The sequence below is a fragment of the Balaenoptera acutorostrata genome, chromosome 3 (genome assembly GCF_949987535.1).
Source record: "Balaenoptera acutorostrata chromosome 3, mBalAcu1.1, whole genome shotgun sequence".
Lineage (NCBI taxonomy): Eukaryota > Metazoa > Chordata > Mammalia > Artiodactyla > Balaenopteridae > Balaenoptera > Balaenoptera acutorostrata.
In genome coordinates, this window is record NC_080066.1 from 50793534 (window position 1) to 50865622 (window position 72089).

General features: G+C 40.2%; 1 protein-coding gene across 3 annotated transcripts; it reads left to right on the forward strand.

Moving 5' to 3' along the window:
* The first annotated feature begins 29925 nt into the window (after positions 1–29925).
* Positions 29926–43283, forward strand: ARRDC4 (arrestin domain containing 4). Of its 3 annotated transcripts, none has more exons than XM_057544167.1 (8): positions 29926–30379; positions 34600–34666; positions 34918–35065; positions 37339–37441; positions 38447–38880; positions 39229–39391; positions 39971–40125; positions 40480–43283. In XM_057544167.1, the coding sequence occupies exons 1-8, from the start codon at positions 30091–30093 to the stop codon at positions 40534–40536; spliced, it is 1416 nt and encodes a 471-aa protein (XP_057400150.1). In that variant the 5' UTR covers positions 29926–30090; the 3' UTR covers positions 40537–43283. The 3 variants fall into 3 exon arrangements, with proteins under 3 accessions (XP_057400150.1, XP_057400151.1, XP_057400152.1); XM_057544168.1 differs by having other exon boundaries at positions 38447–38703; XM_057544169.1 differs by lacking the exons at positions 39971–40125; positions 40480–43283 and having other exon boundaries at positions 38447–38911; positions 39229–39337.
* The last annotated feature ends 28806 nt before the right edge of the window (positions 43284–72089 follow it).

Below are 72089 nucleotides of genomic sequence, written 5' to 3' on the forward strand. Positions count from 1 at the left end.
TTCTCTTCCTGCACACTTGCATCTCCCTCCACAGCCTCACACTGGCCAAACCCACCTGAAAGCCAGGGAGCCTGGGAAACACAGCCTCATACATCAGTGCCCCATAATACAGTGAAGAGCAGAGTTGGGTAAGGAATGGGTATAGGGACAAAAAGGTCTAGGATGAACAAAGAATGTTGAAAGGAATGTTTTTAATGTAGATAAAAGGTATAACCCACCAAAATCATAAAATAAGCATGAATCTCTATGACTTGAACAAGATAGCTTTAAAAAATATATATAAAGTGAAAACCTCCATTGATGAAACAAGTTAGAGGAAATTTGGGGAACAGAAATCTTTAATACAAACTAGTGTAAACACTTCTTCCATCCCCATATGGAATCATGAGTAAAGTCTAATGCCCACCAGTGCTTTTGTGTGACTACACTCTCTAAGGGGAACTCAGAGAGATTTTTGAACTTCACATGGGGTTAACATGGTACAGTATAGAGTAATGCAGCAAAGCCACAGCACACAGAGAAGAAAGATACATGAAAGAGAGGGTCCAAAGAATTAAAAAGAATCCTGGAGAGGTTTGGGCTTCCCTAAACATTATACGATAAAATATTCAAGGTTCTGTAGATTGCATGTTGTCTGTGTCCGTATGTGTGTGTGTGTGTGCATGTATGTATAATTCTAAAAGCAGGGTGAAATGTATAGAAGGATTCAGAGCAACTTTTGATGGTTGTTACCTTGTAGACAAGAGCAGGAATGGATGAGAGATATCGGTCAGGGACCAGTCAGAAGACAGAATCATAAAAGTTATTTTAAAGAATTTAATATGAAAAAAATGTTAACTAGGTATAAGGTTGTTAACTAGGTAACTGAAAGGGCAGAAAGAGAACTCTGAGATATCACAGAGGAGCAATTGCAGGAAACCGCTCAGAAGAGGGGTACTGCGGGCCTGGGGCTCATATCTCAGGAGGAGGTGCTAGCCAGCTGGTGAATCTGAGGGGTGCCGTGAAGTCTGTTCTGCATATATGAGAAAATATGCAAACTTCAATCAACTGCTACAGGAGAAGGAACGAGATGCAAAACCCACAGGGACAGAAGTGAAGGAGCCTGTCAAGTCTCCCTCCATCAGCCCTGCAGGCTCTCTTCAGGGTCCTGATTGACAAAAACCTAACATGAAGGCAGCTGGCAGAAAAGGAATGTGTTTTGCAGAATCCCAGGCACACCCTGGCATCACAAAGCAGGAGTATAGGCAGGTAGATACACACAATTAAACTTAAAGAAGAGTTTTCTATTTGAATATAATCACACAAAATTCAGTACTAGTTATCTTTAAAGATATTTATTTTATTTCCAATATCATTATTGACCCCTGCTTTTCACAGATGTAAGCTGTCTTATCTACAATTTACTTTTATCTGAATTGGCCAAATTATCACAATTTTTCCAATGAAAGCTACCTTTCATATGGTTTCTGAAAATTGTTTATACCACCTCTAAACCTTTAAAAGCGCTCTTTGCTTTTTTGAGCAACAAAAATCCCAACCCACCTTGAAAACTCCCTATTCCAAAACATGGATTCAACTTCTTTCCCAGCAGCCCAGATAACATATAGAGAGAAGAGTATTAGAGCCCAAACCTGGGGCTAGGGATATAAATCACATCATTTGTTGTGAGTACAGGCGATGTTTGCGTACATGGTGACAAAAGATAGAAATAATACGTAATTTTTAAATCAAGAGTTTAAACTGGTATTTTAAATTTACTGTTAACATTTTTGCATTATGTGCCCAATTGAATATTTAATCTTCTACCTAAACTATTCTAAATCAATAAGCCATGCAATATGCCTTTAAATAAAATCTTAATTAAAACAAATGTGAATATTTACTTATTGTTCCAAAAACAAAATATGTCTAAAACTTACCAATGTAACACTGTGATATATAATTCTTACCACTAAAGTCTTTTGTGACAATTTTTAAATATATCTCCTAATACTTTTTGACAAAATTAGTTCATTTTGCATTATTTGTAACAATTTGGATTCCAATGAACTTGCGGAAGATACATGTCTATTGTATACTTTAGCCCAGTTACTTAAGTTTATTTTAATCAAAGCTGTTTGTCTTCTCATGATGGATAGTTCTTATTTCATAATGGCATTCACTCATATTTTGTTCATTTGACAAATATTTGATATATTTATTAATATATTGGTGATACAGTGATAGATATAGATAGATAGAAAAGAAAATACAAAAATCCCTGTCCTTGAGAAAGTTAAATTATGTTTTGGAGACAGATAGTGGGGAAAAAAAGTAAAATAAATAGCATGTTAGAAAACAATAAGTGTGATGGAGGAAAAATGAAGACAAGGAGATATGAACTATTAAGGGATAAGTTAATATTTTAGATGGAATGACAAGGGAAGATCTCTCTGAAAAGGTGAGTGGAGATCCCAATAAAGTGAGGATGGTAGCCATAAGGATACCTAGGGAAAGAGAACATTCCAGGCAAAAGGCAACAATTCCTGCAAGGACCCTGAGGTCAGCATGCCTGATGTGAGAGAAGATTGAGTTCTTCCTCTCAATTCAAAATCATGACTTCTTGGACTCACAATGATAGTTATTTTCCCTTAAGATGTTAGCTTGTGGAGAATGTTACACGTAAAATACACGCTGAACACACACACTCACGCACTCACATCAAACTTGTTTAATTTTGTGTCTTACTATTGTATGAGTACACTTTTTGGCATTTTGTCAGTTCTAACAACATAGAAGTTACATTTCTTTTTTTTAATATAATTTATTTATTTAATTTATTTATTTTTGGCTGTGTTCGGTCTTCGTTTCTGCGCGAGGGCTTTCTCTAGTTGCGGCAAGCGGGAGCCACTCTTCATCGCGGTGTGCGGGCCTCTCACTATCGCGGCCTCTCCCATTGCGGAGCACAGGCTCCAGAGGCGCAGCCTCAGCAGTTGCGGCCCACGGGCCCAGCCGCTCCACGGCATGTGGGATCCTCCCAGACCAGGGCTCGAACCCGTGTCCCCTTCACCGGCAGGCAGACCCCCAAGCACTGCACCACCAGGGAAGCCCGGCAGGCAGATTCTTAACCACTGCGCCACCAGGGAAGCCCATATTTCTTCTTTTTTAATGTAATGTTACAGTTAAAAACAAAATTAATGGTTAAAACACAGTTTGAATTATAATTGCATTTTAATATTACTGTTAGGAATTTATCTTTAAATGAATAAAAATTATAACTTTCATTTTCAAAAGACATGTTAATTATTTCAAACAGGGATTTTAAAAGAAGTTGATTGTGTTTACACATTCTGCCAATGTAAGGTTAATATTTTCAATTAAATATTTTAATTGGTTGCTCATAAGGTAACTTTTCAAAAGACAAAATTATTTTCAAGAACTTGAGACCTCCAAATACCATCTTAAAATTCGATTAGTTTATAACACATTTGAATAAATTATAGTTTTAAGGACAGCTCTTTTAGGAGGCTGAGTAAGATTGAGTTAAACAATTAAAATTCCATTACCTATATAGCTAGTATGAATGCAAAATTTATTTCATTTATTTTTATTATTATGAAATACTTTATATATCTGAAAAATAAATAATATAAAGGTATAAGGATAAAAATAATTGTAAAATACTCATAAACCTTTCACAAAGGTTAATAGAGTATTAGCAATACTTTTGAAGCCCCCCATGGGTTGTACCCTCTTTCCTCTCTATACCAACTCCCCCCTCTCTCTCTCATCACCTCTTAAGAGTAGCTAGTCTTCTAAAATTTATATGCATCATTTTCTCATTTACTGTCATAATGTATGAATCCCTCGATAATATATTATTTATACTTCATATGCCTTTGAGCTTCATATAAATGGTATTATGCTGTCTGGTTTTACTGCAACATGATTTCTTCATTTAACACTATCATGAGACTTATTCCTATTGAGATATATAGAGCTGTATTCAACTCATTTTCATTGCTGCACAGGATTCTATTATGTGAATATACCACAGTCCATTCATCTTCCTATCAATGGACATTTTCTTGTTAAAACTTTACTATTACAAATGATGTTGCTATGAACACTCTTGAACACATCTCAGTGCATTGCATATATCCCTAGGAATGGGTTGTAGATTATATGCATCTTCAATTTTTTTAAAATGACAAATTATTTTACAAAATGCTTGCATGAATTTACATTCTAACCAGCAAGGTGTATTATGCTTGCTTGATGTTTTTTAAAGCAACATTTTTGTCAGAATTGTCCTTATTTGTACTGATAAACTTTCTGTCTCTCTCACTGATTTTAGAAGGCCTTTCTAAAACCTATTTTTGATACTGACCCTTTGAAAGTTATATACTATGAAAATAGCTTCTTCCCTGTTTAAACTTTATAATGAATAGACTTTTTCAAAATTTTAATACATTTGAATTTCTCTGTTTAACTCCCCTATTTTCTTAGTTTTATTAATCCTTTCCTACACAGAGATTAGGGGTGTGTGTGTGTGTGTGTGTGTGTGTGTGATTTATAAATTTTGTCTGGTCTGAGAATCCCGGTTATTCTAGCTTCATAAAGTTAGTTTTTTAGTGTCTTATATTTTCTATTTTATGGGAGAAATTGTATAAGACTACAATTATTAGCTACTTGAAGGTTTGATAGTATTCACTGGGGAATTTTTTAATTTTGATGTAATTTTTTTATTGGTTATAGGGCTATTCATGTATTCTATTACTTCTTGAACATAGTTGCCTACCAACTTGCTATTTTTATGACTCTAGTATAACTTCAATTCCAAAACTAGACACAGATTGAATACCCATGTCCTCACATGTGCATACACACATATGCTATCAGCCACTCCCACTTACATAGATTTTAAAATTATGTGTTATTGGCAAGTAAAATTTAATGATTTTTTTTTTTTAAATACAGTTTGGCCACTGATGATTTGTTCAGGAATGCAACGTTTGTTCAACATTAGGAAATATGTAATGGAATTAATTATATTGATATATTAAACAAGAAAAATATCACATGATCATCTGAATAGACTCTTAAAGCATTTAGAAAGATGTAGTACTTGTATTTTCACAAAAACAAAAATATCTGATGCTATACATTGCATAGAAGAAAAATTCTTAACTTGTTTAGGAATGGATGATAAATTTTTAAAAATGTACAGCAAATACCATATTTAATTATGAAAGCTTAGAAGCATTCTCATTAAAGTTTGAGAAAAGACCAACTATCCTCTTTTACCTCTATTATTCATTACTGAACTAAAAGTATTACCTTCTAGAAGAAGATAAGAAAAAAACCAAAGTACTAAATTTAAAATGGAAAAAAAAAGTATCTCTTTTTATACTGATATGATTCTTTCCTAGAAAATCTACGAATATCATTCAGTGAATTTTAGAAATACATAAGAGTCATGTAAGGCACTAGGTTAGAAAATAAATAAATAAAAATCAATAGTTTTGAGGGTTTTTCAAGACAAAGGACATTAGGCAATGAAGAGCAGTGGTCCCTAATAGATGGAAAATTCACAAGGTAAGCCCTGTGAATTTTGACACTTACAGACTGAAGAGATTTTCTAATTCAACAAGCAGGGAGGAGGGACCCACAAGAAAATAGGCAAACTTCCTAATTCAGAGATACAGCCAACAGTCTGGGGGACCAAGGTGGCTAGAGTCTGTAGAATAGAGTGACAGAGAGAAGAGAGCAGGACAGAGATGGTGCTATGGGTCTGTAAAGTTTCTCCCTTAAGGATTCAGCAGAGTACCAATCAGTGCATGTGTGTGAAGAAACTACTTAAGGCTGAGGGCAGAATCACCTGGCAGTATTAGAGGTAACAGGGCTCTGTACTCACATAAGTCTGGAAATAATGTCTTCCCAAGTGGTCAAACTGAAAATGCTCACAATTCTCAAGGCACTGGGTAGAGTCCTCAGAGGGCTTTGTAGTTGGAAATGATTAGCCATAGACTGACCATTGCTTTAGTTCCTCTTAACAAACCCTAAAACTGTGAGATGTGAAACTGTCAAATTCTTTCCAATTAGCTTAACTTTATCCCAGAACAGAGCTCAAGAAGATCTATAGGAATACAAAAATATACAGCATCCAAAAAACATAAAATTCACATGGTCTGGTATCTAATTAAAATAACCAGGCATGCAAAGAAGCAGAAAAATACAACCCATAATAAAGAGAAAATTCAACAGAAACCAACCCAGAACTAACATGAATGTTACAGACAGACAAATACATTAAAACATTTATTATAGCTGTATTCCATATGTGCAAAAAGTTACAGAGACAGAAGATATAAAGAAGACCCAAATGGAAGATCAAGAGATTAAAAACTACAGTGTGTTGAGCTAAAAATAAATAAAATAAAAATATTAAAATAAAAAAAAACACTAGATGGGATTAATGGCAAGTTAGACATTGAAGAAGAAAAGATTAGTGAACCTAAAGAAATAACAAAAAAAACTAAAATGAAACATAGAAAAAAAGAAAGACTCAAAAATGAACAGAGCTTCAGAGGGCTATAGGACAACTTCAATCAGCCTAATATACATGCAATTGTAGTGCCTGAGGGATAGGGGATAAGCAAAAAAAGAAAAAACGTTTGAAAAGAATAATGGTTGAAAGTCTTCCAAATTTGATGTATACTCTAAATTCACTGATCTAAGAACTCAGTAAACCCCACATTATAATCAACTCCTTAAAAACAGTGATAAAGGAAAAATTTTAAAGCAAGCAGAAGGAAAAGACATATTCTGTACAGAGGAACAAAGATAAGAATGTCAGCATATTTCTCCAAGGAAACAATGCTAGAAAGAAGGCAGTGGAGTAACATCTTTAAAGTAGTGAAAGAAAAAACTGCCAACCTAGAGTTCTATAACCTGTGAAAATGGCTTTCAAAACTGAAGATGATATGGGAATATATGTATACATATAGCTGATTCACTTTGTGATACAGCGGAAACTAACACACTGTTGTAAAGCAATTATACTCCAATAAAGATGTTAAAAAAAAAACTGAAGATGACTGAAAGGGAAATGTGGGGAGGGATAAATCAGGAGCTTGGATGAACACACACACACACACACACACACACAGACTACTATATATAAGATAGATAACCAACAAGGAGCTACTGTATAGCACAGGGAACTCTACTCAATATTCTGTGATAACCTATATGAGAAAAGAATCTAAAAAAGAATGAGCATATGTATATGTATAACTGAATCATTTTGCAATACATCTGAAACTAACACAACATTGTAAATCAACTATACTCCAATAAAATTAAAATTAAAAAAAAACTGAAGGTGAAATAGAAACCTTTTCTGGCTTACAAAAGCTAAAGGAATTTATTACCAGTGACCCTAACTACAAAATATGCCAAGGGAAGTTCCTCCAAAGCAGGGAATGTGGATCTACACAAAGAAATGAAGAGCACTATAAACTGTGACTGCATGGGTAAATAGAAAAGTGATTTCCACTGTTAAAAGATAATTGATTATTTAAAACAAAACTAATAACAATGTAGTATAGTATATAATATATAAAAAAGTAAAATGTATCACAATAATAATACAAATGCTGCAGGGAGAGAAACCAAAGTATATTAGTGTAAGGTTCTTTAACTATTTATGAACTGGCATATTAGCACTTTGAAGTAGACAGTGGTTAGTAAAGATATAGTCTATAAAACCATTAAGCCAGCAAAGGGGATTAAAATTAAAATCATACAGGATTACATTATATTTGCCCTTATCTCTTTATTTTCTGCTTTAATTTTACTTTGAAAGTAAGGGAAGATGTATCAATCTAAATTTTTAAGATAAAACTTAAATAACTATGAGTGCAAAAATGATATAGGAATCTTATAGATGAGTAATAACCAAGGTAAAGAATCTGACCAAGGTAAAGAATTAAAATCTTGTAGACACTGAAGAGACATTAAAATCTTTGATTTAAAGATGGACAACATCATCTAAATATATAACTAATTTATTTACTTGCATACATGAGAAAAATTATTTTCTGTTCAGTAAGTGTGTTGAAATTCCTCCAACGTACTCAGAAGTATTGTTATATAATCACTTAGCTGTCTATGTAATGCTGTCCTTTTGAGTTGAATCATAAATGCCAGAACTTCCAAAGCACCAAACACTAATTGAATTCTATTTTTAATAACTGGGGATCTGAAAGGAAGTGCATAAGCAATACCATTTTTGACAGATAATGTAAATTCTCTTGTAGTTCATCACAAAACTACTATTTTCTGAGTTAAAAATCTCTACTTGGAGTCCCTGGAGAGAGAGGCTTAAAAGTTCTTTTCAGTCAGTGTAAAAATATTTTGGTTTTAGCCCATATGCCTACATGTGTTGTATGTAATGAAAAACTAGAGATAAGACATAAAGAGAAAAAGATAACTATTAAAAAATTCTGATTTTGGAACAATATAGATTTAGTGATTAACGGAGAACATTAACAACATGGTATATATTAATAAATTACTTTAAATTACACTAAAATTATCAACAACTTTCTTAAATAGCAGAGACAGCCAACAAGAAGATATGGTAGAAATAAGAGAAATGGTATTCACTATGGCAAAAAAAAGTCATAAAATACCTAGGAATAAATAAAAGTGTGGAAGACATACCTGAAATAAACAATAAAACATTAATGAAGGACATCAAAGAATACATGAACTAACGGAAGATACACCATGTTCCAGGATGCAAAGACTTGCCATTTTAAAGATGTCAATTCTCCACAAGTTAATCAGTGCAACCCCCCAACTAAAGTCCCAACAGGACTTTTTTAAATTAATAGACTTTATTTTTTAGAACAGTTTTGGTTTATAGAAAAATTGAGCAGAACGTGGAAAGTTCCCATATACTTCCTCTCCCCCTGCCCTCAGTGTCCCCTTTGTTACCATCTTGCAATAGTGTCAACTGTTGAACCAATATTGATGAGTCACTATTAACTAAAATCCATAGTTTACTTTAAGGTTCACTCTTCATATAGTACAGGTTTTTTTCAGTGTTCATGAATGTATAATATCATAATTTGTAATGTCCACCGTTACAGTATCATACAGAATAGTTTCACTGCCCTCAAAATCCCCTGTGCACAAGAAGAATTTTTAAAACTGGAACTTGATGACCTGATTGTAAAATCATTTGAAAAAAAAAAAAATGTGTGAAAAGCCAATAAGGAATTTTTGAGCAATAGAATGATAAGGGAGACTTTGTCCTATCAATGATCAAAACATAGTAAAAAGCCATAGAAATTTAAACAGTGGTGTATAAATATAAAACTATGTACTTAGATTAATGGGACACACCACAAGTCCCCAAACTAAGCATACATTTATGAGAATAAAGGTAAGTATTTAAATTAGTGATTAAAATTGTCTAATTAAAAAAAATTATAAAATTAGATTCCTACCTCATATCATATCCCAAGTTTACCTATATTTAAATGCTTAAATGAAATGAAATTATAAATAAAACTATAGAATATTTCAATAAAATATACGACAATATCTTGATAACTTGTAGGTAAGAAAGACCATTACCTAACTCAGAGGAGTTAATTGACAATCAGGAGGGAATTAAATAATAACTTTTATTGTAAACCTGTCTGCATCATTTGAGCCATCATTAGGAGCATACTCTTGTAACTAAATATTAATCAGAAAAATAAAAATAATGAAGTTTCTCCCATGACCATTTTCTCTGATCAGAGGAAAAAAATGTAGTTATTTCATGCAACTTTTAAAAATAATGGTGGTGTCATAACAGTTGTTCACTGGTGCATGTAGCAAATGAAAATTTTCAGTTCATATTAAAAATTGTTTGCATTTCTAACAGGAAGCTGTAGGGAAAAAATACAATCTTGTGAAAAACAGGGTTAAGGAGACTTTTTTGAAAGTCTTGCATTGCCAATCACTCACCAAAAATAACTTTCATAATTCTTAGTTTTCTCTCCAATTTACTCTCAACTCAAAAATAAAGTTATATTTTTTCATTGTTTCATTATAGACTGAAAAGCATTGATTAAACTGTGAACACCAGTCATTGATTAAACTGTGAACACTGGTTCTTCTCATCATGGCATAGGACTGAGCTGACCATATAATTCATCATCTAAACCAGGACTTATTTTATATCAAAAGGGAGCCCTATTAATAACATCACTAGGACTGCATGCCTCCACTAAGGTTGTCCTGGGAACCCTAAGATGAATGATCACCTACATGGAAAGCTTTTGATGGTCTGCCCCTTTTTGACCTGCTTATGCTGCTTTTCCACCAGTATTTCCTTGGACCTCAAGTTCTAGGAATTCTGAACTACCTCTGGTTTCTAAACTATGCCGTCCTGCTTTACACCATTAAGGCTTTGCATATTCAAACCCTTTGAATAATTCAGTAATTAAAACTGAGTACTTCAGAAATTTCTATGGAGCTTTGAAACCCTGCTCAGATGGCACCTCTTAGGAAAGGCCAAGGCTAATGTCCCTCCAGGGATGACCAGTTTCTTCTTTTAATCAAGAGTCAGTCATTTGACATACAGATGACTAACAGGCACATGAAAAGATGCTCAGCAGTGCTAATTGTTAGAGAAATGCAAGTCAAAACTACAGTGAGTTACCACCTCACACCAGTCAGAATGGCCATCATTAAGAAGTCTACATTGCATTTCTATACACTAATGACGAAAAATCTGAAAGTGAAATTAAGAAAACACTCCCGTTTACCATTGCAACAAAAAGAATAAAATATCTAGGAATAAACCTACCTAAGGAGACAAAAGACCTGTATGCAGAAAATTATAAGACACTGATGAAAGAAATTAAAGATGATACAAATAGATGGAGAGATATACCATGTTCTTGGATTGGAAGCATCAACATTGTGAAAATGACTCTACTACCCAAAGCAATCTACAGATTCAATGCAATCCCTATCAAACTACCACTGGCATTTTTCACAGAACTAGAACAAAAAATTTCACAATTTGTATGGAAACACAAAAGACCCCGAATAGCCAAAGCAATCTTGAGAACGAAAAATGGAGCTGGGGGAATCAGGTTCCCTGACTTCAGACTATATTACAAAGCTACAGTAATCAAGACAGTTTGGTACTGGCACAAAAACAGAAATATAGATCAATGGAACAGGATAGAAAGCCCAGAGATAAACCCATGCACATATGGTCACCTTATCTTTGATAAAGGAGGCAAGCATATACAGTGGAGAAAAGACAGCCTCTTCAATAAGTGGTGCTGGGAAAATTGGACAGATACATGTAAAAGTATGAAATTAGAACACTCCCTGACACCATGCACAAAAATAAACTCAAAATGGATTAAAGACCTAAGTGTAAGGCCAGACACTATCAAACTCTTAGAGGAAAACATAGGCAGAACACTCTATGACATATATCACAGCAAGATTCTTTTTGACCCAGCTCCCAGAGAAATGGAAATAAGAACACAAATAAACAAATGGGACCTAATGAAACTTAAAAGCTTTTGCACAGCAAAGGAAACCATAAACAAGACCAAAAGACAACCCTCAGAATGGGAGAAAATATTTGCAAATGAAGCAACTGACAAAGGATTAATCTCCAAGATTTACAAGCAGCTCATGCAGCTCAATAACAAAAAAACGAACAACCCAATCCAAAAATGGGCAGAAGACCTAAATAGACATTTCTCCAAAGAAGATATACAGATTGCCAACAGACACATGAAAGAATGCTCAACATCATTAATCATTAGAGAAATGCAAATGAAAACTACAATGAGATATCATCTCACACCAGTCAGAATGGCCATCATCAAAAAATCTAGAAACAATAAATGCTGGAGAGGGTGTGGAGGAAAGGGAACACTCTTGCACTGTTGGTGGGAATGTAAATTGATACAGCCACTATGGAGAACAGTATGGAGATTCCTTAAAAAACTACAAATAGAACTACCATACGACCCAGCAATCCCACTACTGGGCATATACCCTGAGAAAACCATAGTTCAAAAAGAGTCATGTACCAAAATGTTCATTGCAGCTCTATTTACAATAACCAGGACATGGAAGCAACCTAAATGTCCATCGACAGATGAATGGATAAAGAAGATGTGGCACATATATACAATGGAATATTACTCAGCCATAAAAAGAAATGAAATGGAGGTATTTGTAATGAGGTGGATGGAGTTAGAGTCTGTCATACAGAGTGAAGTAAGTCAGAAAGAGAAAAACAAATACAGTATGCTAACACATATATACGGAATCTAAGGAAAAAAAAAAAAAAAGGCCATGAAGAACCTAGTGGCAAGATGGGAATAAAGACACAGACCTACTAGAGAATGGACTTGAGGATATGGGGAGGGGGTGGGGTGAGATGTGACAGGGTGAGAGAGTGGCATGGACATATATACACTACCAAATGTAAAATAGATAGCTAGTGGGAAGCAGCCGCATAGCACAGGGAGATCAGCTCTGTGCTTTGTGACCACCTAGAGGGGTGGGATGGGGAGGGTGGGAGGGGGGGAGATGCAAGAGGGAAGAGATATGGGAACATATTGTATATGTATAACTGATTCACTTTGTTATAAAGCAGAAGCTAACACACCATTGTAAGGCAATTATACTTCAATAAAGATGTTTAAAAAAAAAAAGTCTACAAATAACAAATGCTGGAGAGGGTGTGGAGAAAAGGAAACCCTCTTACACTGTTGGTGGGAATGTAAATTGGTGCAGCTACTATGGAAAACATTATGGAGGTTCCTCAAAAAACTAAAAATAGAGTTGCCATATGATCCAGCAATCTCATTCCTGGGCATATATCTGGACAAAACTATAATTCAAAAAGAAACATGCATTCCAATGTTCATAGCAGCACTATTCACAGTAGCCAAGACATGGAAACAATCTAAACATCCATCAACAGATGAATGGTTAAAGAAGATGTGGTACATATATATACAATGGAATATTAGCCATTAAAAAAATGAAATAATGCCATTTGCAGCAACATGGATGTACCTAGAGATTATCATACTAAGTGAAGTAAGTCAGAAATACAAATACCATATGATATCACTTATATGTGGAATCTAAAATATGACACAAATGAACTTATCTACGAAAGAGAAACAAACTCACAGACATAGAGAACAGACCTGTGGTTGCCAAGAAGGAGGGGATAGCGGAGGGATGGTTTGGGAGTTTGGGATTAGCAGATGCAAACTGTTGCATATAGAATGGATAAACAACAAGGTCCTGCTGGGAACTATACTCAATATAGTTATATTCAACTATATTCAATATCCTGTGATAAACCATAATGGAAAAGAATATGAAAAAGAATGTATGTACATGTAAAACTGAATCACTTTGCAGTATAGCAGAAATTAGCACAACATTGTAAATCAACTATACTTCAATAAAATAAATTTTAAAAAAGAGTCAGTCACTTGGCATCCGCACTGTAATCTCCTTCACAGGGCTACTGAAGATAGACATGACAGTTGTGCTCTGGGAGCTTATAGTCTGACAGAAGTCCGGGCCTTGCAATGCTTCTACTCCTATGATTCTTTCACTGTATGACATCTACCTGTGCCAGTCCTTCACAGAACTGCCTGCTCTGTGAAAACAGGTATGTTAGCAGATCTCTGTTCGTGTCTGACTTTCCTTTGGAGAACTAGCCCTCCCTCACAGCATGCAGTCTTAACAAGTGTACCAATTAACTATTGCTGTATAACAAACTATGCTAAAACCTTGTGGCTTAAACACACATTTTTTAAACTTATGTGTCTGCAGGTTGGCTGGGACCTTCTGCTGATGTCGGCTGACCTGGCTGATCCCAGGGGCCTATGCCTCTGTTGTCAGTTGGAGGGGTGACTGGAAGCTGGCTTTTTGTAGTGGTTTCAAGATGTGTCTGGAAATTCTTTCACATTCTTCCTTTCAAAAGGTGGACCATAATTCTCCTCCCCTTGAATATTGGCCAAAGGTAATGACTCGCTTCTAATAGAATGTGGCAGAGTCAAAGTATGAAGTTTCTGAGGCGAGATCACAAAAGGCATTGCTGCTTCCAACTTGCTCTCCTGGATTGCTTGCTCAGGGGGGGTGGGGCTGGGGGGCATCTTGTTGTTAGGACACAAGCAGCCTGTGGAGAGGGGCCCCTGTGAGGAGTAACGGAGGTCTCCATCCGCAAGCAATGCCAACTTGCCAGCCATGTAAGGGAGTCACCTTGGGAGAGAATCTTCCAGCCTCAGATGACTACAGGCCCAGCCAACATCTTGTCCAAAAACCTCATGAGAGACCCCAAGCCAGAACGCCCCATCTAAGCTGCAACTGGATTCCTGACCCAGAAACTGTGTGAGGTTATAAATGGGGACTGTTGAGTGGAGCCACTGAGCTTGGGGAGTAGTCTGAGGCACAGTAATAGATAATGGATACACTGGCTAAGATGACTCAGCTGGGACAGCCCATCTCCACTCCACATGGCCTCTCATCCCCCAGCATGCTGGTCTGGATTTGTTCTCCTGGCTTGACAGTTTCCCAAGAAAGAAAGCAGAAGTTTATGAGCACCCTGAGGCCCAGCATCAGAAATGGCATGCCACCTACTGTTGGCTAAAGCAAGTCACCAGGCCAGCCAGGTTCAAGGGTGAAGAAACAATCACCTCCCCTTGATGGAAAAAGCTGTAGTCACATTACAAGGGGCATGGGTAAAGGGAAGGGAATAATTGGGACCATTGCGACAATCAAGCTACCATAACAGAATTATCAGTCAGTCAAGGTGTTTCCCCTCCTTGGTCCCAAGAGTGGGCTCTTGACTGTAGCAAGGAGAGTTTGCTCTCCACCCCAGGAATTCTGACTGGATGACTCAAGAGGAAAAATGAATGGTTTCACCCTGACCAATGAGCAGTTTGAAAAGACAGAGCACTAGTTCTTGACACCTAGATTTCTGGAGATTTCCTACTTCCTGTCCCGTCTGGTTCTTCAGCTATTCCTTGTGTAAACTAGCACATGCTTTCTTATAAACGCCCATTCTTTCCTGCTTAAGTTAGCCAGAGTCAGTTTCTGCTGCTTACCATCAAAGAACCCAGCCAGAGAATCCAGTGACCTTGGAAGCACTCAGCTCATGTCCACACAAGCTATGATGTTCCTTCCAAAGGTAGGGACCAGAAGATGCCATAAACAAAGCACTGAGAGATCCCTCAGATGATTACTGGCACTTAAAAAATAACTTTGAAAACTCTTTAAACATACTTAAGGACAAATGTAATAAAAATTCAAAATAATCGCAGTTAATGCTATAGAAACTACCCTAAAATGGTGTTTTCTGCAAAGGCTGCATTGTCTGGCAGCATTTCCATGTGGCAATGCTGCTGTATGCCAGGGATATCATACACTAGGAGAGGCCAAAGTTTCTGGCACTTGGACCAAATATTCATATTCAGGCTATGAAGGTGATGGCATTGCACCTCCTGCTTCCCGTGGACATACGGCAGCTTCAGGTCGCTGCTCCATTCGCTCACCTATTTCAGGCTATTTTTACAGTCACTCCGGGCCTGACATGATTCCCACTTTCAGCTGGTCATGTTTCCTTCCTAATTCTATACACCAATCGGGGATGACAGAAGGTATCATCTCCCTTCTAGGATATTTAAACTGTAAGCAGTCATCTGTATGCAAAAAGTGTGCCCATGAACTTTTGAGAACTTTCCTTATCAGAGCCCAGAGCGCAAAGTTGCAAAATCAGATGCCTCCCCGAAATACTTCCCCCAGTGATGTTCAGCAGCTTCTAAAAGAAACTCATTAGTTGTTTTTCATGTTGAATTTCCAGCAGCTGTCAATCAGGGACAGGCTTGGGCCCTTTGCAGTGGAGTCACTGTGTCCTAGTGGTTAGGAGCACAGACTTTAAACCTGAAAACTCTGAGTTCCAGTCTCAGCTTAACCCTTCTGGGTCCCAGTTTTCCCATTAGGAAAATTTTGCCAAAAATAGAAACTATCTCATAGGGTTCTTCTGAGAATTAAATGAAACAATATGTGTAATACACTTAGTCCATAGCTTGCAACCTAGGAAGCAATCAATAAATGCTAATTGTTACTGCTTCTATCATTGTTACTGCTAATAATAATTTAACATGCCAGCAGCTTCCAGGGCTGGAACAGCAAGGCCCAGCAACATGTGATTCACCAAGTCGCAGCTGCAGAACTAATGCTGGGCCAGGCAGGATTGGCATCAGCCTCTAAGAGCAGCAACTGGGGAGGTGGGGCAAGATGCTGTGGCTCAGAGTCCAAGTTCCATCACTAGACACTGTCAGCATCTCACCTTCATACTCCATCGGGGTTGGACCAGCAGACAGAAGCAGAGCCAGCCCTCAGAAGAAGGGAGGTGAGAACACATCTAAGCATCAGGGCTGGGCTCCACGCCCAGCAGAGAACAGAAGCGGATGCCTGGACCTGGGCAAGAAACAAGACAGCAGCAAGGGCCCAACTGACACTCTGGAACACCCGGGGCTCTGGTCACACTGCACCGCCCCGGGGCAGCAGAAACTCTCCAGACCCATCCAATCAGCAGAAGGGAGTAAGTTCGCATGATGCTACCGAGACCAGCTCTCTGGCAGACTGAAGGCAGTGCTGTAATGTCAGCTGCTCCTTGACTGTAGGGATAATACGATCTCCCTCTCTGAGCTAAAGGAAGGAATAAAATCAACTAGGAAAAGGAAAGCATGGAGCCCACAGTAATGGTACATCTGCAGCAGCCGCAGAGCACTCCAGGCAGGAGCAGGGCTGCTAATCTGAACAAGGAGCTGTTATCTCATCTGTCAAATTCAGGGTACCTCAGGGCTCTGCCACCTCCTCCTTGACCCTCTGGCAATTGTGTGTGGCCAGAGGATCCCAGCCGCTGAGTCATTCTCAACAGAACCCTTGCTACTCACAGTGGTTCTCAAAGGGAATAAGAATCTGCCTTTTAGCAAGATGTCCACAGAATACACATGAGCATTTCCGTTTAAGAAGTTCTGTGAGGACACTTTTATCGATTGGTGGGATTGAGCATGTGAGTTCAAACCTATCAATATTTGCCATCCTTGCTTTGAAAACAGACTGAGATTGGGGGGGTGCTGAAGGCATGAAGATGTCCCTCATTTCAGAAATGATACCAGAGTCTCTAAGTGGCAATGATACCAGAGACTTTTGGCTCATGAGAAGGTTGCCGTGTAGCCAGAACTAAGACGGTCCCAGCCAAGTGGATGTGGCAGGTTGGAAAGAAGCCAGTAAAGATATCTGGGAAGTGGAACAGACATTTGGAGCAGGAGCATGGTAAGAATCAGAAGACGCTCCGTGTGACCCTTGAATCTTATGATGTATCTTGTCATGATTTCCTTCATATTGGCTCATCTTGATTGTCTGTTCTACTTCATCATTTGTAGTTTTGAGAAGATCAAACCCACTCAGTTGTGCTGAGGTGTCCCAAGGAAAGATGACTTTCTCTGGGTCAGGACTGCAGATGGGAGCTGCTGCAGTCCCCTGGGAACCAGGAAATGGTGACCAGACCAGAGCAATCAGGGAATACGGGAGAAACAGAAGAAAAGTGAAAGTTTAGGGAAGCACTCAGGACCCTCCCACCTGTAGGATGTTTTTCTTAAAAACTGTGCATCTTTGTGTGGGTATGAATTTCAGGGAGGTGGTTTTTCCCTTTGTGGCTTCTTTTGAGAATCTTCTGAAATGGATGAATCTTTACCCCTCTCTCCCCATCCCCCAAATGTAGAGATAAACTCAAAACTTCCCACACAATTTCAGGGGCTTATAGAATCTGTATGATCTCAGGGACCTCAGGTTAAGAACTCATGCCTGGCACTTCCCATACATTTTTGTTTCTTCTTTGAATCCATAACTTTAAACCCTGACACCACCATTGTTTCTAAACAAATAAGGAATACCAGGTAGTTTTCCATTTCCAGTGAGAACTAACTCACCTTTCAGACAATGAATGTTCGGAGCAGTGGTCCTCACATCAGATGTGTTGCTTAAGCTGGAATTCCCAGGAGAGCTCACAATAAACACCAGTGCGCAGGCCAGAGGCTGTGATTCTGTTTGTTTGGGTGGAACACAAGCATCTATATTTTTAAAGCTCCCAGGCAATTCTAAAGTGCATCTCAAGTTCAGAACCACTGCTCTAGGGTGATTTTGCCTAAACTGGGTCTGGGATAAGCAGTAATCACTACTCTGCCTTCCCCTGCCCCCCTCAGCAAGCCCTCTGTATTGGAAGCAGATGTGCACAACCCAGGGTAAAGTGAGATGAAGAAAATCTTCTATTTGTATCCTTTTCCCTCAGGTACAATCCTGTTTATGTCCTAAGCATGAAACCTGAAAAAATACTAATAAAAATAAATTTTTATTGAAGTGTAGTTGGTTTATAATATTGTGTTAGTTTCAGGTATACAGCATAGCGATTCAGTATTTTTGCAGATTATATTCCATTATAGGTTATTACAAGAAAATGGGTATAATCCTCTGTGCTATACAGTGTATCTTTGTTGCTTATCTATTTTATACGTAGTAGTTTGTATCTCTTAATTCCATACTCCTAAATTGTCCTTCCTCCCTTCCCCCTCCCCTTTGGTAACCACGTTTGTTTTCTATGCCTGTGAGTCTGTTTCTGTTTCACATAGATATTCAGTGATATAAAAACCCAAGTTTAACAAACACCTGTCAATAAGCCATGGATCTTCGACTCCACCCCCTCTACACCACGTACAAAAGTCTTTCCCAAGCAGGGTGGGGACATGCCTCTGACTTCTCTCAGAATCACCACTTGTGGTTGTGAAATTTCAGGTGAGTCACTTGATGTTTGGTAAACAAGCGTCAGTATCCCAAAGATGCCTGACTATAATTCTACCTCTGTCTGTATATGCATGTCATTTCCACGTGCATTTGACAAGGACGTGGATTTCTCCAGTCAACCTTTAAAGTATGTTACTTCTCTGAAAATCACTGAGCAATAAATTTAAAGCTCAGGAGTATTGGCAACAAATGTGAAGAATTAATTGGCAGTCTTTAAGCTCAACTTGGAAAAAGTTCATTACTTCTAATGGCTTCTTTACAAAATTCTCTATTTGTTTCAAGTCTAGAATATATGGTTGCTACATCTTGGTGGATGGCTAGCATCTGGCTTCACCTCTAAAATTTCAGCCACTGCCTGGTTGCAGACTCTATCTGGATAGGATACTTTGAAAAAAACAGTGTCTCAGCAATAAGCTTTCCTTCAATCAAGTGTTAGTTCTTACACTGCAGCCCACTGTGTCCAATTTTAAAGAACTTCTGACTCAGATGCAACATTTGTGATAATCAATTATTCCATTTTAATAACAGTAATTGAAATGCCTCTTAAGTCAGCCTACATTCAATGAATAAAAGAAAAGAATTATTTCTACTCTGATGGTAATAGGGGAAGAATACTGAACCCAAGCAACTGAGATGTCTTCATTGTCCCCCTCCTCCCCCCATGAAGTAATCCATGATGGTGTGGCTTGGACATGAAACCAAGGCTGTACTCAATGTCATTATGTCTTTGAAAAGCAGTGTCCTGTGAGGCTCAGCTTCAAGAGAGAAGTCAGACATGAGGTTTTTGAGCAAATGGTTTGGATGATTACCTTGGATCCTTATTACACATCTTTATGGAAAATGGCCTAGCTGAGAACATCTTTAAAACACACACAACTCGAGTCATCCAAAATCCTGAAATTCTTCACTGGTTATACATAGTATTTGAAGTTCCCTTTAAATATTCTAATTACAAATGTGATTTTAATGTGAACTAGTAAAATATATTTCTTCTCTACATCTCAACAAGAGCATTTTTTTTCTTGTCTAGAGAAGGAAGACTGTCAGAAGTGACATGACTACCAGCTACTGTCACATGAAATATTACAGTTCACAAAGTACTAACACATACATTTTCTCACTGAATCCTTAAATTATGACCAGCCCGACTTTCTTAAAGAGTCCAAAGAGCTCATCCCAGGTCATGCCTTCAGGAAGTGGTAGAACCAGGGCTCAAAACCAGGACTGTCAGACTCAAAATTCACGTCCACTACCATCATCTTCCCAAGGACAACAAGGGCCACCATTTTCGGGGCACTTATTGTATAGCTGGCACATTTCATGCAGTATTTTATTTAACATGACCCACAGTGAGGAAGGCGTTAACATCTGAAGCCCAGAGAGCTTAGTCCCTTCCTCAACTTTACACAGCAAATGCTAGCAGTAAGGTTTGAATCCTGATCTTTTCACTGCCCTTGTGGCTTCACATGAGGTACAGATTAGCTCTCCACGTGCCTTTGAACATCACACAACAAGCCCCACTCAGCAGCAAACAGCCCTGAAGCTGATGCTAAAGGCCAGGGGTCCCTCCATCCTGACATGTGACGTGGGACACTGGGAACCTTCCCTGCCTAGCCTGATAGTGTTCCCAAGTGATCAAAAGGACTCAGGGAAGCTAACATTTGACAATGTGAAAGGATCTACCGTTTTAATACCTCTATGTCTTATTTACCCCACTAGCCCGTGATCTACTTGACCCTTGAAAAGAACCTGCAATGCTTCATGTCTGAGCCCTGTATTCTAACAGGTGGAGAGAGTCCACTGAGTGCAGAGGTGCAGGAGCCAGACATGAAAATACCAGTTTTCCTATGCACTATCAATAAGCAATCTGAAAATGTCCAGGAGGAAAAAAATCCCATCACATCAAAATAGCAGAGAAAATATATATAACAAACCTCACCAGAAATATGAAAGACCCATATGAAGAGAAAGATACAATTTTATTGAAGAATACATAAGTTCCTGAATGGGAAAACTCAGTGTTTAAAACTGCTCATTCTTGACAATTTAACTGATAAATTCAATATTCTCTCAATGCTATCCCTATCAAATATCCAGGTTTTTTAAATGAAAACCTGACAAGTTGGTCCTAAAATGTCTTCAGGAAGATAAAATGTATAAAAATAGCCAAAATAAAATGTTTAAAGAATAGAAATGAAGTGATACTTGCTTTACTAGCTATCAACGCATACTGTAGAAAAACCTGAAATAAACGAAAGTGTTGATTTGGTGCAGGAATAGACAACAGAGCAGTGCTCAATTCTCTCAGAGAGAGAATTTTTTTTTAAACAGACTGATGGACTTTTTCAATTCAACTTTGTCAATTCATTGTGTGATAAAAAGGAATATTCTATTCACTGGGGAATGGGAATAAATCAATTACAATAAATTATGTTGGAGGAATTACCTATCTTTTGGGGAAAAAATAAGTATTTTTCCTTACAGGATACTCAGATTATTAAAGAGCTTAAGGTAAAAAATAATTAGAAAATTTTAGAAGAAAATATAGAGAAAGGCTTATAGTTATGGGAAAGGGAAGATCTTTTTATGATTAAAAAAATTGATCACAATGTAAATGATTTATATATCTGAGTATAGTAAATGAATTTATATTAAATTGAATTTAAATTAAAAGCATTTGTAATTAAAAGACTAAAAATGCACAAGATGAGAGAAAATGTTTGCAATATATAACACCAAGTTTCAATACTCAAAATACAAAAAAAAAAATAACTACAACTCAATGAGACAAAGGACAAGATGAATTGCCATTTTGCAGAAACAACATGCCATACGATAATATCTCAATCTCACTCATATTCACTCATATTCATAAAAAGGTAAATTTAACCCCCAATGAAATACCATTTTTCACCCATCTGATTGGCAAATATTTCAGACTGGTTATGTCCAGTGTTGGCAAGATAAAAAATGATGCCGTGCATTCCTTAAGAGGATATAATTTTTTTGGAGGACATTTTGGCAGTATCTATTTACATTAAAAACGACACATCCTTTGACCCAGCAATTACACTGTAAGGTTTCTATCCTAGGGGAAATAATTACACATATATACAAAGAGACTTACACAAGATGTTCAGCACTATTATTATTAATAACCCCTAATCTAAAGCTACCTAAATGCCTATTAGTGGGGCTGTGATTATACAAACAATGGCACAGTCACGAAATGGAATCCTATGTTACATAAAGGCAGACCTTTATGTACTGATAAAAAGAACTCTAGGATACTTTGAAGAAAAACAAGGTGTAGCACCCATAACTAGAAGATAATTTTATGTGTGTGTGTGTAAGACAAACACATAAAACTAATGCATATATGCTTGCAAATGTACATACTAAGCTGACAACAGTGTGTATGGCTTCAGACCAGGGAGAAAATTTCTGGCGGTGGAAGGGTCTGAATGGAACCAAAACAGGGGCATGGGACTCGCCCCCATTCACATGCTCTTGGCATAAGTGCATTGGAAAACAGTCTTGATTCTCTGGACTCAGTTCATAAAGTGATTTTTAAAAGTTGTTAGAATTTACAGTGCTTTTATGATAATTTTATTATTTAATTTAATTAGAATTCTTCCTGAGCCATCAAATATTTGCAAGGAGGTGTTTTGTGAAATCAATAATAGAGTCAGTTATCATGTGGCCATCTCCATCGGAGCAGACCCTGTGAGGGAAAGGGAGAGTAGTGGGCAATCAAGTAGAACGAATGATGTTTGGTCACAGATAAGCTTTTCCCATCGAGTCTGCATTCAATACAGACCAAATTATATTTATCTAAGACCCTTAATGGTTACTTATCTCACATGTCTTGATTTCACGTCTACCTGTTCAGTTTTAGTAACGGAATTGTAATCTGCTATTAGTTCATCAGCGGGAAACACTTTCTTTGCTCTGCCTCTTCTGTTGTCATCACAATACAACTACATTACGTGTGCATAAACCATGCAAGAAGGCAGGACCTTTCTGCTGTTCAGAATAAGATACCTTTAGCACAAGAGTCCTTGTGCCCTTATGTTGACTCCTGTCTCTCCATCAAAATGGAGAATCAAATAAAACTTGTCGGCAGTATTTCTTTATTGAGTTGTGTTTTGTTTTCTTTTGTTTCCCTGTTCTTAGTTGCCTTTTTCCCTCATATCCTTTCTCCCTTCCAACTTTCCTTCAAGTAAAAAAAGCTCATTTCAGTTATTTCCTCTGCAGCTGACACAAATCATTTTTGGAAGAAAGCAGAGGGTCAATTTAGGCCTGTGGACGGAAAGGGTGCTCTAGAACGGTGCTAACTGTGTCGTAAAGAGCGTCACTAACTCAGAGAGGAGCATGGCAGTGTAAACTATGCATATACCGTGATTGTAGGGAACCCACACCAGTAGTGGTCAACATCTGATCTCATTACTTATCAAAATTCTTTCCTTCCTCCTTTCTCTTCCATCCTTCTTCCATTCCTTCCTTTCTCTTTTCTCCTTAATTTACACTGAAGGCAGTTTAATGAAGATGGAAGGCCTTGGGTCTGACCTTGGCCCTGTCACTTGCTGGCTGTGGAATAAAGCAAGCTACTCCATCCTTCTGAACCTCAGGCTCCTGATCCGTAAACTTGGACCTTATCCCAAGATGCCCCTTCACCAGGTTATTGTGAGGCTGAACGGGACTGCATACACTGAGCATCTAGACTGGCGTTCAGTGGGTGTGCAATAAAGGTTAGGTCTTTCTCTCACTTCCTAGAGATCTTTGCTTTGTACACTTTATTTCCAACTGTCAAACAGGAATTCAGAAAGCAAACACATTTCAAATGTCAGCAACCGTACCAGTGCAACCCCCAAATTAAGATCCAGGTATGAGTGAGCATAAACTGAATTTACAAGATAAAAATGTCTAGGCAAAAACAAGATGAATGTGTGCACTATACAAGAATGAATGAGAGTTGGTACTTATGCAGTGATTTAACTACCTTTATAAGACCTGAAGGATCAGGAAAGATAAATTCTGGGCAACATGGAGTCAGCATACTATAACCTTTCTCCCAGTGACTACAATTAAAACTCCGATAATGATTAAAATAATAATAACAACAACAATAATAATAACAGCAATTATCTGAGCACCAATAACAGCAAGTAGCTTAGGGAGGGGAATCAAAACTTAAAAAGCAAACCATATTAGGACTTTGCTGGTGGTCCAGTGGTTAAGACTCCGAGATCCCAGTGCGGGGGGTCCGGGTTTGATCCCTGGTCAGGGAACTAGATCCCGCATGCTGCAACTAAAGAACCCACATGCCACAACTAAAAATCCCTCACATGGCAATGAAGATCCAGCATGCAGCAACTAAGACCCAGAGCAGCCAAATAAATAAATAAATATTTTTAAAAAGTAAAAAAGCAAACCAAGTAAGAGTGAGTTTTGCGGAGGGTTTTCTTTTATCTCCTGACCTGAAACCAAGGGTGGCCTCAGGGTGGAACTACAAAAGGAGACACAGGCAGCAAAAAATCAGAAAGAACCCTTAACTTTTAGTCAGAGAACCAAGAAAAGGTGTTCCTACAAGCAGGAAAGTATGGGGAAAATCCCTGTTGTTGTTGTTGCTGTTTTGAGTAAACTTTTACTGTGGAATAACTTTAGGTTTATAGAAAACCTGCAAAGATAGAATCGAGTTCCTGAGCGCCCCTTACCCCGTTTTCCCAACTGTTAACATCTCATATTAATATGTTCCATTTTTGAAAACTAAGAAACCAATATATTACTAAACTCCAGACTTTATTTAGATTCACTAGTTTTTCCACTAACATCCTTTTACTGTCCTAGGATCCAATCCAGGACACCATATTACATCCTGTCATCATGTCTCCTTGATCTTCTCTGGTCTGTGAGTTTCTCTGTCTTTCCTTGCTTTCATGGCCTTGAGAGTTTTGAGGTGCACTCATCAGGTGTTTTGTAGAATGTCCTTCAAATTGAGCTTGCTGGATGCTTTGCTCATGCTTAGACTGGAGTTACGGGTTTTAGGGAAGAATATCAAAGAGGTGAAGTATCCTTTTCACGCTATCCTATCAGGGGTAACTGCTGTCAACATAACTAAATATGTTTGCTGGGTTGCAAACAAGTGACTAAGTCTAGTGCACACTCAACGGGAGAGAGAAGAGAATCTACATCAATAATTGGGAATTCTTCTGTAAGGAAGAGTTGGCTCTTCTCCTCTATTTTTTAATTTATGTAATCATTTACTGTATCAGTATGGATTCATATCGATTTGGGATTTTCTTTCTCTTTTTTCCTCCTGGCCCTGCCCTAAGGGTGGCTCTGGTCCTGGAGCTGCACAGAGGAGTCCATGGTGGCACAGGAACCTAAAACCCAAGGAGAACACTTGTCTATCTGGCTGGAGGAAATGGGAAAAGATGACCCTGTGGCCCAGAGTGTGAAGATCCCCATTTTCTTCTCTCCTTTCCCTGTTTTGCCTTGAGAGTAACCCCAGTAGCAGCAGCACGTGTAGCTATAATCCCTAGAACAACAACAAATTTCTACCCAGTGGGTTGGAGGAGGGGGCCCCTGGGAGCCACAGGGAATGAGGGAAATAATGAAGAGGAAAGAAATAGGGAAAGGCACCCCCTAATTCTGTGTATGAACTGATATAGTCGCAGGCTCACTCTGAGCTGCTCACCTGGGGTAAAGACCCATAGCAGGAGAGCAAAGCCTGTAAGAACTGAACTGCCATTGGAACCTCTGCCCACAGAAGGAGGGTTCAGAACAGTCTGAACATTCCCAGGTTCACTGCGTGTCAAAATAAAATAGCTGGCATTCTGCAGAGAATTTTAACAGGACTCAGAGTCTTATAATATTCAAAAAGTCTACGGTATAATCTAAAATTATTCAACATACAAAAACAAAAAAGGAAAATGTAACCACTTCTCAAGGGAGAAGACAATCAGATTTCAAGCTCAAGATTACCCTGATATAGAAATTTTTTCAAAGATCTTTAAACAACTATTATCGTCATGCTCAATGAGATAAAGGTAGATGTTCTTGAAATGTACAAAAAGATGTTCTTAGCAGAGGAATAAAAACTATTTTTTAAAGTATTTTAGAACTAAAAAACACAATATATTAAATAAAAAGTCACTGGATGATCTCAATAACACAATGAAGGTGACAGAAGAAAAGGTCAGTGAACTTGCAAACAGATCAATAGAATTTATCCTATTTCTACAACAGAAAGAAAAAAGATTGAAAAAAATCAGTCTCAAGGTCCTGTGGGACAATATCAAAAAGATCTAATATTCATGATATTTAAGTCCCTAAAGGAGGCAAGAAAAGAGATAGGTGCAGAAAAAAAGTGAAGACATTATCAAAGAAAACATAAATTTGGTGAAAGACATATACAGCTGTAAGAACCCCAAATAAAATAAACTGAAAGGAAACCAAACCCATCCACATTATAGTCAAACTGCTGACAACTAAAGATAAAGAAAAAATCTGGAAAGCAGACAGAAGATTCCCTTTATGTTTATGTATATGGAAACAACAATTTGAAGGACTGTTTGGTTTTTCATTAGAAACCAAGGTTATCAGAAGGCAATGGAATAACATCCATAAAGTACTAAAACAAAGAACACGATGTTGTACACCTGAAACTAATACAACATTGTAAACCAGCTATATTTGAATTTTAAAAATGCTTTTACTATTTTAGTAAAAATAAAGTATATGACAATGTAAAAAAGAAAAAAAAAAAAAGGAAAGAAAAGAACTTCCAACCCAGAGGTCCATATTCAGCATATATATCCTTCAATAATGATGTCAAAATAAAACTTTCTCAAAGAAAAACTAAGGGAATTCACTGCAGCAGGCCTTCTCTAAAATACTAAAGGGCATCCGTCAACCTGAAATATTCCCTGAGGGAACTTGGAACTTCAGAATAAAGAAAGAGCAACAGAAATGATAAATATCTGGATAATTATAATAGACTATTTTCTCTTATATTCTTTAAAATACATATAACTGGTCTTCCCTGGTGGCAAAGCAGTTAAGAATCTGCCTGTCAATGCAGGGGACACGGGTTCAAGCCCTGGTCTGGGAAGATCCCACATGCCGCGGAGCAACTAAGCCCATGCACAACTATTGAGCCTGCACTCTAGAGCCCACGAGCCACAACTACTGAAGGCCATGAGCCTAGAGCCCATGCACTGCAGCAAGAGAAGGCACAGCAATGAGAAGCCCGCGCACCACAACGAAGAGTAGCCCCCGCTCGCTGCAACTAAAGAAAGCATGTGCGCAGCAACAAAGACCCAACACAGCCAAAAATAAATAAATATCAGTGGATACATTTAGACAGATTACTAAAAGATATGCAAACAATCGAAAAGAAGGCAGGAAAGGTGGAACAGAGAAACAAAAACCACATCCACAAACCAAGCAAATAATAAAATAACATACCTAAAACCAACCATATCAATGATTGCATTATATGTAAATGGTCTAAACACACAAAGTTACAAGACAGAGACTGTCAGATTGGACTTTTTAAAATGCTATATGCTGCTATATTAATGTTAGCGGAACTTAAATAATCACAATAATATATGCACAATAAAAATGGAATTTTATCTGTGAACCAGGTGGGTCACCATATAAACTACATTCTGCCTAGTTGTACAATAGTTTTTGTTTGTTTAAATATCCTCCTTTTTTAAGGTTTGGCTGAGGCAGCTCTGCTCTATAGCAAACATGTCCTTGCCCACGAAAGCCAGTCCAATGGCCCCAGGTTAACCACTCAACAGCCATTTGCCCGCTTCCTTGTTAACAGAGCTCTGATTTTGTTCAGCCTCCAGAGGAAAAAAAAATCACTTGTCTGAATGAATTGTAAAAATCTTACTTCTTTTTGCCAGTTAATGACCTACTGGTGCACGTGTGACAGTTTTGGCCACATCACATAAGAAGTTTGTAGGGGGCATCTAGGAAATATATTTTCCTTCTGAGAGGAGAGAGAAGGAGAAGAAAAAATTCCCCCTTTTTTGGTGGGTTTTTTCCCTTGCTTTAATTTTTGAATTCTTTTACATGAGAATGAGATACTTAGAGCTGTGGTAACCAATGGCACCAGGAAAAGTGCTGAGTGTGGCAGAAGAGAAAGATAAAGGGAGTCTGGGAATCATCCCTAAGAGTGCCTACTACTGGGCTTCTTATTAAGTAAACAAGAAATATTCTTATCGTTTAAGCCCCTGTTGGTCATGCATTCTGCTACCTATGGTCAGAATAACATTAACTGATAAATGAGCAGATAGTCTGGTCGTTCTCAGCACAGAATGCCATCTGGGCAATTCTGCCTTCTGGGCACTGTTAGGGCCATTGTCCTTCCCCCTTTCCCAGCCACTTCATTTGGATGGAGAAGAACATCTGCCTCTAGAGGATTCATTTCAGAACCAATAATACTGCATAGGTTGGGACTCATAGATCCAATCAGCCAACAAACTCTTACCAAGTACTTCAGCTAATTGTGTGCTAAACTCTGAGTTCAGTACTAGAGTGACAACAATAATGAGAAAAAGTTCTGTGTTCCAAGTGGGGGTGAGGACTATATGCAAATAAGTATACAGGGTCAGGTTGTGACATAAAGAACAGTGGCAGAGTAAGAGCATGTTGGGGGCTAGTCTAGATAAAGTGAAAAACAGAGAATAGCAGCTATTTCGGAAATTTATGCAGAGTGAGATTTCTGGCCTTTTCCACTTTCTTTAGGAAGTGGTAAGAAAAAGTTGGACTTGTAAAGCCTTATTAAAGTTCCACATTAATACTCTAAACTCAGAGCAGAAAAGCAACCTTTAGTTTGGAATTATTTTAAAAAATAAAAGAAACAACTACCTCATGAAAGATTTTTAAATCTCGATATGAGATTGATCAACCTGATAGCTCACAACCTTGGTATTTTTATAAGGGAAGAATTTATAAGGGTTAGAATACGATGGCTAGATAGTGGCAGCGATGTTAGATGATAAAAAGAAAAAATTAGAATAGAGAAGGAGTGAAGGATTAAAGAAGAAAATGAAACCGAGGACAGGCGACAGGAGCTGTAGGCATGGAGAACAAGTCATCAAGGCAACTGGAAATTTTCGTGAACTATGACACCGAGGTCAGGAAATCCTTTTGGGTGGGGAAGAAACTTGAGTGGCAGATGTTGTTTAGAAACAACGAGACTGATGACCTTATTCAGAGCAGGAAGAATGACCGTTCCAGCCATTCTCAGTTTAAAGAGGCTGCAAGACGAGCCGGGCAGCAGAACTCCTTAGGGTCGTTCCAGGTTGAGAACCACAGCCTTCATTCTTCCCGTCTGCAGCTCTTTCTTAGGCTGCGAACTCTGAAACCCGAGAGAAGCGGGGCTCAGGAACCTGGATGTTAGTAGATGCCAAGTTGTCCATTGAAGTTCCGAGGCGGTCGGCCCCCAAATCTCACAAGGAAATACTGCTAAGTTCCTTTTTCCAGGGCATCTACTTCCTCTCAAGTATTGCAGATGTAATCATAAACACAAGCCAGTTACAGCCACAACCTCACATTCTAGCGTGAAGCCCCCTGACTCCCGCAAACAGTTCCCAAGCTGCTAGAAACCCCGCCTCCGTTTGTAACCATAGGAACGGCTGACACGCCGCGAGCCTAAGATTCCCGGTTCCGCCCCCTCCTTAACTAATATTGTTCCCCACTATCTGTCCACATGGGCGCACCGCCTCACTATTGGTCAGTGCCCCAGGACTGTGCCTTGCCCCAGCCAATAAACGGCCTGTGCACGTGCACACCCGCGTACCCTGATTGGTCACCACTCCTTGATCACGCACTGCCTTCCTGCGCCAGCCCGTGCGCGGCGGCGCCAATGAAATGACTCAGTAGCCACTTACAACCAATCAGCACGCCGCGCGGCTCACAGCCAGCCTATGGGCGCGCGCCGGGGTTGGGTTGTCCCGGCCCTTTTCCATTCCCAGCTGGGTTTGTTAAAGCGACAGGCCCTACGGCGCACCGGGGCTCCACCGGGCACCGCAAAGCGGCAGCGCGGGCCCTCGGCGTGAGCTGCCGCCCGTGACAGCGGCGCCGCTCTGCTCGCGACCCCCGCTCCAGGCCGCTGCCGACGTCCTTGGTGCGGCCGCGTCGGCCGGTAGGATGGGCGGTGAGGCGGGGTCCGCGGCGGTGGTGGGCTCCGAGGGCCGCGTGAAGAGTCTAGGTCTGGTGTTCGAGGACGAGCGCAAGGGCTGCTACTCGAGCGGCGAGACGGTGGCAGGGCACGTGCTGCTGGAGGCTGCCGAGCCGGTGACCCTCCGCGCGCTGCGCCTGGAGGCCCAGGGTCGCGCCACCGCCGCCTGGGGCCCGAGCGCCGGCGCCGCTGCCCCGGCAGCCGCCTCGGAGGTGGAGTACTTGAACGTGCGCCTGAGCCTGCGCGAGCCCCCGGCCGGTGAGCGCGGGCCACGGCCCCGGAGAGGGACTGGCGGGACTGGGAGGGGGCGCGCCGGCGGATGCCCACCGGCTGGGTGGGCGGGGGGTCCGCCCACGGGGTAGCCGGCCTCAGTTTGGTCGCCTTGACGGGCGGGCAACAATGCCTGCGCCCCCAACCTCACAGCACCGGGGAGATGGTGCTCACCTCTGCTGGCGCCCCGCCCCTGGCTCGCTGGGGTCTGACTGGCGCCAGGGTCCCAGGACCATCTAGGACAGCTCTGGGAGTGAGCCGTTGCCATGGGAACCTGTGATGAGCAGTCAGGAATCGAGGATCTGGGGATTTAGGTTCCCTCTCTTGTGGTCTAAGGAATGGAGAGCGGAACCAGAGTTTACGAGGTTCCATTCTGGGGTACCCAGTGTTTATGGGGGCCCCTTCTCCCCCGCCCCGTCTCTAGATGCTAGTTCTTGGTGCATGATGAGTTAGCAAAACCTCAGTCTTAGGAGGAGGGAAGTAGTTCCTGAGCGTTACGTGTTCAAAGGAAGTGCTTTTTGACTTGATCATCATACTTGGTTTCCCTCCTTTGGGGAGTGGGGTAACTTAAGAGTTCTACGTCTGTCTAACTTTCTTTGTATTTATTTTTCACTTCTTTTTGTTTCCTTTGCATTCTCTTCCTCCCTCCTCTAGCCCACCCCCGTAGACCTTTAGTGACAATGGGATCTGGGCACTGTAAGAGTTTCTGGAAGAATGATGACCCTTCTTGTGAAGTCCAGTTAATAGTGTAGGCTTTTACACTCTTTAAAGTGCCCATGTGGAAACTCACTACACGGGTATTCTATCAATATTAGGTGCAAAAAAATACTAGGAACGGTGAGTCTTAGTCTTCTTTCAGTTGGTAGGAACTACTTTAAACTATTTTACTTTTTGCCTCATGAACTTCAGCATTTATCTGTAAAATAAATAAGGGTATAGACTCTCGGCCCTTGAAGAATAAAATACAGCGTATCAGTGTTTAACCCTTGCTATGTATTATACAAAAATCAGTAGTAAGTGCAGTTTTTCCTTGTCCTGCTGTGGAGAAGTAGACTGTTCACAGTTAAATCCTCAAGGTATGTGAGAATCGAGTAATCCCAGAAACTGTGGTGAGGAAAACATGTATGAACCGAAGCCCTCTTTTGGATTAGCAAGTGTAGTATGTTAGGTGACAGTTCTTACCTGCCTTATGCCCCTTCATCAATATGGTTTCCAGAATCAACCTATACATGCCTACCCCAAGGTAACAGACAGCACAGATTTTCAAGATGGCTGACTGGAGTCAAGGGCAATGGAAGAGGGACGTAAATTGGTTTTTTGTCCAGGACTTTGGACTCTGTATCTCTGTTCCCATAACTACTCAGTAAATAGATGTAAGATTAATAGCAGTTGGACCTGGGATTCGAAGTAAAAAAAACGCTTTGGTAAAATCTGGGCTATCAAATAGTGTTTGATTCACAAGTCAGGTTTTGTTTTGTCATTCTAACGGAATAGAATGGCTAACCCTAGACAACCTGAAAATCGTAGCTTGTTTTAGAATGTACCATAACAAACCTTGACAAAAAGTAAAATCATGGTCTGTTTTAGTTGATTTCATTGAGAAAAAAAATCACTGCTAATATCTGTAGCTTGGAAGAGGCTAGCAACTTTACATAGTTGTAGACTCTTAGGTTCATTTAATTCCAAAACCTAGCTGAATTTCAGCCACCTGAAGAGATTTTTAGAAATCCAGATATTCGGGAAGTATGGCTGTGGGATCTATTTTCAAAAAATCTACTGGATAATTTTTTGGCATTGTTAATCTAACTACTTGCTATCATGGTGATTGATTTTCTTCATATTTTTATTCAATAATTATGGTAGAAAGACAAGACACATCAGAGAGTTGGTTTCACATCTTGGTCGCACACCAGGAGTACGACCTTGTGCACGTTCCTCATCCTTCCTGAGCCCCAGTCTGCCTCTGTGATGGTGTTCTAGCTCCCACTCTCACCAGTGCTCTGAATTATGAGTTTGGGCTGAAGGACCATTAGCGAATGAAACATCTTGTGACATTGTAGTTATTGCATAAGACAAGGGTAATAAACTATAAGAGCAGAAGCAGAAATGGGCACATGATTCAGCTTGTGGACCTTCTTAATTAAAAATTAATAAATAAACGAGAAAGCAAGCAAGCAAAGATTTGATTCCAAATACTATAACCCAGGTTCATCAACTTTCTCAAAATTTTTCCTGTTTATGTTTTGAGGTAGTTGAAAGCCTCATTTTAAATGTTCTAGTTCCTATGTTGATTTGTTTTTTCTCTGAAGAGGGAACTTCATCTCTCTCTCAACCTCTTCCAATGTCCTGTGCAACTCTGTTCTTCACACTTGCCTGTCATGCTCTGCCTCATTCCCTTCCCTTCATCTAAACCCCTTCTCACTTGTCTCCATGCCAACCCTTACTTCAACAGCAGAAGTGGTCCTCAAGATGCCCCCGCCACTGCCATGGACTCCAGCATGCTAGGGTCATTACTTGTGTACAAGTGTCTGTAGCCTCCTTTCCTCCCAAGATCTATTTGGGGATTGAAGTTATTTAGCTTTGTATCCATTTTGTATCAGCTTTGTCCCTGACATTTAAGCACTGTAAATTTTGAACATAAATGAAATCCACATTTTTAAACATTTTAAGTACTTTGTCATATTCAGTAATCTAACGATTACAAATTAGAACTTTAGCCCAGCTCTAAGGAGTGTTGGGATTCCTTGAGCCTAGTACCTGATAGCTATAAAATGGAGAGGCTTCCCTGATTCCAGTGCTGTAGCACTGCTGGGGCTTATAGGGCGGCTCTGGACACACCTGAGCTCTGGGACTCAGTCTGTCACTGTCATTTAACATGGTCTCATGTCCCTATGACTTATTCACTTAGTTTCCAAGTCACCCACCTGTTGAATATTTCTATTTGATCTTAAGTGGCAAATACTTGTAAGATTTTTTTTTTTCTAATATATTACACATTGAAAATTGGAGATAGATTCAGGAGACTTAATGGGCCAGTAATGCATTCCTGTTTTCTAAAAGTATAAGGTTGAAATGTTAACTGAGTTGATGACGGTCTTAAAACTCTAGTATTTAAATGAAAAATTATCCCATTTCACTAGTGATTTCTGGCCTTTAAATTTTTTTTAATGAATGGTTACAGTAGAAATCTCCATTTCGTATCTACTGACCAGGCAGATCTCAGAGAAAGTTCTCAGTCTGTGCTGCACTTTCTTCATCTTAATCATCCCACCCTTGATGAGGGAATTTAGTTCTAAACTTGAATCTATGCACATAAAATGAAGGGAACATTTATAAGTATCTCTGGGGAGCCACCCAGCCAACACTGATAGCCCTGGAGTTGGCTTTGGATCTGAACAATACAGTCTCTGCACTCATCAGAGCTCCAGCAGTGCCTCTGGCCTTGCTAGGTCCATCCACACCCTGCCTCCTGGCCTTCTCACAGTCAGGGGTAATGAAATGAAATGGGGCTGGCTGACCCCAGAGCAGGAGGAAGGAGTCGTGGCCATGCTTGGCCAGGCCCACTCCATATCCCAAGTTAAACAACATCCCCTATTAATCAGTAATGACTCCTGCCTAATAGTTTGTCCTGTTGGTTTGGCTATTTAGTATTCAGTATTCATAATATTCCAAGTAAATTTTTCATCTCCTTTTCCATCTCTGCCCAAAGAATATTTAGTCTGATTTTTGTGGTATACCCAAAATAAATAGATCTGTTTTTTTCTAGATTAATTTTAGGTCCAGTTTAATATTGGTACCTCATGTTAGTATAATAGTATACTAACATTAGTATACTCATGCTAGTATACAAGTGGGGGAAATAAATGTTTATGTATATGTAGGTATGTATGTGTATATGGTTGTATACACATATATATGTATATGGGAGCTCTGGCATTTTATGGTAATTACTTGTGTAATTGGTCTATTTGCAGATGGAAGATACATACATGTATACATACATACATATATGTGGTTTGAAATTGAGTAAACTTGGTAAAAGTTGATTCAAAATTTAATTCTCTAAATCTCAGTTTAATGTACTTTTTGACGTATATTCAGTGTTATATATAGCTAGGAAAACCTTTTTAAAAAACTATGATTTACATTGTGAAAATTCTTGATGTAATATGAACCTTAGTGAAAATAAAATGTATTCTCTTTTTTAGGTGAAGGCATCCTCTTACTACAGCCTGGAAAACATGAATTTCCATTTAGCTTTCAACTTCCATCTGAGTAAGTGAAACTGTATAACTGGGGATTTCCTTTCCCTGCACCCTGTCTATCCAGTTGTATGGGCACCAAGTACCTTCTGACATTCAGGTGTGCATGTTTATCCTGAATAACCCCTGAGTAGACCTAACCTCGCTCACCTTTTTTTTTTTTTTTTAAAAACAAAACAAAACAACACAACACTTTAAGGGCTTTTCCCAGTTTTGTTAAACTGAAAAACAAAGTTAAAAAGTCATCTCTTTGGTTTATTTCAGACCTTTGGTAACCTCATTCACCGGGAAATATGGAAGTATTCAGTACTGTGTGAGAGCAGTTTTGGAACGACCCCAGGCACCTGATCAGAGCATTAAGCGGGAACTCCAGGTCGTCAGTCACATCGATGTCAACACACCAGCATTACTAGTAAGTTCTTCCTCCTTCCCCTTTTCCTCCTTCCCTTCCATCCTCCTTCCTTTCAACTGTGGTCTCTACATTTAGCAAGTCTGGTGGCAGCCTGTCCTGTCACTTTCCGATATAATCTTATAACCCATAGGCATTCACTATAAATATGTGATTCTAAGTTGGGCAAATTACAAATTGTGTGTGTTAGTACTATTGATTGTGTCCCTGTTGTTCAGGGCTTCTTTTGCCAGAAAGTTACATGGGCTTAAAATGCATTAATAAGGCTTAATAATAATAATGCACACACACAAAGTAGTTACTTTTCCCAGAGCAGCCACATTCACAGGGCTGTGGTATTCTAAACTCTTCGCTAATAGCAGGTTGAGGAACAGTAATTATGGAAGAGTATTAATCACGCCCAGCCTGTTATTGAAGCTGAGGCCATTATGCTGTGTCTCCTTGCATTTTGCATGTCATTTTCTAACATTAAGTAAGTGCATGCAGCTGCTCTGGAGACCCTTTCACTTATCATTTCCTTATGACAGATTTGGCCACATTAAAGCATTGAACTTCTAATAATCACCAGAAATACTGTAGGCTGATAAGAAAGATTAGGCTATAAGTAACAACAGAATAGGCAAGATGGGAGTTAATGAGCTAGATTCTTTTATCTAAACCCATATTATCAAAATAATATAAAATTATACCTTGTACTTTCATGATAGCTACTAGGACCTAATGGTTCTTCATTTAAATATGAATGAATGATTTTTTACTTCATAATTTAAACTTTCCATCATGATACTGATGTTACAAAGATATATTTTTAGTATTGGAGGTTTCTCTTTCTAGCCAGTGTTTTTAAAGATCAGGAAAAGAAACAGGAGTTAAAAGTTGTTTAACTCTACTTCCACACAAAAATGAAATAGAATTTACTCTGATGTTCACCTTTAGATTATAAAAATGTAACAGGTATGCCCTAGTTGCATGGTCCCTTGTGGCCAAAATCGTACAGTAGCCAGACCCAGCTGACCCGGCTTATAACTATGACTTATCACCTGCTCAGCACCTATTTTGAAAATTGATGATGGTAATAACTGCTTTGTGTTTTTAAAAACTACTTAGAATTGGGTGGTTAACTAATTCTAAACTATTTATGGGGCCATTGTGGCAAATAATTTAAAGATATTTTATTTTTTGGCAAAAGAGATACTATTTGTCCTTTACTGTCCTTTTATAATTGAAAAAAATATTGCAACTTTGGGTTTTACAGTGAACTTTTGGTTTGTGTGTCTTGTAAACTGAGCATTTTAAACAGTATTTTTTTTTTTTTTTAATTTTTATTTATTTTTATGGCTGTGTTGGGTCTTCGTTTCTGTGCGAGGGCTTTCTCCAGTTGCGGCAAGCGGGGGCCACTCTTCATCGCGGTGCGCGGGCCTCTCACTGTCGCGGCCTCTCTTGTTGCGGAGCACATGCTCCAGACGCGCAGGCTCAGTAATTGTGGCTCACGGGCCCAGCCGCTCTGCGGCATGTGGGATCTTCCCAGACCAGGGCTCGAACCCGTGTCCTCTGCATTGGCAGGTGGATTCTCAACCACTGCGCCACCAGGGAAGCCCTAAACAGTATTTTATAATACTGTTTTATAAACAGTATTATATAAGCGTCTTGTATCGCTTATCTTGCTACTGTAGAATAGAAAGTGGGGTGGTGAGTTCAATAACCCTTTAGATCCATTACACTAGGTGTGTTATTGCACTGCTGTTACACAAAACCCCAAAATCATTCTAAGTTAAGGACACTTGAAATTTCTGCCTAATACATTTTGAAGTAAGGAAAAAAGGCTGTTTGCTTATTCCATATTTTAAATGCCAAGACAAAAAGAACATTCTGATTATTGATTTTTATACCATTTCTCCTTTTCCTGATCTACACATAAAGTCTTTAAAAAAAAAAGTAGTTCTGTCATGTTAATAGGTGCTACTACAGTTTTTGATTGCTTTTTTAAAGGATGGTATATCACTTCCAAGAAACACAATGAAAATATAGGATAAAATAGAATGATGTCATCCTAATTTGAATCTGAAAATTCACCTTAGTTTTCCTGAAAAGGGAATGATTTTTAATGCTTTGTCTTTAAGTATTTTACCTAGTTTGTCACAGGAAGATAAGAAAGGTTGATTTGTTGTTTTTTGGAAGACATTGCTGTACAACTGTTTAATAAAAAATGACATAACTTTAAGTTCTGTGTGTTTTCTAGACCAGTTTAATTATTTTTATTATTTGACCTTTTCAAGACCCCTGTATTGAAAACTCAAGAGAAAATGGTTGGCTGTTGGTTTTTCACTTCTGGTCCAGTCTCGCTGAGTGCCAAAATTGAAAGAAAGGGATACTGTAATGGTAAGCAAACTGTTTAAAAATCCAAATGCAAGGTTCATTCATTTTATTAGCTAATTGTAAGTGATTTTTAATAGTGTGTTTTGTAATTTACCAAGTATATACTATTTTAAAACATGAATAATACAGTTGTGTTGTTCTAGTATAAATAATTGATATTTAAATATTTGTAAATAGATGAGTGGATCCCAATAATCCTGGTATTTCTGACTTCGGTCCTGGTACTTTCGTAACAAAGACTAAAACCAGTAGAGTGGGAAAATGCCAGCATTTTATTTTAATGTTGCAAAAAAAATGTTCCGACCAGTGTTGCTCAGAAGAGAGCTGTTGTCATATGAAAATACTGTTAGGCATTCTGACTCCATGCTGGGAATTCAGATATATGGGAGGGGCTAGAATGTAGAACATTGACACTCTTAACAGTCAGATTGATATCAGAACAACAATCTGTGAAGGGCCCAATTCCGTCCAGTGGATTTGGCCCCCACTCCAGGGTTCTGGCTTGTTGGGAATGAATATGGTATGGAATGGTATGATGGTGGATGTATAATGTGGGTGTAAAACTTGCCTACTCCACCCATTGCTTTATTTGTATTTATCAGTTCCTAAAATGGGAAGACTTTGTTCTTCTGTTGGGAAGATTTTAATTTGTTAGGCACTAATGAGTTTGTTAGTGATCTTCTGTACTTAACGTAGTACTGAATCATTTATTTGTATGTCTTCTCTTAATTTTTGTAGATACTGGTCATTTACAGATCTTTAGAATTGGTAGTCTAATATTGCTACATTAGAAAAGTGAATCATGCAATAGTTAGAAAACAGTATCTACCACAACCTACCATAAATTTTCACTTCTCTGACTCAGATTTGCAATGTAAGTTTTCCATGAGGCTTCTCAACTTGTTAAAGCAGCGTTGCCACGTTTCAGCTTTCATCAGTAACGGCTCTGTTCCACCGTGGAGAGAATTTCCTCAAGGGTCTCTGAAGGTGTTTTTGTTTTCTTTTTAGGAGAAGCTATCCCAATCTATGCAGAAATAGAGAATTGTTCCTCTCGTCTGATTGTTCCCAAAGCTGCCATTTTCCAGACGCAGACGTACCTGGCCAGCGGGAAAACGAAGACCGTGCGGCTCATGGTGGCCCACGTGCGCGGGAACCACATCGCCTCTGGGAGCACCGACACCTGGAACGGGAAGACCCTGAAGATCCCGCCCGTGACGCCGTCCATCCTGGACTGCTGCATCATCCGAGTGGACTACTCCTTAGCTGTGAGCACGGCGCTTGGTGACATGGAAGACGTAGCATGCGGCCATACCTGGTGCCGTGTTACTGGGAAGATGTGCCTTTACTACCCGGGAGAATGTCATGTCATGTCAGCGCTACAACAGATTGAGCAATATGTGAAGATTGGCCTTTGTTCTTTAATCAAAAACTTCCCCTCTGAGGTGTTTAATTAAATAACATGGAAGAATGAAGGTGCAGTAGGGCTGCTATATTGAAGACATGTACTTAACTTTCTGTGGGTCTGTGTAAGCTGTGCTCACTTACAGTGAAGTGTATTAAGGCCACATTTCCCCATCACAGAGCGTTCACTGTATTTCGTGGGGTCTTCATTTGGTTTGTTCTTCATTTTATTCGTCAGGACAATTTACAGTTGTGTTGGGGGTGGTAGCAGACAACAAAAGCATTTTTTCTATGAAAAAATAATCGGGTTTTTTACTATGAGGTTTAACTTACATTTGTGCCTTTCTCTCTCTCTCTCTTTGTTGTTGTTTTGATTTTTGGCATATTAGGTGTATATTCACATTCCTGGTGCTAAAAAATTGATGCTTGAGCTGCCCTTAGTGATTGGCACGGTTCCATACAATGGTTTTGGCAGCAGAAACTCCAGCATTGCCAGCCAGTTTTTTATGGATATGAGCTGGTTGACTCTGACTCTGCCAGAACAGCCTGAAGGTAAAATGTTCCGAGGTTCTTTCAGAATGCAGTTTTACACATAGAGTACTTAAGAACAGGACTTAGGAGATAAGAAATGCTCAAATGATAATTACTGCTGCCACTACAACTATCCTTACTCTTTTTATTACTAAAAATCATAAAACATTATTCCCAGAAGGGACTTTGAGAGTTTAGCTTATCCAAGACAGAAAGCTCCTAATGGCAGATCCAGAAATACAATCTACATCTCCTGATTCCTATTTATAATAGTAGAAGAATGGAAAATAATCAGAATACTAGTATAGTGTGTTATGTTGGTGTTTTCTGTAGCCACATTTCAATGATTCTTTTTTTAACCTAGACTAAAACGCGTCTCAAAGAGAATATAAACCAATGTTAATAGTACTTTAATAAAAGCAGAATCTACTGAATATTTTTTTGTTGTAATGGGCACAAAAACTTCCTGATTAGAGGAGAAAATACCAGTGTTTTATCTTCAAGTTAAGCTAAATTCCTTGTTCCTGTAAGAGTTCAGAAGAGATTAATGTAATTAGTTTTTGCCTGGATTTCTTAGATCCAACTCCTTTTTTGTTTCAGCACCACCAAATTACGCAGACGTGGTGTCGGAGGAAGAATACTCTAGACACGTTCCTCCTTACCCTCAACCCCCTAACTCTGAGGGGGAGTCGTGCTGTCCTATGTTTGCCTGCATTCAGGAATTCCGATTTCAGCCTCCACCTCTTTATTCAGAGGTAAACAAAGCAAAAGAAAATTAGACTTGTGTTGTGCTGTTTGTAAATAATCCTCTGTGTCTGTTTTTGACTCCCGATTAGTAGGGGATACATACAAAAAATTTTTTACGATGGTGATAGATTATCACTGATCCGCTTACCACATTTTGCGGTGTTTTCTTGGTATTCTCTAGCATACATGTAGAGTACCGTGGATTGCCTTTAAGGCCATGGAATACAGAGAACTTAAGTGGCCTACTGGGACTTCTTAATAGGCTTTAAGCAGTTTGGCTTATGACCATATAATTAGAAATAGATACTAGAATCACGTTAAAGAATGCTGCAGTAGTAATCTTGGTCTGCTCGTTTTTACAGGTTGATCCACATCCTAGTGACGTAGAAGAGACCCAGCCTGTTTCCTTCATTCTCTGAACATATTTCAGAAATCACTGTGTTCATCACCAAATTAGAATGTTGGTTCTTTCCCCCTGCCTTTTTGGGGAAGAGGGAGGGAAGATTAGCTTAAGAACATAAATGAACATCAAGACTGAAGGTGATAGAAATTAAAGAATGCGTGAACTTTCCAGTGGGCCAACAGGATTGTTGCACAAGTTTGTGATGGGGTCTTGTATCCCCGGAGAACTATGGGACGAAGATGTGAAAAGTCACAGAATGTAATGGAAGTCCTGATGGTGATAGAGTAAGTGAAGAGTGCCTATGCTGACCCAAGAGAAAGGTGCCTGTAAACAGTGAAAACACTATGCGAGCATATCTTTACAAAGGTTTCTCAAAGTAGAACAGATGTATCCTCAGCTTTAAGACGGTATGGACGCATTGGGAGGAGACTTGATTTTGGAGAACGTAGCAGCACAAGGGTGTGCATGAACAGGAAAGGGGCCCACTCTAAATTAAACATGAAGCGAGACCCTCTGGTGTCAGGGTCTTCATGATTTCTAACCATATTCCATAGGACTGAAGTCCTTAAAAGAATCCTTTTCTGAGGTCATGGTCTTATGAGGTTCTAATGAAGTAATACAGTTTTCACTCTTTTAATGGTAGTTTAAGAGGTAGTTTGTAAGTTGGCTATACAGTATTATGAAACCAAGAAAGAGTTCCTTCCTTGAAAGGCTTGTCAGTTGAAAGGGGAAAGGTGTACTTCAATATGAAAACACATTTTGTTGAAAGTTGCACTTTTTATCCCCTTTAAGTACTTTAGCAGGGTACATGTTTGATTTTCCTCATGTCTTATTTACCTAGGAGCATATTAGAAAAAGACAGGGTTAAAAAAAGAAAAAAAAAAAAAGAAAAAGGCTTGCATCCTTAGGATGCCTTGATAACTGCACAAGGGGAGAAAAGGCCTTTTTTACCTACCTCTAGTGGGGTTATCAGAATCAGATATGTTTTAAAACTCCAGGCCGGTGACGTCTTCTTTGGAGTTTCTGCTCATTTGCAGTAGCAATCTCATCTCTCCTATCCCTAAACCTGAAACTGGACCAAGGGCAAAATCTATAAGGTTAACATCAGTTGAAAGTTAATATGTGTATACCAAAGGGTATTTCAAAATAAATGCAAAATCAAGGCAGAATTACCATTTTCCATTTTTTTGAAAAGTCATATAAACTTAATTTCTGTCAAGAGACTTAAGTCTACTGATGGCAGTCACTGTGTTGTTCATTGTTATTCCAGTTCCTTAGTAATTCTGTTTAAACTGTGATTTTTTTTTATTGTTTTGGTGCAATATTTTATTATCCTTTAACCTCAGGATATTCAGACCAACAAGATTGTGTTGCTGCTAAAAGACTGAGCAGTGTTTTTACTGTCCCCCTGTCCCCTCCTAGTCACAGTCACATGTTCACTTGTTTTTACTTTAATCTGTTGGTTTTGTGAGCTGAGAGCATTTCTGTACACTAAGTAGAAGGGAGGTAGGGGTTCCCATGATAGAGATTTTGGACCAGCCCAGTACTTTGGTTTTCTCCATGTCTTGAGGGTTAGATCTGGAAACCCTGGTGCTTCCCATGCAGAATACTGTACTTCATTCAACTGAACGATTAGCTTTTCTTTCAGTCAGTGTATTTCGTTAGAAATAGAAAAGTTCTAAGGTTAAATTTTGTATGTAAAAATTAGTTGGACATTTGATTAGGGATTTTTATACAAACATTAGGTAAATGTACGCTTTTCACCCTTGGGCATACCTCTCTTCTCTGTAATCACATAAGCATCTTAAGCCGTTCTTTCATCTTTTAAGCCACTGAATGAAAATCACAGTACAAACTGTTTTACCAATAATTGTGGTACTGAAATCGTCACAAATCTTTTTTCCCTGCTTTGGTTTTTTGGTGATCTTTTATTTTGCTTTGTTTTTGTGGGTTTGTTAGCTATGTGCTGTCTAAACAGTTTTATTTTTACTTTAAAAATAGATCACCTTCAGCTATTTCTTGACCTCTGAGTTGTAGTTTACATGTTTTGTCAAGACATTTTCCATCTCCATGATACCAAAACAAAGTAAAAGAAACAAAACAAAATGGTATGGAGGAAGAGAAAGTTTACCTATCTGGCTGCAAGTAGAAAAGCAACTGCTTACTGGAATCCTTCACTAGGAATGTTTTGTCACCTTTTTTAAAGAAATCATGAAGTGCACCCACCAAATTAAAACAAAGCTGATTTTTTAGCACTTAAGAGAATAGCTAAAAGGTATGATTTGCCTTATTGAATTGATATTGGTATGTCTGACCTTAAGCAGTAGGTTGAAACTGCATACCTTTCTATAATCAAATTATTTGATGAAGGTAGAAGATTCTACATTGGAACAGAGAATACTTCGGAATGAAGGTAAAAATTTAGCTGCTATTTGCTTGTTTATTCTCCTCTTGCTTAGTTTGCAAAGAAACTGTGGCCTTAGAATTTTCTTTTTGATGCAAAAATTTTGAAATTGAGAAAGTGCATCTTTTGGCACACAAAATTCTTCCATGGGCAGAACTTTACTTTCATGTTTTTGTTTTGCACAATAAGAAACTCAGTAGGCAGGGGTTATGTTTTTGATAAGTTAACTATGAAAGCTTTTTATTTTTATTATAAAAATGTAACAATTTAACCCACAGGGGGGAAAAAAAAAAGATTGTATTTTGTACTCTTGTCTGAACCCCATGGGTTCCTTTTGTTAATAAAATGATTACACTGATGCTGTGAGTTGCTAATTTTGTTTTTGTTTTGTTTTTGTAACACTATGATTTAAATTGTTACAGACTTAAGGGAAGTCAATACCATGAGATAAAATGTTACTGCTGTTAAGATCCTTTTGTAAATGTGTGCTATATCATCAGGCCAGGCACAGCCCTGGTGGATTCTGAGCCTGTTTTTATGATGGCCTCAGTTTCCCCAAAGGTAATTGTTTTTTAGCATTCTATGAAAAAGAGTAGTTGAGGTGAGTGATTAAGCTTAAGCTATATTGGTCATTGAGAGAACATTATCTCCATTTATTCTCAAGTAATAATGACCACTTCTTTAAAGCTTTCTGAGTTTTCATGTTTGTTTGGCCAGAACCTTTCCAGGATTGATTGAGTAGGTCTGGTGGGCAGTCAGTGGACTCATACCGGGAAACACCTGTACGTAAGCCTCCCCTTTCCACACACATACTCAGATGGACAAAAGTTATATATTTTGTACAGGGAATATGTAACAATATGTCATCTCAGGAAAACTGCCTTGACCCTCTGTCCTGGAAGATTTTAAACCTTAGCTAAGTGGTAAAAATTAACCCAGGTAATTTACTCTCAAGGTGTTTATAATGTGTGAGATGATGTTAAATAATTAAGTCTTTTCTGCATTCACATTTGCAATAAACATAAATCGAGATATTTGTCTCATGCAGTAAATATCGAGGCAAAATTTATAAGATTACCATTAAAGTTTCTGTAGTTTATATTGTAAATTTTCAGGACATGGCAGTCTAGGACATAACCCTTATATTACAATTGGGGATACCAAAACCCAGAGGTGTAACCTGAAAAGTTGGCCTACATTCTCTGTAGGATTCCTGCTCACTCTAAAATTTCCTGATTCTACAACTTTAATAGAAGTTATGGAAACAGGAATTGCTTTAAATTACACACCTTAAGACTTGCAGACCTGGATACTACTAAGCATATACTAAATCAAGAGTCTTCAGCATTTATATCTAAAAGCCCTGCCTCCTGAAAGGATACCAGTCTTTGACTAAATTGCTTCATTAAGTATGTTTGATTGATCGCTAGAATCCTTTCTTCAGCACAGCCATTTGTTTCTAACTTTATAATTTGAAATAATTATAGGATCACAAAAAAGTTGCATTAACAGTACAGAGAGATCCTGTGTACCCATCACCCAGTCTCCCCCAACCATAACTATAGCACATTATCAATATCCGGAAGTTGACATTGACACAGTAAGAATGAACTAGATAGAGTTCAAGCCTTCCTTGGATTTCACCTGTTTTTGAATAAACTCATTGTTCTCTTGCATGTTTTCCTATATAATTCTATGACATTTTATTACATGTCTAGGTTCACATCACCACCACAATCAAGATAAAGAACTGTTCCATCACCACAAAGAAACTCCCTTGGGCTGCCCCTAGGCAATCACACCCTCCCCTAACCCCTGACTGAACTGTTCTCCATCTCTGTAATCTTGTCATTTTGAGAATGCTTAGATAAATGGGACCATTAGGTATATACCTTTTGCAATTGCCTTTTTCGCACTGCATAACACCATTAAGATACATGCAAGTTGTATATATTGATAGTTTTTTCCTTTGTGTTTCAGCTGCAACATTTCAAAAGAAATATATGGACTATTACTTAAAATGCCTTCTTGGAATTTTCAAAGAAAATATCACATGACACCTTTGTAAATATTGTTTTTACATTTGAGAACTACCTTTTATGTAGAAAATATCTAAATGCAGGTTTCCACAAACTTAGGGGTCATTTTCAGCTTGCCAAAGTCCGTGAAGTCTTTGAAGATAAATACAAAAAAAAACGCAAGGGCATTTGCTGCCCTTGGTTTACTCATTTAATAATATTTCCCTAATACCTCTTTACTAGTCTTATACTGTCTAGGGGAAGACTTTTTCTTTAAAAAGTTACTTCTGGTACCATAGCCATTTCCCACTGGGACCCCAGCGCCATATCTATTTAATGACTAAAGGACATAAAGTATTCCAAAACAAAATGCTAGCTTTACATATAGGAACTCCTTATAATAACATAAAGATGTCCATGTTTTTTTTATTTTGCCTTTTAGATGCCAAAATCCATCTGAGTCCATGAGATAAGCATTCTGTATATGATAGCTTATTTGTATTAGCTTTCACTCCAAGTATTCAGTTTTGACTGGACTGGTTTATTGAGTTGATTCAAGTAACGTACAAAGGTTTGTGATCTATAGTTAATTAACTTACTTCAAAATATGGTGCGCGCATGTTCGCGCACACAGAACAGTTTCTTGCCTGGAAACTTCCCTCTGCAGGCAAGATGGGTATCAAAAATTATATTGTTTATGTATCTGGGAACTCATAAGAGGGCACCTTACCATCACCAAGTAGCCCACTACTAGAAGACAAAGGGTGAGCCTTATTTTTGGTAGTTGATATACTGGTGGGCAGTAAACATAAGGGTTAAGGAAGCTTTCAACTAAACAATTCTATATTTCGTAACACACCCTGAGTCACTACAGTTCAGGAAGTTGAAAGCAAAACCCTAATATTGAACCATAATAGTCCATGGCATAATTCAGAAGGATCCAGGAGCCCATGTGAGAAAATGTAAGAAGCTATACTGAATATTCACTATCTGAGAGCTTCACTGCAGGTTAATTTTAATAGTTTCAAAAGAGTTAAGATTATGGGAAAACAGCTTAGGAACCTAAGCACTTTTACAATTCTTTTCTCTTGCGTAAATTAAAACATAAGTACATGTTTGTGTATATATAGGAGGAGTATGATACCAAGCAAAATCTCTAGTTTATCTTCTTTAGGAGAGGACGAACTCAAAGATTCCTTGTAAATCTCTTAAGAGAACATACTTCTACAGAGGTGTATTTAAAAGCAGATCTCAGTGTTTATTATTCCATCCTCAATTCACCATCTGGCTCTTTTAGATAAATGCAGAATTCTAGGTACTAAGGGAAACTGTAGCAACAAACACTTAACTTTTATCTTATCTGACATGACAAAAAACCTCCGTAATATGTCAAAAAGATAACTGAAACACATAGGGCTGCAAACACCAACAGCTGCTGCTCTAAGAGAGTGGCAGGATCACATCTGATAAATGTGATGTTTTTACAAAAATTAACTGCATTGTACTTGAAACTATTTTAAAACAACCAGCTCCAGAATTGTCCTCCCAGAAATAAGAATAATCCCTGATGCCAAGGGGAAGATGTTTTAAACGGTATCTGCATTGAACAGAGGGATTTCTGATGGTCTCAGATTTGCTTCTGACCACAGTACAGAAGTCGTACAGGGGAGAACTGAGTTGGTGGTAGCCAGGCAACCTGCATGTTAACCTTCTTTTTCCAGCCTCACCCAGTCATAGATACCAGGTCTTTGACCCTTCAGCTTTAGCCTGGCTGGTTCCAAGATAAACTGTCCCTCAGCAGGCTCCAAGGCAGATGCTGGGAGCTGGGACGTGTCTCATTGCCCCAAGTCTGCTATGACCTGGCTCACCCACCTGGCTCAGCCATCGCCTCTTGCTGACTGTGTAACTCACATGTAGAACTTTACACGTGCTCGGAGGGAACACTTCCCCAGGCAGTAGCCTGCAGAGTTGAGACCCAGAACCTCAATTCCAACACCAGGACCCCAACAGGGAGAAGAAGGTACAAGAAATTCCTTAAAACAAAGAATAAATCAGGAGTGGCTGCCATCAGCAAAAGTGAGGGCTCCCCATATCAGATAAGTTCACTGAGAGGAAATTGTCTCTTTTGGTGGTTGGTTTTGGGTTTGGGTTTGGGTTTTGGTTTTGCACCTGATTTTTGTGAAGGAAGTTTATACCTCGGGAGTTTCTCCTCCCACCTAGCCAGAGCCTCAATGCCCTGCCCAGTGATTGCTTGTCCTCGCCCAGAGGGAACAACTTCTCCTGTTTGCCCAGGACTTTCCCCACGTCCCAGGACCCCTTCAATTGCAGACAAGCTGGCACAGTTGGTCACCATAGCCCTGCCCCACTATCAGGGGGAAACCTGCTCTACCCCCAACTCCTGGACACACTACTGCAGGCCTTCACTGTGTCTTTGTCACTGTCTCTGCCCCTCCAGTACCAAAACCCTCCTACTGTCACCCAACAGCCCCATGCAGCAGAATGCCTTCCCCAAATGAACAAGGACAAAGAAGCTCAGGACCTTTAAGCCATTGGGGTTTGGACCAGGACCCCCTTTGAGGCCCGCCGGACAGCTGGTCCAGACTCCACCTCTCCCATCTCCTTCTTTCTGCTGCGGAGGCCCCAGCTAGCCCAGGGCCAGCCTCTGGGCTCCCAGGGACCAGGGCCTGGCTCTGGACCATAGGTCACATCTCTGCAAGTCACTTCCTCCCAGGCTTTGAGCTCTGTGCACAGACCCACATGGTCAGAGGCCACAGAGGTGCCCCTCACGCTGTCTTCTCGTTTTCTCTCTCTCTCTCTCTCTCTCTCTTCAGAAAGTAGGACCTGATTTCCCAAGAGCTTTGGGTCCGTTTCTTCCTCTTACAGCTCTCCCGACAGCGACCTGGGTCCGGGGCGAGCTGGACCTTCTCACTGTGTAGTTACCGTGCTGAGTAGTTACTGGGATGGGATGGGAAGCTGTTGCATAGGAGGAACGATCACTAAGTGCCACGGCATAATTGTGCTCACAGGACGTTTGGAACTCCTCTCTGGAACTTGCTCTCAGAGCCTGTGACACAGTCTTCTTAATATCTTTATGGTGAAAAATCTTTATCTTTTGAGATTTGAACTGATGTTGTGAGACTGTCCAAAGACCATCCAGAAACTAGCCTGGAGTGTGAAGCTGAGTGCTGGGCTTGGGGGGCACTGACTAAACCGGCTGGAACAGAGGTGAGGGATAGCAGTGAGCAGGGTGTCCTTTTGGGGTTTGACCAGCCGACTCTGAAAAAAATGTCCAAATGTAATACCTTATTCATGTTTCGCCTTACCTGGGTGTTCCCAGGTCCCATCAGCCTGTAGAGGAGAACTAAGTCTCATGAAAAATAATATTTCCGTGTCACTGACTCTTACCCCAACTGGCTCTTCAAAAACCTTAGATTCGTGCCAAGTCCCTCTCTTACTCCTAGGAATTTCCCAAAGTCCCCATGAGTAAGTCCGTTCCCACAACACTGGTGTCACCTGTGATGTTCTGAAGGCTTCTGAGGTTGATTTTTACCAGGTGGAGAAGAACCATTTCTGCCATTTTGTAGTTTGTTTTGTAAGAAGCCACCCCCAAAACAGCTTCTTGGGCCCCAACCTATGGCCAAGTTTCCATCAAAGCTGCAGTTTTAGTTTTTGATTGGCATAGTTCCCTCTCCGTAACACCTGGATGTGCAATCTTTTGACCAGGCTGCTGGCACAGTCAGGACACCCATACTCCTCACAGTCTCGACTTCCTCTGAAGACTAAAGCTCTGACATTGGGCCAAATCTCTCCTCCCTGGTGCCCTCTTAACCAAGGAGGGTCTTTCTCCGCCCCCAGAAGTTCCCCAACCATCTCCCAGGCATCTGCTTCCATCAGTGAGCTCTGGCTCGGTGTCAAGCTGGGTCCCTCCGTCTGCACCACGATGGGCAGACAGTCACAGAAAAGCAGGGTGAGCCAGGGCATAGCTGCAGGAAGGACTTAACACCCAGCCCCCAGAGGTGCCACCTGCCCCAGAGCCACAGACAACCAGTGGCCCCTTTCAATGAGAGACCGGGCAGAGGGACACACCAGACTATCCGTAGGTTCTCTATCTGAAACACCCGGAGCCCACAGGTAAGCAGGGGACAGAGGACAGATGTATCTTTTGGAGGGGGAAGTGTTTCCGAACACGTGGGTGACTGCCTGGTGAAGGCAGGTCCAGGGGTCCCCAGGCCACTAAGGGAAAGCACAGGGTCACTTGCCAAGTGGCGTCAACAGGAGGGAACCGGGCACTGACGTGCCCACAGGCTTGCTTTACACTTCATCTCAGTCCTCACTGCCCATCCCACAGTGATGTGGGCTCATCAGGAAGCCTCCAATTCCCAGCTTGGACAGAACTGTGATGGGAATGTGGCACTTGTAATAAATCTCACTGATGTAACTTTTTCCCTGTCTCCTTTTCACCTATGTGGTTGGGGTTGAGGGCCTTAATCTCTCCAATGAGCTTCTCCTATAAAAGGCCTCCATTTGTGCTCAGCACAGACTCAAAAGCCCAGGGAATTTTTATATTTATTACAGAAGGAGGCAAGCATCCATTCTGCCTGTTTCCATTAACACACACTGGCAATTAATGTGTTTGGTTCAAAAGCCTTCAAACATTTTTACATCCATTTGCACATTTAAATGGCTCTATATAACAGTCAAGCAGGTGGTTAACTATATGTATATTAAATTCATAGAGAAACTGGTAATTTTCAATTATAATTGTCATTTCACAGTTTACATGATAAGAATTTTTTGAATAGACCCATTAGCTGATTTAGTTAGCCAGGGTTTTTATAAATCATGGTTTATTTGCTTATTCTACTTATAAAGGAGGAATTTTCAGTGTTCGCCCATGAATCAATAAATATTTACTTTGGTCTTTATTCTGCCCAAATGCCAAATTTCACAACGGATGAAATATCATTGGGGTTTCTTAAACAGCTGTTGGAATGCGGCTGTTTTATTAGTTGTTTTGTTTAGTATTATTACACAGAAAACGGTTTAAAAGTTTTATTCATTTGCTATTAATTTGTTTTTTATGAAAAAAGTCAAAATAGGGCTGAATTGCAGTTCCTTGTAATTTTACAACGTATTGTACTTCCCTAGTAATATGTTTTGACGATAGAAATTTCCAAGCCCATGAAGAGCTGTCCCATTTCTCTAAATTATATATCCTTTAAAGCAAAATTCTGAAATATATAGCACTGGCTTGCACATAATAAAATTTGATGATTTTGTCACCAGGGATAATATTTCTCTTTTCTAAGCACCAGAAATAATTTAAAAGCCTCTCATTTGGCTTTTACAGCACAAAAGGCAATGTGAGACACCAGATCTGGGGGGCGGGTGGTGTGGGTAGATAATGAACTAGAGTTGAGATGCTCAAGGCCACACTGAGAAATACCCTCAACACTCTCTATCCTTGTGATTCCCTCAAGTCGTTCCTGGATCTCTCCTTTGAAAGCATGATCAGGCAGGAAATTTTCATCCCCAAAACAGGTAAAGGGGACTACTGGAGGATTTTCAGGTAGTTTCCAAAAACTTGGAACCCCAGTTTCCATGAACTCCCATCGAATCCCATGAACTCCTTAAACAATGTAAGAAATAGGAAAGCCTCAACTTGCTTCCTGTGAGTCCAACCCCACAAGACACAAGAAGGACTCTGTGACTGGGCTTGGCCAGTCTCAACTCTGATGACTAATACCTTCCAGACAGGCAACTCAGAGACGCAACTCGGAGAAGAACCTCTCTGAGTTACTTAGCTATGAATGAAAAGATAATGAGCACTTCCCTGGTGGTGCAGTGGTTAAGAATCCACCTGCCAATGCAGGGGACATGGGTTCGAGCCCTGGTCCGGGAAGATCCCACATGCCGTGGAGCAACTAAGCCTGTACACCACAACTACTGAGCCTGCATGCCACAACTACTGAAGCCCGCGCATCTGGAGCCCGTACTCTGCAACAAGAGAAGCCACCGCAATGAGAAGCCTGCACACCGTAACGAAGAGTAGGCCCTGCTCGCCGCAACTAGAGAAAGCTCAGGCACAGCAATGAAGACCCAACACAGCCAAAAATTAATTAATTAATTAATTTTTAAAAAAAAAGATAGTGAAAGAGAACATTAAAAAGAAGTATTTTATCTCAGACCCCTGGGAAAGATTACAAACTATTTTGCACCCCATAATAAGCTGCCTCATATTTTGAAGAAACATAAACTTGTTATTCTCCTTTAAAAGTTACCTTCTAAAGGCTGTCTCCTTTTAGCTCTTGAATAAACATTCACTGAGGGTGACATAAACCTCAATTCTGACTTCGGGTAGGTTACAAAGGTTTGTAAAGTTAAGGAAAGAGGTTCTCTCTATGATTGAGTCCAGTGAGGTTATCAGGCGGGATACGGTGGGAAAAAGTGAGATGCTATTCTTGAAACAAATGTTTACAGGTGACTGAAGAACATTTCCTGGAAAGAGAGATAAGAGATTGTGTTTCAAGAGAGAAAACAGATCAAGTCAGAGAATTATCTAAGAGAGAGGCAACACCAAACTGAATCAGGGACAGGGCTTTAGCTCCTGGCTCCACAAGCATACAAACTTAGGCAAGTCACTCAACTTCTCTGGGCCTCAGTCTCCTCATCTGAAGACAAGGAAAGCATAATACAGTCTCAGTGGTCGTTTAGATAAATAATGGGGTAGCATCTGCAAAGCATAGATCTCATAAAATATGAAGCCAAAATGGATGTTCAATAAATGGTAGATGAATCCAGAAAAGTTATGTCATTCATTTGCTTCAGTGATGAGTTAAATTTGATTCCAGGGAGATTGAACATCTGGAGTCCTCCTCTGCCCCTCCCTGAACTGCACTCCTTACCCTTGAATTCCAAAACAAACCCTCTTTTCCTCTCCTACAGCCGTTCTCCAGTGGCCAGTGTAGCCACCACTTAGGAACCTGGTGACCAACTTCAACTTCTACCAAGCTCCCTTAGCATGTCACGTGGACAGAAGAAGGTGTCGATGGGACCTCGGGGCGAGTTTTTTTGTTTGTTTTAATTTCTATGAAGGACTCAGCACTCAGCATTGAATTATCAGCAGTTGATATGCTATCAGCCCTGGACAGAAAAGAAGAAAAAAAAAATAACACAGCGGTCACCTTACAGGAGAAGGTATTTCTGCAGCAAAAATTGAAGCTTTTTAAATAATGTTTTTAATAATGTATCTGGATTTTTAGAATCACTTTAGGTATGATTTTGTATAGGTCAACAAAACCCCTGCTCATTCTTTTTGAATGAGCAATAAGCTGGAACATTCTGGAAGTAAACATCTGGGACCTGGCCAATCCTTGGGGCAGGTTGGTGTTTGGCAAACCTGAATTTCCATTGAGTAACCCATTGCATCCCCCGGTCATGAAAGTTTTACATTACATTTAATTTTTAAAACTATTAAGTCTCTCTAGTTGAGAATATAAGAATAAAATAAAAACACTCCCAGTCACCACCCTTATTTTGCTATAAAGTTAAAGATCCTGGTGTGGGTCTCCTGAGGGCTTGCTGCCTCTCTCCATCCTAGAGGAAACCAGGTCACCAGTGTTGTGTGAATATCTTGTCTACATTTTCATAATCTTACTACATCTCTCCCTCCAAAAACAGCATAGGGAATGGCTGTGTGTGTGTGTGTGTGTGTGTGGATGTTATACATAAAAGCAGTCAAACTATTCTAGACCTCTGCAAGCAGCCTTTGTCAGTCTTTATCATTATCTGTTCTGTTTTCAGTATCTGTGCTTGATGAGACATGTGGAGCAGGCTCATTGTTTTCACACGTTTGTATCTCACTGCAGGAATATGCCATGATCAAATGGAAACATACATTTTTAAAAAATTTGAATGAAATATAGTTGATTTACAGTGTTGTGTTAGTTTCAGGTGTACAGCAAAGTGATTCAGTTATACTGAATATATAAAATAATATATATATGTGTGTGTGTGTGTGTGTGTGTGTGTATATATATATATATATATATATATATATATTCTTTTTTAGATTCTTTTCCATTATAGGTATTGCAAGATATTGAGTAGAGTTCCCTGAGCTATACAGTAGGTCCTTGTTGGTTATCTATTTTATATATAGTAGTGTGTATATTTTAATCCCAAACTCCGAATTTATCCCTTCCCCCTTTCCCCTTTGGTAACCATAAGTTTGTTTTCTATGTCTATGAATCTATTTCTGTTTTGTAAATAAGTTCATTTGTATCATTTTTTTAGATTCCACACATAAGTGATATCATATGATAGTTGTCTTTCTCTGTCTGACTTACTTCACTTAGTATGATAATCTCTATGTCCATCCCATGTGTTGCTGCAAATGGCATTATTTCATTCTTTTTTGTGGCTGACTAATATTCCATTACATATATATATATATATATATATATATATATATATATATATATATATATAATCTCACATCTTCTTTATCCATTCATCTGTTGATGGACATTTAGTTTGCTTCCATGTCTTGGCTATTGTAAATACTGCTGTTATGAACATTGGGGTAAAACATGCATTTTTTGAGACTCCACATTTCCTACAGCCTCACCAATACTTACTACTTCCAAAGTTTCCACTTTATGAAATGGTCCCTCATTATTTTAATTTTAATTTTTATAATTACTCATAAGGTCCAACAACGTTTCATATGTTTATTGCCCATTTGGGTTTTTATCTTCTCTGACATCTCCTGTTCCTACTCTTTGTCCATTTTTATAATTAGTTCTTTTTTCTTATTGAGTCATAGAATTCCTTATATATTTTAGATCCTAAACTTCTTATCAGTTATATATGCTCAAATATTTTGCTGGAAGATCATTTTCAAAACTTTTATTTCAGATAGATACATCAGCTAAAATACCCCTTTGAGCTTCTTACACGTAGAAATTTCTTACTACCATATTCACATAATAATTCATTTTATGTTCACTTGCTAAGTCATTTTACAGGTTTTTTTGAGTACTATATCTCATGGGCAATCAACTGTGCCAGCTTTGGGGCAAAATAAGGATAAATAAGATGTTCACTTTCTAGTTGGGAACGTGACAACACCACAAATACCTAAAATACATGGTAAGATGTAATTTGAGCCATAAGAGAATCCAGCTGAGAGAGAAAGTACTTCTGGCATTTCATGGTAAAAGTGGCAGGAGAATCTAACTTTGAAATTTGGTAGAAATTGGACGTGCGAGGATAGGGTTCAGGACATGGAGCTGGAGATTTCATGAGCAAATATCAATCCATTTTTTGAACAAACATTTTTCATATTTTATCTCATTTTGGCTTGAAGGCAATTCTGCAAAGTATTTATGATCGTTGTCTTTTCCACGTGTGAGGAGCCAAGGTTCAGAGAGCTTAGGAAGGAAATTTGGTGAAGTTCTCAAAACTAGTTCATGTTGGAATTTCATGCAAAACCCAGGTTTCCTTGACTTCATAGCCTTTGCTCTTGCCACACGACTATACTCAATGGCTCGAGGGGCAGCAAGCCAGCTGGTAGATTCCACAGGCCACTTGCCTCCTGGGCATATGGAGAGCTACAACTGGACAGGGGGAGGCAGGTGAGACAGCAAAGGGCTAGGCCACCCCAAGGCGTGTGGGCTGGTGGCATCCAGGGAGATGTTCCTCAGCTCTCTGGAGAGCGAGCAAAGGCTGGTCAGAGCAGTAACGCCTGAGAGAGTTTTAACAGTCCGTCCTTGTGAGACGCAGAGCAGAAAAACAAGAACAATTGCTCTTTCGCCCGAGAAAATGAAAGTTTAGCAACAGGAAAACACAAAGCCTGGGTCCACGATTGCACAGGTGAGAGAGCCAATAGAACTCCACCTTCTCAATCAATGTTTGTTGAATGAGTGTAGAAATGAAAGAGGAAAAGAATAAAAATACAACATGGGGAAGCAGCCCAGGTAAGGTCACTGTAGCAGAGAGAAGAAACAGATCAGGCCACTATTGTTTTCTTTCACAACATCTTTCTTTCTTAGGACTGCTTGCCTTCCCATATTTGCACCGTAGAAAGAGGTAAAAGGGCCATAACTTTCATTTTCTTTCTATTATTATACATGTGGGCCTCTTCCCATGTATACTCCATGCATAGAACAGAGCTACCCTTCATCTCCTGGCAGGGGACTTCCAAGCTGACACAGAAGGGACCAAACAGATGATGGAAACAGGTTACCCATTCTATAGGGGAGGGTACTAAGACCCAGAAAGGATGAAGAATTTGCCCAAGGTCAAGGAGCACATCCTCCTCTCTGGCCATCCCCTACTGCTAATACTATAGTTTACCTTTAGTTTTCTAGACTTGAGATATACTGAGTGTCCATATATTGAGAAAAAAGCGCAAATATGTACCAGTGTCTCACAGATCTTGGGCACTGACTCTAAAATATCTCCCTCTGGAAGATGAAACTGAGGGGGTAATGGTGGTGTCACATGGGGCAGAGAATTGGAGGCATTTAAGTAGAGGAAACACACAATAGTCCTTCACAACAGTTCAGGAGTTGGGTGGTAACAAAGCCCTTTAACCCATTGTCTCAACTGGCCCCCACCCAATGTCCTGGAGAAAGCCCTCCACTTTATCTATAAAGCTCAGAAAGCCCACAGATAGTGAATGTCTGTCCCACACAGAGTAAACTCGGAGTCAAAGTTTACTCTCCACTCGTGTGATTTCAGCTAAGTTCCTCCCAGCATCACACAGAGGGAAAGACAGAAATATACAGACAGGAGGAAGGAGCTCTGCCACAGTCACATTCATGGAATGAATGCAATGTTCAATCACTCATTCATTCATTCATCCACTTCCTTGTTTTATTGAGAGCCTACTGTGTGCCAGACACCATAGGAAGCATGTAGCGGTCCCTACTCTCATGAAGCTTAAATATTTTGATGGGTTCCAGGCAGTTATTTTATACAAACAAGGGGAAAAAACCTTGAACATAAATGTCTCCCTTTCTATCTTCCAAGGTGACTAAATTGCCACCAATGAAAACTCATGCTCATAGCTTCAAGAGCACCAAAACATGTTTCATAAGACCTGGTTGAAGTCTGGGATGTGTCAGCATCCAGCCTCCTTTCTTAATTTCCTATGCACAGCATTTTCTTTTCACTATGTTAGGGTCACTCCATGCTGGTGAGATCAGCCATACGGCCAACCATTCAGCAATATGGAGGCTGTTAGGATAAAAAAAAATGTACTTGAAGAAGTAAACGTAACTATTATAAACTCTTATCACTCCAACAAAAATCCAAGCTGTTTCTCAAACTTGCTTTATCATAAGAATCCCCTAAAATACATGTTAAAGTGCAGATTTCTAGACACGCATGCATCACCCGATTTAGACCTGCCAAAGGGGAAATCTCTTCCACTCCTTTCCTTCCGTAAGTCCAGAAATTTGGAAAATCTCTGCTTTTGACTACTTCTGCCATTGTAGAAAGCAGAAAAAAAGAACTCTAGATATCTCACCTAGGCTTTGCATTTTCGAAGAATACTAGGAAGCAGGAACACCAAAAGGTGTTCAAAATCTGTAAGTCAGGGGACTAGATGGGTTGTCTATTCAAAGCGAGGCAGGCGAGAGATGAGCACGGAGGATCGGGAGCGGGGAAGGGAAAAGGAGAACTCAGGTGAGGACTCAGGGTACAGAAACGTCAACAGATCAACAGCTCTGCAGATAAGCAGCTCAGCTTGGCCAAATATATGTAACTGGCACAAAGTAAGCCAGTTAGACCAAACCCACCTGACTGAGCTGCTCATAAAGAGAAGGACTTGCTTAATGCCTACTGCTGGCACCGCTGGGAACTGAGTCAGCCCTTGATAATCCATGGGAGGCTGTTCAGTGCCTTTCAGCAAACCTAAGCCCCTCTGTGGCCCTTTTACACAAGCCTGTTCCTGTTTTGACAGGAGTGAGGAAATTGGTCGGAAGGTGTTTAAAAAGGCTTTTGTCCCTAATCCTGAAGCTCCCTTGCTTCTTGCTTGCTCCTTGCAAGGAAGAAGTTATCAAAAATCCCCATTGTCTCCGGTCTGAAATACCCTTTTAGGTCTAACCTAAAGGTTAGCACTAAATGTTTGGATGATAAGCATTAAATGCTTATCATCCGAGATCTGTAACTGACATAAGAATTCCCAAGCTTGACAACCCTGAGAAATTAATAAAAATGGAGTTTGTATTATTTTAGGAACAGAAGCAGGAGATAATTTCAATTCATCAACTTTTTAAAAAAATGCACCTGTTGCCTACAAGGCTGCTAAGTGAGATCTTGGAACACGGAAGGCAGAGGGAAATCTGTTCATAGAGCTCAAAAAATACACCCAATTTATTCACTGTCTTTTACATTCAATCACCTGCAACTTACTTTCACAAAAAGACTCTCAATCCTCAGGATGATATAATGAGGTAGAAATGATTATTCCCAATTCACAGAAGAGAAAACTGAGGTTCAGAGTGGTTATGTGACTAGAGTGGGAGACGAGGCTCTTACTTGAACTCAAGTTTGTTATTCTGATTCCAAAGAAAGAGATACATCGTGTAACATCACTTGGATTTCCCAGGAAACCTAAGGAGAGTGTTCTGATAAGTAGTATCTCCCAACTAGATCATGAAAGTAGGCAACTTCTCTTACTCATCTTTGCCTCTCTAGAGCCCAGCACAAAACTCAGAAAACATTTGATGACTGAATGAATGATTTAGCATAAGTTTGAACTTCTAATGATTGCAGTCCTTGCAGATCTCTAAGAGAGATTCCTTTTGTTTTAAGCCATTCCTTTGTTTTAAAGCTTGGTTCCCCTAGAGAATCTCTTCTCGGTGTTTGTCTTCCACCTAATCATTTGCCATCGGGGCTGGGATCCAGAGAACGCCTTCCCAAATGCAGTGCAGTTCAACACTACCTAATCTCTCAAAACACCTTACACTGCATCTCAGAGACATGTCCTTCGAGACATGAACAGACAACTAAGTCAGACCACCAGAATTTCGAAGACTATAACATTGACAAGCAGACAATTAGATGAGTCACTGGGCTGTGCGGTGATGTCTAAGCACCTCTGTCAGATCTCCAAATCCTGGGTAGGTGGTGGTTATGTATAACTGAGAGTCATCTGCAAGGTTACACTTCAGCTTGCCTACAAGAAATGCCGTCCTGTGGGATGGGTCCAGGAAGTTGCTTCTTCACGTGAAACCTGGAGAGCGAGCCATTGCCTCAGTTCCCCCTTCACGGGGCTCACAGAGACCATTCTTGGAGGTAGGCAAGCTGCTCCTATGAGTCTCCCTCCCTAGGACACAACAGCTGCAGCCCAACACCTGGGTTTGAGCCTTAGTTCTGCCAATTTCCAGCTTTAGCACTTTTGGCTGGTGGTATCACTTTTCTGAGCCTCAGTTTCTATGGATGTGGAAAAATAGATCATAGTGCTACTTTTGCCATTGGGCTGTCATGAAATTTAAAGAAAGACTCAATATGGAAAAGCTTAAAGCCCAGTGCCTGACACATTGTAAACTTTTGACATATGTCAGTTATTATTAGTATGATATTCTTCCACTTTACAACTCTTTTTTTAAAAACTCAAATGGATTGTCTCGTAAATATCTGCTACTTATCACTCAAACAACATCAAATAGTGTGTGTGAGACATGTTTGTCATTCACGGGCCCACAGACCTGGTAATCTCAGAGGACCCCCAGATAACACCTCTCACTTTAGACAAAGCAGAGGCTGGGAGAAGTGGACTATCCAGGCTAACATCAGAGTTCAGGTTTCCTCTTTTCTCATCCATGCTGGCTCTGCTGCACCATTTTCTCCTCTCACCGTTCACACCACCTCTTTAGTGTCCAAATAAAATCCTCTCTGGAGTCTGAAAATGTTGTTGCTAGCGATGGGAACTGCCAAAGTATCATTTCTATGGCTCTTCAGTCCTTGCATTTCAAAACGTCTCTCACACTTATAATCTAAGATGTAAACTCTTCAAAAGTTCAGCATAACTTTCCAGTAGACGAAGCATAAGAAATCATAGAGAGGCAGTTTCAGGAAGGTTTGAAGCTAGAGAATGCTCCCATGTCTTAACAGTCCATTGAGAGATCTTGTTTCCTGAGATTCTAATCCAATATTTCAGACCAAAGAGCTTTATGACTTGATGACCTCCTGGAGGCAGGGGGAAATGAGGGAGTGGAATTCCTCTGTAGAGATCCTTTACCGAGATCAACGTAAGTATTAGAACTTTTAGAGGCTAGGCTCTCTTTTCTCATATTTCAGTGTAATCAGAAGCACCACTGTCCTCAATTTACAGACCTCAAGATTGGAGGTCCTCTGTCCTTGTATGGAGATGGTGTCTCCATGAAGACAGAACTAGGTCTGGCTCCCACTGCTGCATTTCCTCAGTCTAGAGCAGCATCTATCAGATGGTGGCCGGTCAAAAATACTTGGTGCTGTTGCTGTTACTTAGAGGCAAGTTTTAGAATACAAGGTATTTATGAAACTTTTGATGTCTCCATAGAGTTGAACAGGTCAACAAGAACAAGAGTAACAACAGAACAAGCAGAAAAAACTTAGTCTGCCAAGAGTCAACTCTGTCCTCTACTCGCCAAGCCACGGAGTTTGTTTTCCCACTGCCTTTGCAGATCTCTGGAGCGTGATCGTTTGGGCGTGCCGCTTCTGCCTGGCTCTAGGAGCCACACTATCTTCCAGGAATTCACACAATACACAGGTTTTGGAGGAATGCCAGCTTGTACTCAGACTTCCTTTTCAGAATTCAGGTCAGTTTCTATCTCCAGATCTTTCTATCACCAGTTACTGGATTTCAGCTTGGTTTTCTCCATGGGACACAGCACAAACATTGTAATTGGGTCACCCTCTGACTTAGATCACTTCTTGTCCCATTATCAAAGGTGATCAGCTTGACTTTCATGGCAGAAGAGATTGGTGTCCTCAGGAAACCTGAGAAAACTTCCCAAAGATCTGATCCTTGTCAAGAGGTGAAGTCTTTAATAAGGAAAACAAAGAAACAGCATTCAGTGGCAGGCACTAGAACAGTGTTTACATGAGAAATGGATTCCAGTATGTATAAAAAAATATATCTGTTGATACCACTCTGTTCAGAGGAAAAAAGTGATCCTAAGGTCAAGGTGACTGAGAGAAGCCTCCCATATTCAGATCTCAGATGGGATGGAAGAAAAGGTGTGGAAGGAATGAAGTGGGATTTCTAGATATTTAAAAGATGACCTAGTTTCCCAGCTTTTTGATATGGAGTTCTGGTTTCCTTATCTCCCATCTAGCTGCCTCCATCCCACTGTCTCTGCCTGGAGGCCACGTGTATCAGCACAGAGTTATTCCCATCGGCCTTTGGAGTCCAGTTACTCATTCAAAAATATTGATTGGACTTCCTTGGTGGCACAGTGGTTAAGAATCGGCCTGCCAATGCAGGGGACACATGTTCCATCCCTGGTCCAGGAATATCTCACATGCCGTGGAGCACCTAAGCCTGTGTGCCACAACTACTGAAGCCCACCCACCTAGAGCCCATGCTCCACAACAAGAGAAGCCACCCAATGAGACGCCCACGCACCACAATGAAGAGTAGCCCCTGTTCTCCCCAACTAGAGAAAGCCCGTGTGCAGCAATGAAGACCCAACGCAGCCAAAAATAAATAAATTTATTTTAAAAAAATATTGATTGAGTGCCTTGTCCATGCCAGGTACTGTTCTGGTTGCTGCAGAGACTAAAACAACCAAGGAGCTCATATCCTCCTCGGGGAAAGACAGACAATAAACAAATGAACAAATAAATAAATGAGGTAATACAAACAGTGATTGATAAGATGAAGAAAATACACAAGAGAGAGAGTCGGGTGGTCTCCTCTAGAGGAGGTCCAGGGATAGCCTTTGGGAAGGAATGGCCTGAGAGCCAACATGGGAATGATGAGAAGTCAGCTACCGGTGGCTGGGAGAGTGTTCCTGGCCAGAAGAGCAGGTGCAAAGTTCTGAGCTGGGAAAGAGCTTGGCAGAGCGCAGTGGGCAAAAGGAAACAAGGAGAGGAGCTTGGAGAGTAGCAGGAAGGCCATCGATCAGCCAACTGTACCTCTGGACATAAGTAGGACCCCATGTTCCTGTAACTCAGATCAGCTTATTGAATTTCTGAATGGGAAAATAAACCCTGACATCTTATAGAATGTGACTGGCTGGTGAGGTCTTAATGAAAGGGAAATTTTAAAAAATAAAGTATAGGGGCTTCCCTGGTGGCGCAGTGGTTGAGAATCTGCCTGCCAATGCAGGGGACACGGGTTCGAGCCATGGTCTGGGAAGATCCCACATGCCGCGGAGCAACTAGGCCCGTGAGCCACAACTACTGAGCCTGCGTGTCTGGAGCCTGTGCTCCACAACAAGAGAGGCCGCGATAGTGAGAGGCCCGCGCACCGCGATGAAGAGTGGCTCCCGCTTGCCACAACTAGAGAAAGCCCTCGCACAGAAACGAAGACCCAACACAGTCAAAAATAAATAAATAAATAATTAAAAAATAAAATAAAATAAAATAAAGTATAGGAATTTATTAAGTCTGTTTTGCTGTCTTTGGGAATTAAAAATTGTTTGAATCAAGAATGGCAACAATCCTCTTTAAATCTGATGACTCAAAATTCTGGAGAGTTCCTATGTCTGGATGTCTTACCAACGTTAATGGAATACAAAGCTGGGTCTGGAATAAAAGAACTTGACTTTTTTTATGTTTCTCTAAAGTGGCAGGATAATGTCATAGGAAAAGCAGGAATTTGGCCATGCTGGGCTCCTCAGTTGCTGTGTGACTTTGTACAAATTACTTAACCTCTCTGAGTTTGTTTCTCCTTCTGTAAAATCCTCACATGGTTATTGAGAGGGCTATATGAGATAATAGTGGAGGCTCAGCTGACATTAGTTTTATCTTCTCCCTCCTCCCTCCCCAACCATGTAGACTATGGGAGAGTGAACCTCAAAGAGGAGACAGATACTAACTATTAATATTTAGTAAAGAGAGGAAATGATGAAAATGAGGGCAAGGATATTGTCTATGCCCAGAGCTGTGTCTGGAATACAGCGCTTGCTCAAGAAATATTTGTGGGATGGGTGAGCTCTTAAAGAGCTGCACCCTCTTCTGAAGGAGTTGGGAGGAGGCAACCGAAGAATGCCAGATGGTTTTGGTGTGGGTTCATTTCCTGTCAGTTTGGTTTGTGGCTTGTGGATCTTCTTCTGATTCATGGTCTAGCTGGGGAGTGATTGGAGGGCAGTGGGGGGAAGGAGGAAAGACACAAATCTTTGGGAAATCTCATCTCCAGAGGTCATCCACAAGGTCAGAGCATTCTTTGGTGCTTGGTTTGGAGGATCTGTTAATTTTCAAAAAATTAAATAACTTCCATTGCTTATACCTATTCAGAAAGTACAGAAAAAGACAGAAAAAGTCAACAATCCTACATTCAGATAAATTAATACCTTTGTATTTTGTTCATTTAAACTATGAGTTTAGATGTAATTGAGATCCCATTGGGAACCTGCCTTTTCAGTCACTATGCTGAAAGCTAGAAGCTTCTTCACCAACATAATTTTTATGGCAGTATAATAGTCCAGACTAAGAGTGTGCAATAATTAACTTAACTAGCACCCTGCTGTCGTGCATTCAGACTGTTTCCAATTTTCCTACCATACACTCTTTGCTTCTTTCACTTCACCTTGTGACCGTGGGGGGGAAGATATGGAACAGAGCAGATGCATGTGTTATCTAAGATCCCCTGCTCTGCCAGCCTCACTGAGCGCCAGGACCCTCTTGGTCCTGATAGCCACCCACCAAGAGCTGCCTTCACCGGGGACTCTGCTGTTTGCCTGTCCTTCTCTGAGACCAAGCCCTGGACCATGCCCTGACTGGCACTGGGATTCTCAGACTCCTGGCAGGATAAAGGGCCAGAGGGTGGGAAAGGGAGTCCGGAGTAAGACTGGCTGGTTCAGGGTCTGCACAGGTGGAGCTGGGAGTTGAGACTGAGGCCTCCTTCCTCCAGTGCTGGACTCCGCAGCTGACCCACTTCTTCTCAGGCTCAACAGTCTGGACAGTCTGGACACTTAGCTCTCACCTGACAGCGGAATGCACTCAGCCTTAGTTCTGAGGACTTGGAATCTCACAAGAGCGAAAAGTAAAAATACCTACAGAAGGGCTACTATCATTATCGGGCCAACAGTTGGTTTGGTGGAAGAGTAATCTTTCTTCGCATCCACCTCTTCCCTGTTCCATAAAAAAGAATGAAATAATGCCTTTTGCAGCAACATGGATGGACTTAGAGATGATCATACTAAGCAGAATAAGTCAGATATCAAATACCATATGATATCACTTACACATAGAATCTAAATTACGACCCAGATGAATTTATCTACGAAACAGAAACAGACTCACAGACATAGAGAACAGACTTGTGGTTGCCAAGGGGGAGGCGGGGAGGGGAGGGAAGGATTGGGAGTTTGGGATTAGCAGATGCAAACTATTATATATAGGATGGATATACAATGGAAAAGAATATAAAAAAGAATATATATATGTATAACTGAGTCACTTTGCTGTACAGCAGAAATTAACATCGTAAATCAACTATACTTCAATAAAACTTAAAAAAAAGGTTTGTTGCTCTTTATTGCTTAAAAGGAAAAAGAATTAAAGCTGATTTTTTTTTCAAAAAACTGAACACTGCATAAATACAGTGAATGCCATGACCTTCAGAGGTGAAAGAGTTATTGCAGGTCCATCGACATTGCTCACACACAGTTTTGCAGCCCCTCTTTTGGAATCATCTTCAGAGACAGATTATAAACTCCGTGAGAACCAGTGTGATGACTCTCCCAGCAGCACATCTTTTGCAACCACTGCAGTGTTCCTCAGTGGGTCCCCTCACTCTTCACCCAGTTTGGCTCTGCACAAGGACTAGAGTTTTTCAAAGCTAAAGTTGAAGAATTTGCAGTCGTGTAAGTCATTCTGCTTCAGGGCTTTCTGGGAATTCCCCAATTGCTCCGAGCATGGGCCACAAGGCTGGATGAATGGGAACGTTCCCCGCAATGTGCTGGGAAGGAGGTCAGGTCTGTGTGCCTGGAACAGGTTGGAAGGATTGTTGATTGCCTCAGTCCCATAACACACACAATTTGCCAGCAACTTAAAACCAAATCTACCATCCCCCAATAATTCACCATTGATGTCCACAGAGCCTATTCACTCTCTGATGGACAATAGAATTGAATGGGCAATTGCTCTGTCTTTGTAGGGCTAAATAAGACAGCACAATTACACTCCGCCCAGGGCCACGCTGGCAAAGGTAGACACACAGACTCCTGGCTCTTAATAAAAACCCAAGGGAGGCATCTAGGAAATTCCCCAGGAAAGAGTGACTCCGACGGGAAGTGGCTTATTCGTATTTTGTTATGGCAGAGAACACCTCTGTAATATAAAGCTTCCTTATTTGTGATGAAAACCAAGTCTTTAACAAAATCATGGAAAAGGAAGAATTTAAGCACCGGCTACTCTAAATGGTATGTTTGGGTGATAAGAATCAAGAAGTCCTTTCTTCCTCAATGGAGGCACCAATGGATGAAAGCCACCGAAAGCCTGTGCCAGATGGAGCCCAATTCACCCCCTCGTTTTAAAGGGAACGTCACATGGTGACCACGGTCTGCAGACAAACCATGAACAGAGCGAGGCCCTCTGTGGGGGCATGTGTTGGCACTGCTGGGCCCGGTTCCAAAGGGTCATTCATGTCTGAGGCTGTGGATTTTAAAATCCACACTGGGCCCAGTCCTCCACAGGAATGGAAGAGAAACAAGCAGTGCTTCCCTTTGGCTTTTCCCTGGAATACCCAGTACGAGCATGAAGAATGTCTTAGAATAAATAATCCAAACCAATAATATAGTGGTTTAGTCCAACCAACTCCCCTATTATCCAGCTAAGAAAAGCAATTGGACTGTTTCTGGAACTCCACAAAGTGGTAACATCCATTAAGAATCTTCACTTTTGCTGAAAATGTCCATCACTCCTGCCCTCCTTCCTGCCCCTCCTCTCCCAGATCGTCATCTTTTATTCAAAGACAAAAGATACCTCAAGGTGTGATGGCCACGTGTACTTCCTGGCATAAGAGTCGTTTTGGAAATCAATCTTGTGCCCAGTTCTCCCTGACCCAGGACGGTCTTCACCTCATTCCTACAACACAGGAGCCAACAGAGATGAAAATAATTCTTTTATTTCTCTAAGGGGCTTGTCATGAGAGGGAACCAACCCTCCATCATTTGCCCCCAAGGACTGACCTCACTTAGTAGCAAGGTTGCCAAAGAATTAAAAATGTGTGTGTGTGCGTGTCTGTGCGCATGTGTGCATGTGCATTTGTGTGTGAGAGTCATGAGGGCACAGGTGTGACTTCCTTGCTACTTTCCAGGGCATCCTTTGGGGTGATAAGGGGGGTTGCTATTCACACCCACAAACTATACATGTCTCCTTCCTGAGCTGCTCTGGGCAGCTCCCTGGGGGATCCACCATCCCCTCACTTTCTATCAGCCAGGAGGCATAAGGAGAAAGGGGTAAGTGGGAACAATCAGAGAAAAAGGATGTCTACTACCACCTCCCTCGCTCAGGCATAGTCTCTGAAAGGCTTCTGCCAATGTCCAGTGGAGCTTCTGAAAGGCTCTGGGTGGCCCGTGCTGGGTATGTGCAGCCAGCTCACATCAATTCTCCTGCGTGGCCAGAAGGCACAAGAGCCCACGGAGCACATGAATGGAGCAACAGGAAACCATCCATCAATGGCCAGACAGCTAGAGGAAACGCAGTTCAAATATTTTGCTCATGCTCTCAAAAGACCAGAAGGCTGGTCTCCCTTTGTTGTGCTCAGGACAGGTACTATGTTCTGAAAGGAAGTTGTTAATCACCTTAAACCTAGACTCCAGGCCCTGTTCCTCTTGACCCCATCATAAGATCAAGGGCTGTATAAGCTGAAGAAAGAGACTTGTTGACAAGGATCTGATCTGAACGTATGGCCAGAGCCATGGGAGTCAGGAACCAGGTCAGTTCAACAGACATTCATTGAGTGTCTACGAAGCATCCTGTGTCAGATGCTAGATCTTCAGAAACAAATAAGACCAGGGTCCTGTCCAAGGGGATTTCACAGCATCATCCGGGAAGTGGACACATAATCTTGAGATTAGTGCTAACGTAAAGCAATGCCCACGGCGCCAGGGGATGAACCCAGGTGTTTAAGGAAGGCTTCCTGAAGAGCATCATGCCTGAGTCGATACCTGAAAGATGAGTAAGAACTGGCCTGGTGATGACAAGTGAGAGGAGCATTCCAGGGAGAGGCAGGATTGTAAATAAAACTGTGAAAACTGTGGAGAACTGCAGGCAGCTTGGTCTTACGGGAGCACAGCACCTGAGGATGAGAAATACTGGCCTAGGGAAGTAGTGGCAGACAGGTCAGAGCAGGAGAAGGCCAGGCCAGATGTGCAATTTAGAGTGCCACTGAGACTGAACTGAAGCAGGTATTTCAACAGAGGCAAAAAAGGAAAGTAGCCCAGACAGGCTACTAAGAGAACATTCTAGGTAATGAAGGTAGCAGATCTCCTCAGGTCCACCTGGATACCAACAATTTTCATTGGGGCTCTAGGGTGCAAGAATTGACTCATCAGTTTGGATGTTTCTAGAACAAGGGATCAAGTGAGTGGGTGTGCCCACTACTATGGGAAAGAAACTACCTGAGTGGCATAACACATTGCATTCAGTAACCTATAATTGTACAGAATCCAGCCACCTCTGTTACTCACCCACAAAGTCTGGTTCTACTAGTGTGTCGGCAAAAATGGTCTGCTCACAAGGCCTATTGCTAATTAGGCATCATCCACATTCAGGATAAACAGGGAGAAACATCCTTCCCCAGAGGAAAGGCTGATACAGGAAGAGAATTAATTGGGTTTCACAAACATAACAATATTTCCTTAAAGTGAGGAGTCAAATCAAGGAACTCTTTTTGATGGGGTGATTATCCATTAACTGAGCCATCCTTTTGGAAAAATTAAACTATAAGGTTTTCTCCTTTCTTTCTCCATCTGCCCACCCTCCTCTCCTTTTTAGATGCCTGAGTATTGGCCCTGACGTTTAGAGTGATAAGTAATGAGGCCTGTCATTGAGCCAATGTGGCACTGTTACACTGAGCCCTTCTTTTCCATTGATTTTTTTAATTTTAGGCTCCTGAAACTACTCCGAAACCCTGTACTGGAAAAATTCCCTGTGTGTTTCTCCTTTACTCTCATGCTACTACCACACTTAGAACATGTCACTTCTGACACTTCTGGTCACCCAATGTATGTGGTTTTTTCCATTCTTCAAGCAACTCTCTGCAATACCAGATGGGTGTCCTATCATTCAATTCAGTTCTGACACTATGTACCTGGAGATAGTATCAAACCCCCTGGGTTAAGGACTCAGTCCCACAAGACTGCCTCCACTTCAAATGCCAATTGCAAGTCCCAAGTTGTCACCCGTACTTATGACCAACTGGCTACAAATCAGGGTTCCCAACAACCCCTTCTCGGGTTCAATAATTTGCTAAAATGGCTCACAGAACTCAGAGAAACACTTATTTACATTTACTGGTTTATTATAAAGGGTGTAATAAAAGATACAAGTGAACAGCCAGATTGAAACTGAGCAGGACCCTGTGGGGCCTTCCTGGGGACAGACTGACCCCCCCATTGCATGTGACCCCCCTGCCTTTTATTTATAGAAAAGTTTTAGCTTTAGCCTTCTAGGCGTCCCCTGAGTTCCAAAGAACAAATTTAATCAAAAAAGTGAGAAAACTCAGAAACAAAGAAAAACAGTCGAACAAGACAAAATAATAATAGTTTAGCCATAAAACAAAGTCAGGGACTTTTAATTCCTCCTCAAGGGCTATAGATAATATCCTGGTCATATCTTTAAGTTGTTTTGCAGATACTAAACCCCTTGCCAGGTGGAAGAAGTTGACTGCATGCTGACCACTAGCACATAGACCCCAGACTGGTTCAAACCAGAAAATTGATAATTGAGATTCCCAAAATACCATCCTGTTACCTCACCATCAGCCAATTAGAAGGATGTCCACTAGCAGATCACACACCCCATGACCCTCTCCCTCACCTTGCCTTTAAAAACCCTATCCTGAAAGCCACTGGAGAATTTGGGACTTTTTTTTTTTTTTTTTGAATTTGGGACTTTTGAACATTAGCTGCCCATATTCCTTGCTTGGTGCCTTGCAATAAACATTGTACTTTCACCACAACCCCATGTCAGTAGATTGGCTTTGCTACTCGTCAGGCACACATACCCAAGTTTGGCTCAGTAACAAGTTGCAGAGATACATAGGGCAAGGTCCAGAAGGGCCCCAAGCACAGAAGCTCTGTCCCAGGGAGTTGGAATCCACCACTCTCCTGGCACATTCATCAACCCTGAAACTCTCCAAACCCCATACTTTTAGTATTTATATGAAGGCTTCAACATGTAGGGAGGATAGATCATTAACTAAATTTCCAGCTCCTTTCCCCTTCCCCGAGGGAGCAGGAGGGGCTGAAAGTTCCAAGCTTCTAATCATGGCTCAGTCTTTCTGGTGATCATCCTGAAGCTATCCAGGAGTCCACCAAGGGTCACCTCCTTAGAACAAAAGACACTCCTATCACTCAGGAAATTCCAAGGGATTTAGGAGCTCCATAACAGGAACTGGGAGGCAGAGGCCAATATATATATTTTCTATTATTTCATAAACCCCTTATAATTTTTTCACTCTGGAATATTGATCTTATCTTTCAGCCTCTATTCTTACCATTTAGTCAAAAGAAGACCAGTTTTCTTCCCAAAAATTGATTTCAGTGGAAAATGAACATGTAACAAGGAATAAGTGTTTATGGTCATATCAACCAGGTAAATAAGACACGAGAAAAACTCCAGCATTTGGTCAATTTGGTAAAGAAATAGGGACACCAACACAAAATGAAACATTCCTCTTTTACTCACAGGAAACAACAACAAAAACAACCATCAGAACAATTGTCTACCTGAACCAAAAAGTTGCTTGAGTCATCAGTGTAGCTCAATCAAGAAGTACGATATACACAAGACCTGCTTAGTGAGAATGTTCCAGTTTGTCATAATTCCTTAGTCAACATCAACAGAAAACCAAATGTCTTGCTATGCAAAACAATTAGCACTGCAGGAGGAGAGCAGTCCCAGAGATCATGCCCATGACCATGTGGGGAGGAACCAAATTAGTCACCAAGCAGGCTGCCATTTGAAATCCTCTGGGAAGTCGCCTGTCATCACAGACAAGTTGCCATTTCCTGCTTGCCAGCCACATCCTTACTCTGAGCTTTGCCGTTCATCATTTGGGTGTTGGAATCGGAGACTCGTAAGGAAGTTTTTCTGGTCATGTGGAGTCCCGAATTTAGGGCCTTGCATAATTTTCAAAACCAGTATTTAATTTGCAAACTCAATCAAATTTTCTCTTTATTGAGCAACCACTATCTTCTTGTTGCTGTGCAGAGTATAAAAGAAGCAAAGCATAAGAGGCACCATGAAAAATTATAATCACAATAACAATAGTTGACATTTTGGGGGCTTGTGCAGTGCATCATCTAGGGGGTTATATTTATTAACTCATTTAATCCTTATTTGAGCCCGGCCATGATGATACTATTATGTTGCCTATTTTAGGGACAAGGAAACTGAGTGATAGAAAAGTTAAGGCACTTGTTAAGGCCACACAGTTAGACACTGGTGGAGTAGAGATTCAAAATTGTACAGTTAAGAGCACGGATGACATCCTTGGGCAGGTCTTGGTCTGTCTGCTGCCTCTGCCTTCACAGGTGTCACCTTGGGAAAAGTGGTCCATCGTTTAAAGCCTCTATTTTCTCATTGGGATAAGTTATATTTACTTCATCGGTAAGTTGTCAGGATGGGATGTAGACGGTATGCAACAGGGAGAGGGACCCCAAGGTTGACCCCTCAATATATGAGCTGTTACTATTAATATTATTGTTTCCAGCCAGCCTCCCCAGTGTTCCCAGTTCCATCATTAAGCAGCAAAATCCCAGCTGCCACCTGCTGGGCCACCACCCAGTGCCTGCTGTCTGTGGGGTCTGCCCTTGTGACTTCCCATCTGGACTTGTATGTGAAACCACTGTGTGTTTCCTCTGTTCAAGGGCAACGTGGCCCAGCTCAGCGGTCACAGGGTCCCTCTTACTATCCTTTAGTGTCAGCCTACCTAGAGGACAAACCAGTCCTTCAGAGGGGTTCCTTAAAAAAATCTAAAAGGAATTTTGTTTCTGTTCCAAAGGCTATATTTTAAGTTAGGTTGTCTCAAAAATCAACCTTCAAATTTGATAAACTCTTTTCTTCACTTTCAGCTGCTCTGAAATTAGTTCCATCCCCAGCACAAATGTCATTTCCTGCTCAGTAGATAGCCTGTATTTTGAGTAAATGTATGCCCTCAAATTTCTTGATAAACCATCCAGCAACTTTCATATGATGAAAATATATTTCATTTATATAAGTTTATTGTTTGTATAAATATATATGATAAGATAAGTAAGCACATATTACAGACCTTTCTGATGAAAGTTACTGATGTTTTAAAATCAAGAGGCATACACAGGACATATAAAGTGATAGTTTTCAACCAGGCCATTCTGATGAGATCCATAGACGTGGCTTAAGGCCAGACCCTTGACTACCCTGATTCCCAGGTTCCTCGTCTGTCAAGTGGAAACAACTCTAATAGTGCAGATTTACTGAAAGCATACTGTGTGCAAGGTACTACTGTGGGTTTTGCACGTATAAAATTATTTAATTCTTTCAATAACTCTTTGGCATAGCCACAACTATTTTTCCCCACTTTACAGACAGAGATACTAAAAGCTAGATTATAAAGCTTTATTCGTGGGGTGGCTGTAGCTTGAACCGACCATGCGGTCTGGCTCCAGGGCCTAAGCTCTTGGTCGCTGCATTCTTCTGCCTCCCATTTAATACTTAGCTAATTGAAGAGCTCATATACGCCTTTGTATAGAGTCAGCCCTCTGTAACCAAGGGTTCCACTCTGAGAATTCAACCAACCACTGATGGAAAATATTCAAGAAAGAAAAAATCCAGAAAGTTCCATGAAGCAAAACTTGAATTTGCCACGTCTGATAACTATTTACGTAGGATTTATGTTGTATTAAGTATTATTAGTAATCTAGAGATGACTGAAAGTACATGGGAGGATGTGTATAGGTTATGTGCAAATACTGTGCCATTTATATAAGAGACTTGAGAATCCTCCAAGTTTGATATCTGTGGGTGGTCTTGGAAACAATCCCCTGTGGGATACCGAGGGACCATACCCAAAATATAACAGGTTTGAAGGTAATGCATTGCATTCACAATCTGAAGATATAAGATAATGCTAAATAAGAGCCCCTAAACCAGAAAAACCATAGACTAGTACTTTAAAAAAATCAAGAATTTGTGTTTTGGGCCATTATTTTTAGTCTGAGTACCATGTAAATTTTCTCGGTAGGATTAGTGGAGAAGAAAAGAGAGCTAGTGACAGCGCCCTGTATAAAAATCCCATAGTGAAGTTTATAAACATTAGTTCTTCCAAATACAGTTATTTAAAAATAATATCTTTTCCCCCACAGGCATATTTTCCTTCCAATTCTATTTCACTGTAATTATCGGTACTCCACTCTTTAAACATAGCACTCCCATTGTTGATCAATCCCAGAGCACTTTAAGAAAAAGCAGGAATGAGTGTATTTCCAAGCAATGACTTTGGGAGAAATTAATGGGCAAGGGATCAAATACCATCAACATAAAAATTAAAAGGTAAGTTGAACCCATAGAAAAATAGCTGTTCGGCTTCTCTGCCTAAAAGGGAGTCAATCTCCCTTTGAATTTAAACACTGATTTTTCTTCAATATTAAAAAAAAAAAAAAGTTCAAATATAGGCAATTTAAAGAAGCAAAACATTTCTACCACCCAGTTTACATCTTTTCCTATATGAAACTCTTTACAAAAGTTTTAAAGAAAAGTTATTTTTTTTGCTTA

Excerpts from the sequence above, each read along its gene's own strand:
- ARRDC4 (XM_057544167.1), top strand. The coding sequence starts at position 30,091 with ATGGGCGGTGAGGCGGGGTCCGCGGCGGTGGTGGGCTCCGAGGGCCGC. Across the intron at positions 38,881-39,228 it reads TCAAAAACTTCCCCTCTGAG|GTGTATATTCACATTCCTGG; the intron begins GTGTTTAATTAA and ends TTGGCATATTAG. Across the intron at positions 40,126-40,479 it reads CTCCACCTCTTTATTCAGAG|GTTGATCCACATCCTAGTGA; the intron begins GTAAACAAAGCA and ends TCGTTTTTACAG.